This window comes from Zea mays, chromosome 10 (assembly GCF_902167145.1).
Source record: "Zea mays cultivar B73 chromosome 10, Zm-B73-REFERENCE-NAM-5.0, whole genome shotgun sequence".
In the NCBI taxonomy this organism is placed as follows: Eukaryota; Viridiplantae; Streptophyta; class Magnoliopsida; order Poales; family Poaceae; genus Zea; species Zea mays.
The window spans coordinates 82148217-82218225 of record NC_050105.1 but is presented as its reverse complement, the minus strand read 5'-3'; the positions used below and the strand labels follow the sequence as shown (position 1 = coordinate 82218225).

The 70009-nt window shown below is 48.7% G+C and overlaps 1 long non-coding RNA gene and 2 pseudogenes across 4 annotated transcripts; all 3 read right to left on the bottom strand.

Annotated features, from left to right (window-relative positions):
* Nucleotides 1-30783: 30783 nt before the first annotated feature.
* On the bottom strand, nucleotides 30784-37265 carry LOC100217095 (folylpolyglutamate synthase - ras protein - pseudogene; annotated as a pseudogene). Of its 2 annotated transcripts, NR_158695.1 has the most exons (14): nucleotides 36888-37265; nucleotides 36173-36257; nucleotides 36050-36095; nucleotides 35852-35921; nucleotides 35321-35406; nucleotides 35005-35217; nucleotides 33961-34195; nucleotides 33731-33840; nucleotides 33472-33515; nucleotides 33190-33242; nucleotides 32892-32948; nucleotides 31244-31369; nucleotides 31127-31165; nucleotides 30784-30986 (listed from the first exon to the last, which is right to left on the bottom strand). The product of NR_158695.1 is annotated as a folylpolyglutamate synthase - ras protein - pseudogene, transcript variant 2 (transcript). The 2 variants fall into 2 exon arrangements; NR_158694.1 differs by having other exon boundaries at nucleotides 33472-33587; nucleotides 33731-34195; nucleotides 35321-35411; nucleotides 35813-35921; nucleotides 36888-37204.
* Nucleotides 37266-37637: 372 nt separating this feature from the next.
* On the bottom strand, nucleotides 37638-41127 carry LOC100217245 (pre-mRNA processing splicing factor pseudogene; annotated as a pseudogene). The gene is made up of 4 exons (NR_158760.1): nucleotides 39948-41127; nucleotides 38453-38618; nucleotides 38116-38366; nucleotides 37638-38019 (listed from the first exon to the last, which is right to left on the bottom strand). The product of NR_158760.1 is annotated as a pre-mRNA processing splicing factor pseudogene (transcript).
* A 5590-nt stretch (nucleotides 41128-46717) lies between these two features.
* Nucleotides 46718-47214, bottom strand: LOC103641297 (uncharacterized). The gene is made up of 2 exons (XR_560222.3): nucleotides 47054-47214; nucleotides 46718-46939 (listed from the first exon to the last, which is right to left on the bottom strand). It is a non-coding gene; the product is annotated as an uncharacterized lncRNA (long non-coding RNA).
* Between the last annotated feature and the right edge of the window lie 22795 nt (nucleotides 47215-70009).

The window sequence follows — 70009 nt, the reverse complement described above, 5'->3', positions numbered from 1 at the left end:
ATGTAGTCTCACAACATGAGAATGTGTTTCCCAAATGGAGTGTGCCATTCAACATTCAAAGAAGATCGAACAAATACTATGTGATGTATTCATTCTTGTTTAAATTGGTTTTGAGTCTTCTACATTAATCACTCACCATGCTATGAATTAAACTTGCCATGTAAACTTAATTAAATAATCATGCTACTTTCATCTTTTTTACAATTGATGTTATGCATGATGCTTGTAAGGGTAATTTAGTTCATATCATGAGGTTTCCTTATTTTAGTAACCTTTTTGTCATTCATATACTAGAGGTTGCTAAATAGGAAACTATTGCTTGTGTTACTAATACAATCTCTTTTAAGATATTTCATGGAAATTCATAAGTAGAGATTGTGCTCTTTCAATTGGTAAAATCATAAGCTTTAAAGGTTAATCTTCACCTAAAAGAAAGATTAGGAATGCTCAAGGCAAAGGTATGGAACAAATTGCTTCAATTGGTAGTTGATCAATAGTAGTTCCTTCCAAGTAGCATTCTTTCAATTGGTAATAATATATTCTATGGAAAGGAATGTCAATATGAAGGTTAAATTCCTTTTGGCTTAAATTTGTAAATTAGTGCATATTGTGAATTCACTGCTCCATGTGCATTAACTTAAAAGGAATTTAATTTATGCCTTTACGCCTCATAAATGATGATTTGTTTGCCATTCATATATAGATATCATCATTCATTAAATACTTCCTTGTACTACTAATACCTCTTTTCAAAGTGTTCTATTGACTAGTTTTAAAAGGAAAGGAGATAACAAAGAAGGAAGTCTCCACAAATGATAAAAAGAAGAATACTAAGGTGACACCACCACAGATAGTAAGATCTGTCAAATTGGTATAACAAATAGTACATTCTATATGGTGGTAAGTATTCTTAGGCATAAGTTAATTCATTGCAAATTTGTCATGCCTTGACCATGATATGTTATATACTCCTCATGAGACTCTTAACTGAATTGAAAGTGCATGTGGCAAGTCATTCAAATACTTGATTCACATATCTAGTGGGAGAACATTATATATCTTGTGTCATAGAGAATAAGTTTCACTTGAGTAAGCTATACTAAGACAATCCAAAATAGTAAATTTGTATCTCATTCATATGGATTGTAATCTTTGTTTTCTAAATAGCTAGTCATGATGCAGTTTAAAATTCCCTTATCGTTAATTCTAAAAGTGCATAAGAATCTTTTTGTTGATATTCATCACATACATATGCACTAACATGGATATGATTTTTAAACTGTAAAAGGTACAATTAGTGATCCATACTCTCTAAATTTTGTTGATATTCATATGCTTCACATTGAATTGGATCATTAAGTTGTAAATTCCATGCACAACTTGTCTTAATGATATGAATGCTTGTGCGACTAACCTTGATAAGCTAGGTGCACCCAAAGTCAAGGTAGGTTCATCATCAAGAAGGCAACACAACGATGTATTAATAAAAGGAGAAAAGGCTCCTATTCTTAACTCTAGTTTTATCTATGTGATTAAATATTGACTTGAAACCATGTAAGATGGTTGTCAAGTATATGTGGGTGCCTACACAAAGAGAAAGGCCACAATAAGGATTGTGTGGGTACTCAAGGCTCTTACTACTAATCTCAAAGGACCCAATTCAAATTGGGTACCAAGATATGAAGCTTAAACTTGTTTTGCAGGATCACTCCTTCAATGGATCAAGTTGGGTGCTCGATAATGAATGTATAAATCATCTTTGGAGATAGTAGCTAGGGTCGTAACAACTGAATCTCAAGTGCATATTATTTTCAAATCTTATCTTTTTGTGACTTGTGTAGCCACTAAGGAAAAAGAAGCACTTGAGGATATACATCAGTTGTTGATTATGAAGTAAAGGTCTAATTGGAAGTTGAATGAATATTATCATATGGTGAACAATCCAAAATTATGTGACGTATTCTCTATCTAGTTAATTTGGATTTGATTCTTCTATATTAGACACTCACCATAATATGGATTAAGTCATCCCTTTAGACTTCATTGAATAACCATGCATATTATCCATGCCATTCAAAATATATTGTGCATTAGGGTTCAAGGAAATTTAGTCCATATTATGATGTTTCTCTATTTTAGCAACACACTTGTCTTCCACATATAAAGGGTTTCTAAATAAGAAACTAGTGCTTGTGCTACTAATGTCATCTCTTGTGTTGAGTTTATCCATAGAAAATCTATGTTAAGAGATGGTGCTTGTTTTAAATTGGATAAATCACAAGCTTAAGGATACTATTCAACAAAAGTAAGATGAAGTTGATAAGAGGCCAAGGTATGAAAACTTCCTCTCCTTCAGTTGTTTTAGTATTCTATCCTTAGTGGGATGTACTATAGTATAGGTTAATTTCCTTGCAATATAAAATGTTCAATAGTGCATATAACTTTGACATCAACTATATGTGTGCACTAATTTAAAGGAATTTAATCTATCCTTTTGGGTTTCAAGAATGATGATTCATTCTCCATCCACATATAAGGATTATCATTTGTGAAACCCTCCCTTGTGTTTCTAATGCTCTCTTTTCTAAGTGTTTAAATAAGGTCTTTCCAAGTGCTTTCAGGATGGATTCAAAATTACGGATATAAGAGTCTTGGTTGTTTCAATCATTGAGTTTCAATGGGTCTCATATCAAGTATGATTGAACCAAGCCAAGATGAATGAAGTTTAAGATCGCCTGGTTGGATGAAATCATAAATAGAAAAGAAATCACAGTGATTCAAGAAGGGAGTTACACTTTTTGTCAACCAAATAATGAAGATGTAGTGACATATTTATATGATATCCTTCATTATGAGGTTTGAGGTTCATATTAGCATGCTTTACCTTTCAGAATTTCAATTGATATACTTTCAGTTCTTAAACTTTCAATTGGTTTAATTTTCATCATCTATGTAAAGCATGTTATGTTAAACCAAGATATAGTGCAAACATCTCCTTTAACCTCGTATTGTTGATGTGCATAAGTGTACTTTGTGTAGTCTTGCATGCACAAATTGAGGGAGAGTTTAGCCTATATCTTGTGAGACTAATGATTTCTTTCAAGTTCATGTTGTGTAGTCTCACACCTTGGTGAAAGAAGAACATCAAATGAAGATGAGTGGTTCCAAGGAAATGATCAAATAATTACTACATGTCACCCCATGGATTAGTTCTTTTGGGGAACGATATGTGTTCTCTAGCATGATTTCAATTGTTGCAAATTTATTATGCCCTGGCCAAGATATATGATGAACCCCTCTAAGAATCTTAATTCAATCAAGTGAATGTTACAAGTAATTCGAGTACTTGATGCACACATTTAGGGGGAGCTCATTCTATATCCTGTGTCCTTAAATACTAACATTTTCTTTTAGTGAACTTGTGTAGTTCTTTGAAAAGAATGGGTTTCTCTTGATTTTTTTGAAGAGGATATGTTTCTCTTTGGCATGCTAAATTTACTCAATACATGTTGTAATGAAGACTGATGGGCATGAATGAAAATCATCTTGCTTTGTGCAAAAATATTGTCAATCATGTCAAAACACTAAGTTGAAAATTGATGATCATGATGGAGAACATGTGGCATAAAATAAAGGTGTGTCATTCTATGAACTATTGTATTACCTTTGTACATCTAGTCTCTTACATGCTAGTGTGTGAATGTATATGCAATATCTTAAGTCACACCATAAGGTTGCACTTGTGGTGACGATTAAAGAATCTCTAGATATTTGATTAAGACCTCTTGTGCTGATGTCATAAGTTAGTCTTAAGTCATCTTAGTGAGGTATGAGTCAAACATGCTAACTTCTCAAGAATCTTGGCTTAAAATATTGCATATCATGCCTATTAGTATACCTTTTGATTATGAGTAATTCCTTCAATTGGTGCAATTTCATATTTTCATACTTTATTTGTACCAAGGTTCAAATTGTAGAACTTAATCCCCTGTCCTCACAATTCCAAGTGCATAAGGTAAAACAAGTATTCATCACTTGTATGCACACGTTTAAGGGGAGAATGGTCTATAATTTGAATCTTTGAGACTAACTTCATTTCGAAGTCTATTATGTGTGTAGTCTCAAATTAGAAAGGAATTTTTGGGCAAAGACAATCGCTTCCACTGCAAATTTGATGGGTATCAAAGATTATTTGCTCCTAAATGTATCTTTTATACATTTCATAAGAGAATGAGTTTCTCATGTATATGCTACTCCAATGTCATCTAAAATTGGTAAACATGTATCACATCCTTTTGGATTGCAAATGTATAAAGTAGCATAGCTTATAAATTCTCCTGTCTAGAACTTAATTGATTAAATAGTGCACATGTTTCTTATGTTGCATGATTATGTTCAATTAATACTCCTTTTATGCCAATGGTACTTTAAGTTGCAAATAAGTACTCTCAACAGATATCAACTGAATTCATATATATATGTGTGCACTAAAACTTGAGGAGAACTTAGTGTAATATGCCATTAGTGATATGCTTATCTATCAAATTGTATCAATTGGTGTTTTTCAATTGATATTTTTCATACATGATCACTAGTTGCATAATCCATACTTGTGCAATTTTCATGTTGCCTCTTGTTATGATAAGAAAATGCTAGGTGACATCTAGAATCCAAGTATCAAGATTTATCTTTCAATTAGTATGACAATATTTATTTGATATCTTGGTCCTATGTCACAATTATGCCAACAAGAGCTTGCTAATGAATTCTAAATCCAACACAAGTCTGGAACCCCTTAAAAAGGTAAAACGCAAAGGTACATCACTTATGACACTTATCCATTACCTTTGTGCCATCTAAGGATCCTTTTCATGATAGTGTGTTCAAATCTCGCTTAATCATAATTTCTACCCTTTATATTCTTTGTATCATTTTTGGAGATTTATGACAAAGGGGGAGAAATTTTGCATTAAAGCTTACCTTCAGTCTTATGTAACTAAGTGTTAGAAGACTTTTAAAAAGGGGAGAAATAATTGACAAAAGGGGGAGAATCATAAGTAAAACATAAGATGTAGGAAATTGATGAGTGACGTTTATTTTATGGCTCAGTGCACCTCATGAATAGTATGATATAAGTTGTCTCCATACTTTGACCCAAATATGTGCTTTTGGCATTTGAGTACAAAATTGGTATTTTCTGAAATGCACATATTTAGGGGGAGGAAACTATATCATAGGATTCAAAATCTTATTTATCAAATCTTATGTAAGCTTTAAATGTGTTGTTATCAATCACCAAAAAGGGGGAGATTGAAAGTGCATTCATCCCTTTTGTGAGTTTTGGTGATTTGGATGACAACACATTTAAAGGACTAACAAGTTTGCTAAGTGTTGAAGAGGAAATTCAGTATGATGAACATACTTGAATAGTGTATAACGATAGTGAACAAAGGTTCAACACAAGGTTAAATAACCAGTGAGACAATGCAAATGGATATAATATGATCTCTATATTGGTTTGAATATATGGACAAGACCTGAGAAATCACTATGCATAAATATGATCTTAATAGAGGTTGAAGTGATTAAGAGGATTTGTCAAGCCAAAGTGAATAAGATATGAGGAACCGTGAATTGGCTTAACCATATTACTAGTAGTCCATATATGAATATATGAGGATCAAACTAGAGCTTGATTGATCTTAGCAGTTATATCTAGATGACATTCAAGCAAGGTTCACAATATTGAAGAAATGATTCTCTCAATGGATGCTCAATAGGATGTGACTCAAGAATGGCTTGATAGGGTGAAGATAGCAAGGAAAGGGCTTCGAGGAACTAAGCGAAGGTGAAGGCCAAGCGACGGCTTGTAGACCGAGGTACCATGGCTAAGGTGAAGAAGGGAGTACTTGCACTAAGTCGATGAACTAATCAGCTATGAAGAGTTACAACATGTTGATGCATCAGTAAGGTGACTTGAAGCCATGATTTGAACTCATATATGGTGAAATGGCACAAGTCACATGCTCGATTTGTGTTTGCTTCAAAAGGTGAGACAAATATGTTTGTGATCCTTATGAAGCAACACCATGGAGAAATCACACTTGAGACACCAATGACTCAAGGAGTTTACTTAATTATATTTTATCTAACTTGAGTATAGGAATCATCGTACTATCAAGGGGGATCCATAAAGAAGGTTGGTGTTGGTACTAAAGCTCAAAATCCTTGATCTAAAACTTCCATTTTACCCTTTTTTCACTTTAGTTTTCTCAAAATCTGTGCAACAGTTTCAAAAATCGGTTCAACCAGAATTAAAACCGGTTCAACCGGTTTCTGCACTGTTCCCCTCTATCACTGTCTGACCTGCCAGTCTGCCAGTCAGTCCTGTCAGAAAAAGTCGTGTGCAGATTTTTGGAAAAATGGTTCAACCGAATTTTGGCCCTGCTCAACCGGATTTGCAACCGGTTCAACCGAATTTTTGGCCCGGTTCAACCGAATTTTGGCCCGACTCAACCGGATTTGCAGCCGGTCCAGTCTCCAGCTGAGTCCGCCAGTGAACCGAAAGCCCCCTAGTGGAATCCGGTTCAACCGGTTTTGGAACCGGTTCAACCGATTTTGGAACCGGTTCAACCGTTTTTTAGTCAAATTTCCCTAACGGCCACCACCTTTTGGGGGCACCTTTATATACACCTCCCACACTCTTTCCCATAGTAGAGCACGCACAAAACTCCATTTCTAACCTAAGAAACACCTCCCACTCTCTCTCACACACCTCTTGCCTCTCCCATTTCAAATCTTTAGAGAGAAATCTTTGAGTGAGTTTGAGAGCTGCGGTTTTTTGTGCTTCATCTCTAAATCCTTCTTGCTCTTCTTGATTCGAGCTTTGGTACTACATCGAGTTCTTTGTGGATTCATTATTCTTGGAGCTTCTAGCTCCTAGACGACTAGGTCTCTCTTGTGAGTCTCCAAATCTTGTGGAAGACCACAAGAAAGTTTGTATTACCCGCTCGTTTGAGCAAAGATTAGTGTGTGGGCTTGACCTTTGTGGTCGGCAAAGGGAGGATTAGGGTTGGAAGAGACCCGACTATTGTGTTTGTTTGTGTTCTTTGTTCTCTCACCATTCCGTGAAAGATTTGTTTATATCTTCTTGGTGTGTGGATTTTGAGAAGTTCCCTTCTCAGATCTACTACTTTAAACCCTGTGGATCATTTAGAACATCTCATTTCCAAAGTTAACTGGGTGAATTTCGAGATCAATTCAGTTTTATCCAGTTTGCTTCTAGTTTTTGTTGAAAAAGTTTTAACTTGCCTACTCACCCCCCTCTAGGAAACTTTCACATTTGGATTCGTTTCCATGCGTATCCGATCTAAATCCATATACTATCCATGCATCTGTCTACGCATCCATCTAGTTCTATCTCTTTGTCCGTCCATGCATGCGTTCGTCTGTTTGTTATCTAGATATCTTGCTACATGGATAGCTACATTTCTACGTTTCTATATGTTCATAAATCAATCCATCTATTTGTTTCTCTATCTTACTATATTTCTACCTTTCTAACTTATTCTATTTCCACTTCTGGGTACCATGCATAATGATTGGACTAATTTTTGGTATCACTATAACTTCTCCAAAGCAATTTATTATATTATTATAAAGAATATCATGAAGAGTTATAGTAACATATATATCTTAAATATGTATTCACTATTATAATTTTGTATTATCGATGTGACTAGGATGCCACTGTAGAGGCAATTGTATTAGCCACCACTGGTCTTCTTCCTCTAGAAATCGGTTGTTGGGGACTTGTTCTCAAATGCTATGAGTTAAGAACAAGGCAACACATAATGTTAAAGGTTAATGCCCTTCGTCCTTGGAAGCATTATTTCCCTTAGGATATAATGATCTTCAAACGAAGGTCATGAAGGATATACCTTCATCATCGTAGTGTATATTAATGAAAGAAGAAGTATATGAAATATGTAAGACAACATGAATAATCATATGACATCATTAATATATCTTCTTTTTATTTTCATGGATAAACAGAAACAATATTGAATTACATTTGTACCTTCGGCTTGACAGAAGGTAAAAGTCCAAGCGTGACGCACAAGCGAATACAAGTCAGCATGAACAGTACGGGGGTACTGTTCATCTATTTATAGGCACAGGGCACAGCCTGTGTAAAATTACATTCATGTCCTTTATGTTTACTATTGACTTAAGGACAATCCAATGAGGACTGGATAGCCTTTTCCCCTTTAAGTCGGTTCCTTTTCCTGCCGCTGAGCCGAAGCTCCTTTGCACGTCAACCTTCGCCTCGACCAAGCTTTTGATGTTGTGTACAGTTTCATTCCATGTCCGAAGGTACCTGTACATACATTATTGTCGGGGACCATAATTAGGGGTACCCTCAAGGCTCCTAATTCTCAGCTGGTAACCCCCATCAGCATAAAGCTGCAAAGGCCTGATGGGTGCGATTAAGTCAGGGATCAGTCCATTCGAGGGACTCGATCACGCCTCGCCCGAGCCTAGCCTCGGACAAGGGCAGCCGACCCCGGAGGATCCCCGCCTCGCCCGAGGCCCCCCTCCAGCGGCGAACATATTTCCGGCTCGCCCGAGGCCCTGTCTTCGCCAAGAAGCAACCTTGACCAAATCACCGCACCGACCGACCAAATCGCAGGAGCATTTAATGCAAAGGTGGCCTGACACCTTTATCCTGACGCGTGCCCCTCAGCCGACAGAGCCGAAGTGACCGCCGTCACTTCGCCGCTCCACTGACCGGTCTGACAGAAAGAAAGTGCCGCCTGCGCCGCTCCGACTGCGGTGCCACTTGACAGAGTGAGGCTGACAGGCAGTCAGGCCCGGCCGCACGCACCATAGGAAGCTCCGCTCCGCCCGACCCAGGGCTCGGACTCGGGCTAAGCCCCGGAAGACGGCGAACTCCGCTCCGCCCGACCCAGGGCTCAGACTCGGGCTAAGCCCCAGAAGACAGCGAACTCCGCTCCGCCCGACCCAGGGCTCGGACTTGGGCTCAGCCCCAGAAGACGACGAACTCCGCTTCGCCCGACCCTAGGACTCAAATTCCGCCCTGGCCTCAGCCAACGGCCTCCGCCTCGCCCGACCTAGGGGCTCGGACTCGGCCTCGGCCACGGATGACGGACTCGACCTCGACCTCGGAGGAGCCTCCACATCGCCCAACCTAGGGCGTGGACCGGCCACGTCAACAGGAGGCGCCATCATTACCCTACTCCAAGCTGACTCAGGCTACGGGGAACAAGACCGGCGTCCCATCTGGCTCGCTCCGCCAGATAGGCAATGATGGCGCCCCGCACGCTCCCTGACGATGGCGGCTCTCGGCCCCTTACGGAAGCAAGAGGACGTCAGCAAGGACTCGACGGCCCCGACAGCTGTCCCTCCGCCAGGCTCCGGCGCTCCTCCGACGGCCACGACATCACATGAACCGGGCGCCAAAATCTCTCCGGCCGCCACGATGGCGTGTACTCAGGGCGCTAGCTCTCCTCCGCTAGACACGTAGCACTCTGCTACACCCCCAATTGTACACCTGGATCCTCTCCTTACGCCTATAAAAGGAAGGACCAGGGCCCTCTTAGAGAAGGTGGGCCGAGCGGGGACAAGGACGAGATAGGCGCTCGCGTGAGGCCGCTCGCTCCCTCCCCCGTGTGGACGCTTGTAACCCCCTACTGCAAGCGCACCCGACCTAGGCGCGGGACGAACACGAAGGCCGCGGGATTTCCACCTCTCTCACACCCATCTCCGGCCACCTCACTTCCCCCCTTCGCGCTCGGCCTCGCGTCGACCCATCTGGGCTGGGGCACGCGGCGACACTTCACTCGTTGGCTCAGGGACCTCCCGGTCTCGAAACGCCAACAGTTGGCGCGCCAGGTAGGGGCCTGCTGCGTGTTGACGAACAACTTCCCGTCAAGCTCCAGATGGGCAGTCTCCAGCAACCTCTCCAGCCCGGGACGGTGCTCTGTTTCGGGAGCCTCGAGTTCATGTCCCTCGACGGCAGCTACGACATGATACTCTTTCCACCGCCGGGCGACAGCGACAATGGCGGCCGACAGTCCGCCCGCCGGCGGCGGGATCGACGACGTCTTCCCTGTGTGGTGGAAGAACAACCTTCGAGCTTGCCCCGTCCTCTTCCCCGCCGACGGAGGAGGAGGCGGGGCAACCAAGGCCAAGCAGGAGGCGGGACCTTGTCGGCCGTCGAGCGAGTCGACAACGCCAGCACCCCAACGGGGGGCGCGCCGGGCATCGACCTCGCGCTTGAGACGAAGACGAGTGCTGTCTCCCCGCGACACGCCAATCCCGAGCAAACAGACGACGCCAGCACGCTCGCGGAAGGCTTGCTGGGTGTCACCCTCGTACCTGAGACGACGGTGCAGTCAGTCCCCGACGTGACTTCATCACCGCCCGTCGACCAAGAGGTACCGACCGATTCCCATCCCACGCCTTTCGGATTCAGCCTCGACCCGCCTAGCGGCTCCGCTTTGGCGGACACTCTCGCAGAGGTGAGTCCGAACCCTCTAGGGTTTCGTATGCGGTCACCTTGGGACCGGTTGACGGACGTCTCGACCTACGGGCCCTCTGGGTCCGAGGAAGATGACGAGCCCAGCTTCTGTTGGGATTTCTCCGGACTTGGCAACCCCAGTGCCATGCAGGACTTCATGACCGCATGCGACTACTGCCTTTCCGACTGTTCCGACGGTAGCCGTAGCCTCGGCGACGAGGACTGTGGCCCGAGCCGCGAATGTTTCCACGTCGATCTAGGGGGTCCCCCCGAAGGCAACCATCTCGGCATGCCGGAGGACGGTGATCTCCCTAGGCCGGTGCCTCGCGTTGACATCCCGCGGGAGCTAGCTGTGGTCCCCGTTCCAGTGGGGGGTCACGACCCACAACTCGAGCAAATCCGCGGGGTGCAGGCCAGGCTCGACGAGGGAGCAGGAGCGCTTGGGCCAATCCGCCGGGACGTCGGGCAGGCATGGGCGGGCCAACCTCCGGCCGGAGAAATGCGTCATCTACCCCAGGGCTTCCAGCACCGCATCGCCGACGATGTCAGGGTCAGGCCGCCACCCGCATCCAGTGGGGTCGGCCAGAACCTGGCTGCGGCAGCAATGATCCTCCGCGCGATGCCGGAGCCATCAACCACCGAGGGGCGGCGAATCTAGGGAGAGCTCAAGGATCTCCTGGAAGGCGCCGCGATCCGGTGGGCCGAGAGCTCCGCCTCCTGAAGGCAGGGGTACCCCTCGGAACATCATGCTGCAACTTCCCGATTCATGCGGGAAGCCTCGGTCTACACCGGGCGCACGCGCAACACAGCGCCTGCGGCCCCGGGTCGCCTCGGCGACGAGCACCATCACCGCGACCGTCGGGCCCACCTCGACGAAAGGGTGCGCCGAGGCTACCACCCCAGGCGTGGGGGACGCTACGACAGCGGGGAGGATCGGAGTCCCTCGCCCGAACCACCCGGTCCGCAGGCCTTCAGCCGGGCCATACGACGGGCGCCGTTCCCGACCCGGTTCCGACCCCCAACTACTATCACAAAGTACTCGGGGGAGACGAGACCGGAACTGTGGCTCACGGACTACCGTCTGGCCTGCCAACTGGGTGGAACGGACGACGACAACCTCATCATCCGCAACCTCCCCCTGTCCCTCTCCGACACCGCTCGCGCCTGGTTGGAGCACCTGCCTCCGGGGCAGATCTCCAACTGGGACGACCTAGTCCAAGCTTTCGCCGGCAATTTCCAGGGCACATACGTGCGCCCCGGGAATTCCTGGGACCTCTGAAGCTGCCGACAGCAGCCGGGAGAGTCTCTCCGGGACTACATCCGGTGATTCTCGAAGTAGCGCACCGAGCTGCCCAACATCACCGACTTGGATGTCATCGGCGCGTTCCTCGCCGGCACCACCTGCCGCGACCTGGTGAGCAAGCTGGGTCGCAAGACCCCCACTAGAGCGAGCGAGCTGATGGACATCGCCACCAAGTTCGCCTCCGGCCAGGAGGCGGTCGAGGCTATCTTCCAGAAGGACAAGCAGCCTCAGGGCCGCCCATCGGAAGATGCCCCCGAGGCATCAACTCAGCACGGCGCCAAGAAGAAGGGCAAGGAGAAGTCGCAAGCGAAACGCGATGCCGCCGACGCGGACCTTGTCGCCGCCGCCGAGTACAAGAACCCTCGGAAACCCCCCGGAGGTGCCAACCTCTTCGACAAGATGCTCAAGGAGCCGTGCCCCTACCACCAGGGGCCCATCAAGCACACCCTTGAGGAGTGTGTCATGCTTCGGCGCCACTTCCACAGGGCCGGGCCACCCGCGGAGGGTGGCAGGGCCCGCGACGACGACAAGAAGGAAGATCACCAGGCAGGAGAGTTCCCCGAGGTCCGCGACTGCTTCATGATCTACGGCGGGCAAGTGGCGAACACCTTGGCTCGGCACCGCAAGCAAGAGCGCCGGGAGGTCTGTTCGGTGAAGGTGGCGGTGCCAGTCTACCTAGACTGGTCCGACAAGCCCATCACCTTCGACCAAGCCGACCACCCCGACCATGTGCCGAGCCCGGGGAAATACCCACTCGTCGTCGACCCCGTCATCGGCGACGTCAGGCTCACCAAGATCCACTACCCACAAGTTCAGAAGCTGCTGTACGCGGTAATCCTGACACGGCGGAAGTTGCGACACTACTTCGAGTCTCATCCGGTAACTGTGGTGTCATCCTTCCCCCTGGGTGAGATCATCCATTGCCGAGAGGCCTCGGGTAGGATTGCAAAGTGGGCGGTGGAAATCATGGGCAAAACAATCTCGTTCGCCCCTCGGAAGGCCATCAAATCCCAGGTCTTGGCGGACTTCGTGGCTGAATGGGTCGACACCCAGCTACCAACAGCTCCGATCCAACCGGAGCTCTGGACCATGTTCTTCGATGGGTCGCTGATGAAGACAGGAGCCGGCGCAGGCTTACTCTTCATCTCGCCCCTCGGGAAGCACCTACGCTACGTGCTACGCCTCCATTTCCCGGCGTCCAACAATGTAGCTGAGTACGAGGCTCTGGTCAACGGGTTGCGGATTGCCGTCGAGCTAGGGGTCCGACGCCTCGATGCTCGCGGTGACTCGCAGCTCGTCATCGACCAAGTCATGAAGAACTCCCACTGCCGCGACCCGAAGATGGAGGCCTACTGCGATGAGGTTCGGCGCCTGGAAGACAAGTTCTACGGGCTCGAGCTCAACCACATCGCTCGGCGCTATAACGAGACTGCGGACGAGCTGGCTAAAACAGCCTCGGGGCGGACAACGGTTCCCCCGGACGTCTTCTCCCGAGATCTGCATCAACCCTCCGTCAAGATCGACGACACGCCCGAGCCTGAGGCACCCTCGGCCCAGCCCGAGGTACCCTCGGCACAGTCCGAGGCACCCTCGGCTCAGCCCGAGGCACCCTTGGTTCGGCCCGAGGTACCCTCGGCCCCCGAGGGCGAGACGCTGCATGTCGAGGGGGAGCAAAGCAGGGTCACGCCTGATCAAAACTGGCAGACCCCGTACCTGCAATATCTCCACCGAGGAGAGCTACCCCTCGACCGAGCCGAAGCCCGGCGGTTGGCGCGGCGCGCCAAGTCGTTCGTCTTGATGGGAGAAGGGAAGGAGCTCTACCACCGCAGCCCTTCAGGCATCCTCCAGCGATGCATCTCCACCACCGAAGGTCAGGAACTCCTCCGAGAAATACACTCGGGGGCTTGCGGCCACCACGCAGCACCTCGAGCCCTTGTCGGAAATGCTTTCCGACAAGGTTTCTACTGGCCGACGCCACTAGAATTGTCCGCGCCTGCGAAGGGTGTCAGTTCTACGCAAGGCAGACCCACCTGCCCGCTCAGGCTATGCAGACGATACCCATCACCTGGCCTTTTGCTGTGTGGGGTCTGGACCTCGTCGGCCCCTTGCAGAAGGCACCCGGGGGCTACACGCACCTGTTGGTCGCCATCGATAAATTCTCCAAGTGGATCGAGGTCCGACCCCTAAACAGCATCAGGTCCGAGCAGGCGGTGGCGTTCTTCACCAACATCATCCATCATTTTGGGGTCCCGAACTCCATCATCACTGACAACGACACCCAGTTCACCGGCAGAAAGTTCCTGGACTTCTGCGAGGATCACCACATCCGGGTGGACTGGGCCGCCGTGGCTCATCCCATGACGAATGGGCAAGTAGAGCGTGCCAACGGCATGATTCTACAAGGACTCAAGCCTCGGATTTACAACAACCTCAACAAGTTTGGCAAGCGATGGATGAAGGAACTCCCCTCGGTGGTCTAGAGCCTGAGGACGACACCGAGCCGAGCCACGGGCTTCACGCTGTTTTTTCTAGTCTATGGGGCCGAGGCCATCTTGCCCACAGACCTGGAATACGGTTCCCCGAGGACGAGGGCCTATGCCGACCAAAGCAACCAAGCTAGTCGAGAAGACTCGCTGGACCAGCTGGAAGAGGCTCGGGACAAGGCCTTACTACACTCGGCGCGGTACCAGCAGTCCATGTGACGCTACCACGCCCGAGGGGTCCGGTCCCGAGACCTCAAGGTGGGCGACCTGGTGCTTCGGCTGCGACAAGACACCCGAGGTCGACACAAGCTCACGCCCCCCTAGGAGGGGTCGTTCGTCATCGCCAAAGTTCTGAAGCCCGGAACGTACAAGCTGGCCAACAGTCAAGGCGAGGTCTATAGCAACGCTTGGAACATCCTACAGCTACGTCGCTTCTACCCTTAAGATGTTTTCAAGTTGTTCATATACCTCGCTCCCACGCAAAGTTTAGTCATCAAGGAAGGGTCAGCCTTACCTCGACAAAGCCCGACCCTCCCTCGGGGGCTAAAAGGGGGGAACCCCCTCTGCGTCGAAATTTTCCTCGAAAAAAGATCTTTTCTGCCAGAATGTCTTTCGTGCTTTTCGACTACTTCGAAAGTGGATCCTGAAAACGACGGAGTACACGTAAGCAGACAAGGCTGACCGAGCCGAGGGACTCCTACGCCTCCGGGATACGGATACCTCACTCATCACCTTCTGCGATAAGTAACTCACGTTCGGATAAGTGATTCCGCGGACCGAACGAGTCTTCACGTTCGGAAGCTCTTCTACCGGAGCAATTCTTCGAGCCTTCTCGACTGCGTCGGTGACAGAACCCCATGGGCGGGTAAGAGTGCGCGTAAGCGGCAAGGCCGACCGAGCCGAGGGACTCCTACGCCTCCAGGATACGGATACCTCACTCATCACCTTCCGTGAGAAGCGACTCTCGCTCGCACAAACAATTCTGTTACCGACAAAAAAGCCCAGATACTCGAAACAAGAGGAAAGGAGACGCGGCTTTACAACACGGCGAGGGTGTGTTTTGGCCTCGGCGGCCGCAGAAAACACACGCTACAAGATGATCCGATCCTGTAGGCTCGGATCTTGACGGCTAAAGGGAGCAGCAGCACCCTCGGCGTCGACAACACCTTCGGCGAGGTCCGACCTAGCCTCGGACGGCGACGCGGTCCAAGGGTCTCCGCTCTGAGGGACAACATCATCACCAAGCCCGGGCCATCGCCGCCAGGGTCTTCTCCAAGAATCCGGCCCGAGCAGGCGGCTCGGCCGGTCGCCCCGGGGGCTTGGCCAGCTATCCCCCAAGGACATCAGCCCGGCCCGAGGCCTCGGCAGATCAATTCTGGCGTCGGTCCCGCTAACGGATGACCCGGCCAGGCTCCAGCCGACCAGGTCTTCTTTTCGAGCCGACTCTGCCTCTGTTCGCGCTGACACCGCAATCCCTGGCCTCGGCTCATCGAAGAGCGGCCGAGGGGTTCCTCTAACTAAGCAAGGGAAGCCTCGGACAACAAGGCTGACCGAGCCGAGGGACTCCTACGCCTCCGGGATACGGATACCTCACTCGTCACCTTTACACGGGGCGACTCACGCTTGGTAAAGCGGTTCAGACAACCAACATGCGGGTCTTAGTGCTCGAAAATGAGGAAAAAACACGGCTCTGTGCCGAATTTACATACATGTTCAGGCCTCGACAGCCACAATGAACAAAAACACTGGCATTCAAAGTGCCATTGCAAACGGAACTCCGGTTCCACCTCCACAGGTACGAACAACCCCACTCGATGGGGGAGGGGCTTGCGGAGCAACAGAAGCCCAACGGGCGGCTCGCCGTCGTCCGCTCCGGCAGCAACGACAACGACCCCCGCTCCGGGTGGCCGAACTGCAGCAGCGAGGGCCTCAGGGCGGATGCTGCTGCAATCTTGCCCTCGCCCACGCTGACGCTCGAGGGGCGAGGACAAGTACAAAGAGCCGGAGGCCCGAAGCGCGGATGGTGGCGGTGATCCCGTCGGCAACAGGGACTTCTCGAGCCGCCTCCACCTCGGCACCGACGGCAGGGGCCGTCAGCCCTCCGGCAGATCCCCACTCAGATCCTCCCTGGCGAGTGGGGCACCGACCTCCGCGTGGAGTTCCCCTCGGCAGCCGCCTTCCGGCAGGAGGGGCACCGGGAGCTAAGCCGATGAGCCCGACGCGCTAAGGCTGATGACGCCCGCCGTCGACCAGCCCCGCGTTATCGAAGTCCGACCCGCCTGCAGGGCCAGTGAGCGCCCTCTCCCTCGAACGCCGAAGGAGAGGCCGACCCACGAACCCGCGCGGGAGGTAGAGCTCCAGCTCAGCCCGACCTCCACCCCAGCGAGGATGATGAACATCCTTGAAGCTGAGGGTGGGACCAAGACCGCAGCCCGACTTGCTTCCCCCCACCCAGGGGCTGGTGGTCACCGTCTCGGGTGACCGCCGGTGGAGGGGTACGGCCGGGCTGGCTGATGAAAATCCTTGAAGCCGAACGATGGCTGAAAGGTACCAACTCCCGCAGAGTTGTGTTCCTCCAACGACGAAGTGGAAAGACGACGGATATCCCCCATCCGGGGGCTTGGAAGGTGGAAAGACACGATGCATAAGGGAGCGCGAAGACATGGTCGCCTTCCAAGAGGGTCACCCTCCTTTTAAAGGTGACTCTCCCTACTTGCGTCCCCGGCCGTCGTAGGCTGAGTCTTCTCCAACACGCTCCAAGGTCCTCCCCTACGGCGCGGGGGCTGGGTCCCACACGTCATGCAAGCCGGCCCAGAGCAGAAGAAGCCAAACCGCCGTGCGCGGTGCGTGCAACCGCCCAGCGGTTACAAGCGGCTCTCCACTTTTGCCCAAACCAGCGGGCGAAAGGGCGGGCAGCCGTGCAGGCGGCATGAAACCGCGCCAAGTGGGCACACTTCTCCGACTCCCAACACGCCCAGCATGGAGGCCCAGGCCCACGCGTCATGCAACCGGCGCGCCGAATGCTTCGTGCATGCAATTGCACCGCCACTTGCGCCACCACCGCGCCTCCTCGACTGCGGAACCAATACCGCGACTCGAGGTGACCCAGTGCATGACCCAGCGGCGCCAGCCTGGTGTGACGGTCAATGCGGCCAAAAATAGGCCGGCAGTAGTGGTGGTGGCAGGCGGGCAGGAGCAGCGGTCACGTCGTCAGCCAAGCTTACGTCCCATCCAGGGGCAGCGAGAGAACCCTCTCTCACGGCGTGAAGACAACGCGCCCGTGTCCCATTCCTCGAATGGCTCGCGCACGCGCAACGGCTGCCCCGCGAACCACTCGCCCCGTCGCATTAACTCCGCGGCGGGACAGGCGGCGCCTCTGGCAGGAGAAGCGAGCGACGCTTCGCCTTCGCCATAATGACCGCGTCAAAAAAGGTACGCCACGTCGTTCGATTTCATATCCTTTTCCTTTTTTCCTCTTTCTCTCTCTTGCAACAGGGACCGGGAAAGGGGGATACCCCGAAAAGGATCCTTCCCCGTGAAGGAACCAGGCTCTGAGCCTCCCTACTGATCAGAGGTTCGAAGGCTGGCCCCTCGAAAGGGTTCAACAGCTGCCTCAGAGCACGTGGGCTCCACACCCACTACTGGTCAGAGGTTCGAAGGCCGGCCCCTCGGAAGGGTTCAACGGCCGCCTCAGGCTACTCGGGCTCCGCGCCCACTACTGATCAGGGGTTCGAAGGCTGGCCCCCGAAAGGTTCACAGCCGCCTCAGACACAGAGCGAGGGATGACCATGGGTACGTTCGATACATAACCAAGGCTCGGGCTGCGCTCCCGAGGTACCCTAGGACATTTCCGAGACCAGCGGGAACGATCTTGTAACGGAATCCCATCAGAGGGAGGCATCGAGCCCTCGGACCCCGTCGCTAGGGGACCGGGTCCGGCAGATCACCCGCAGGTACTTTTGGGCGCGCCTCTGGGCCTCTAGCCGACCCCTAACGAATGGGGCACAGACGTCCGCTCGGATCACCCGCCTGCAGCTCACCGGAGACACCATGTTCGGCGCCCACCGAGGGCAACATGGCGCTCTCCCCCCCTCCTCCTTGCGGAAAGGCGACGCAGGGGCGTATGTAAAAAAGTCGAGTCTGTCCCTGATCGCCCTCTCGCCCTGTGCAGAGGCTCGGGGGCTGCTCTCGCAAACCTGGCTCCAGCCAAACCGTTGACGGCTTCAACATACCATCCCGAGAACTTGGGACCCGACCGTACACCCGGGCTACGGCCAGCTCGCATGAGGGAACGACCAGACCAATCGAAGCATTGCGCGAGGCGTTAAGACCTCGGAGGAGTCAAACCACTCCTCTGAGGCCTCGGGGGCTACACCCGACGGGTGCGCTCGCGCGCACCCACCGGAACAAAAGGCAACCGAGAAAGGCTGGTCCCCTTGCAAAAAAGTGCGACGAAAGCCTCCAAGCGAGTGCTAACACTCCCTTCGAGGCTCGGGGGCTACTGTCGGGGACCATAATTAGGGGTACCCTCAAGGCTCCTAATTCTCAGCTGGTAACCCCCATCAGCATAAAGCTGCAAAGGCCTGATGGGTGCGATTAAGTCAGGGATCAGTCCATTCGAGGGACTCGATCACGCCTCGCCCGAGCCTAGCCTCAGACAAGGGCAGCCGACCCCGGAGGATTCCCGCCTCGCCCGAGGCCCCCCTCCAGCGGCGAACATATTTCCGGCTCGACCGAGGCCCTGTCTTCGCCAAGAAGCAACCTTGACCAAATCGCCGCACCGACTGACCAAATCGCAGGAGCATTTAATGCAAAGGTGGCCTGACACCTTTATCCTAACGCGCGCCCCTCAGCCGACAGAGCCGAAGTGACCGCCGTCACTTCGCCGCTCCACTGACCGGTCTGACAGAAAGATAGCGCCGCCTGCGCCGCTCCGACTGCGGTGCCACTTGACAGAGTGAGGCTGACAGGCAGTCAGGCCCGGCCGCACGCACCATAGGAAGCTCCGCTCCGCCCGACCCAGGGCTCGGACTCGGGCTAAGCCCCGGAAGACGGCGAACTCCGCTCCGCCCGACCCAAGGCTCGGACTCGGGCTAAGCCCCGGAAGACGGCGAACTCCGCTCCGCCCGACCCAAGGCTCGGACTCGGGCTAAGCCCCGGAAGACGGCGAACTCCACTCCGCCCGACCCAGGGCTCGGACTCGAGCTAAGCCCCAGAAGACGGCAAACTCCGCTCCGCCTGACCTAGGGCTCGGACTCGGGCTAAGCCCCGGAAGACGGCGAACTCCGCTCCGCCCGACCCAGGGCTCAGACTTGGGCTCAGCCCCAGAAGACGACGAACTCCGCTTCGCCCGACCCCAGGACTCAAATTCCGCCCTGGCCTCAGCCAACGGCCTCCGCCTCGCCCGACCTAGGGGCTCGGACTCGGCCTCGGCCACGGAAGACGGACTCGACCTCGACCTCGGAGGAGCCTCCACATCGCCCAACCTAGGGCGCGGACCGGCCACATCAACAGGAGGCGCCATCATTACCCTGCTCCAAGCTGACTCATGCTACGGGGAACAAGACCGGCGTCCCATCTGGCTCGCTCCGCCAGATAGGCAATGATGGCGCCCCGCACGCTCCCTGACGATGGCGGCTCTCGGCCCCCTTACGGAAGCAAGAGGACGACAGCAAGGACTCGACGGCCCCGACAGCTGTCCCTCCGCCAGGCTCCGGCGCTCCTCCGACGGCCACGACATCACACGAACCGGGCGCCAAAATTTCTCCGGCCGCCACGATGGCGTGTACTCAGGGCGCTAGCTCTCCTCCGCTAGACACATAGCACTCTGCTACACCCCCCCATTGTACACCTGGATCCTCTCCTTACGCCTATAAAAGGAAGGACCAGGGCCCTCTTAGAGAAGGTGGGCCGCGCGGGGACGAGGACGAGACAGGCGCTCGCGTGAGGCCTCTCGCTCCCTCCCCCGTGTGGACGCTTATAACCCCCTACTGCAAGCGCACCCGACCTAGGCGCGGGACGAACACGAAGGCCGTGAGATTTCCACCTCTCTCACGCCCATCTCCGGCCACCTCACTTCCCCGCTTCGTGCTCGGCCTCGCGTCGACCCATCTGGGCTGGGGCACGCGGCGACACTTCACTCGTCGGCTCAGGGACCCCCCGGTCTCGAAACAACGACAATTATACTTGGGAAACTTTGTTAAATCATGTTTTTGAGGACCTTCAGAAGACGAAGGCCCCCAATAGTAGCCCCTCACAGTATTAATTTGTTGTAACAACGAATTTAGACTGCGACGTGAACGAAGGCCTTAAGCCAAAGGTCCGAAAAAACACCTTCCCTTTGCTAGAATAGCAATAGTCAATGACAGGCGGGACCCGCCAAGCTACAAGGCTCTGGGCATATAAATATGAACCCATAGCAGTGACATTTGATGCACTATTTCGGCTATTTGCGTTATTTTCTCAAATTTCTGGCTCTTGCTCAATAGCTCTCACTTGATTTTCAAGTTTGTTAGAGCTTCGGTTGAAAGAAGTGTTTTTGCTTCATGTCTGGGGAGAAGATGTCTGAGGAAAAGAAGATAACTGAGGAAGAAAAGCTTTATGAAAAGAAGAAAGCTGCAGATCCTTTCATTTCTGGGTTTTTAGAATCCATGGCAAAGATAAACACGGAAAAGATTACAAGAGAAATACTGGCTAAATTGTCTGAGGATTTCGACGACAGTGACGAGTATGATGCAGAAAGTGGAGACGAAGATTTTGAAGATCGACCGTGGCGACCAAGCCATACCATCTTCGGGAAATCGACTATCAAACAGAGTCACGTTGATGCTATGAGAGGAAGATACTTCTGTGACATGACTATTGTGAGGGTTGGAGGGGACAGCACTGCTCCTGTTCCTGAAGCAAATGAGATTGTTATCTACCGAAGCTTTTTGAAAGCAGGGCTTCGGTTTCCATTGAGCAGGTTCTTGGTTGAAGTACTGAAGACATTTCAGATTTTTCTTCATCAACTTATGCCTGAAGCTATAATTAGGATGGGTTTGTTTGTTTGTGCTGTGAGAAGCCAAGGGTTAGAACCCAACGCAAAAAGCTTTTGCAGCATGCACGAGCTCCGATATGAGATGAAGGCCACCGGGAAGGAGCAATATCACAATAGCTTCGGTTGTTACGGATTTGTTAGTCGATCCAATGCAAACCATCCAGTTCCCTCATTCCGAAAGAGATGGCCTGGAGCCTAGATGGAAGAGTGGTTTTATGTTAAGAATGATTTAATTGAAAGGGAAGATATTAAGGAAATCATCCAATGTCCTATCTGGTCTCGCTTCGGCCTTTAGAGGCCGAAGGTGGTAATCGATCAGAATGATGAAGCTTGCCAGAAGGCTTTTAGCAACGTCTGTGCCTTCATTAGCACAAGGGATATTGTTCAAGAGCACATAGCGTATAGAGTATGGCCACTTGTGGAAAACTGGGATATGCCAAAGGATACTACTGCTGAATCAACTGAAGGTGGGTTGATTCGACTGAAATATACTTTCAGGTTCAGAGACCGATTTGATGAGCCAAATGATGATTAGCTAAAAAGTATTGAGGCTATCAGCGATGAACTACTTGGGGCATATAGTAAGGCCGAAGATAATGCTTTGTCCGCAGCCTTCGGGGGCCGAGGGAAGAAAAGATTAAACAGGGTATTTGATGCCATAGGCTTTATATACCCTGATTATCACTACCCGCCGCAGGGTCAAGGGAGAAAAAGAAAAACTACTGCTTTGGCCCCTGCAGCTTCAGCCACCACTGGTGTTCCGAAGAGCAAGAAGATGAAGGTCTTGACCCACCCGCTGCAGTACATCGAACCGATCGTGGTGCCTGATTTTGTCGAAGGGGCCTCTTCACCTGGTGAAGCAAGATGAGCTACTTCAATTATATTGAGCGTTGAAGATCCAACTATAATGCCAAAGACGCATACAGTCAAGCCAATCGAAGATAAGGTTGATAAGGCTAAAGAGTCAAGGGTTGAAGAAATAATAAAAATGCCAAAAATTCTAAGCCCTCCGACAGAGGCAAAACTGCCGAAGGTGCAAAAGGCTTCTGCTGCAACTCCCAAGAGGAGGAGAATGGCCAACGTGCTGGATGCTGTGCTGGAGACTACAAAGGCCTTGAGCCCTGCTCCTACAAAGAAAATTGTTGAAGCTGCCAAAATGCAAGCCGAAGCCGAAACTGGGCAAGCAGAAGCCGAAGCTACGCAAGCTCAGGCTGAAGTCGAAGCTGAGCCTTCAGTGCCTACCGAGACGGAGTCTACCGCGCCTGAGGAAAAAACGACAGAGCAGATTGTACCTGAAAACATCGAAGCTCCTGCTCCCGAAGCTTCGAACAAAAACGTTGACTACATCATTCGTCATGCTTCGGGAAAGAAACTCTCTCAAGAAGAAATACTGGAGGCCAGACACTACACCCAAAGATTGAAATATCCGAAGGAGGCTCTAGTGTTCAATGGTAGTAACGAAGAAGAAGATTTTCTGTACTGTCTCCCGAATAACAAAGAAATATTCGTTTGCCGGGAGATAGGTAAGAGCATAGGATTCCCGAAGCTGGAAGACGGCCTTTCGATTTTATCAAAGGATGAACTTGCTGACAGCTTAGCATACAATAGTATAAAGGTGTAGAAGTTAACCTTGAATTTTAGAATGGAGTATTGTAGTTGCCATGCTCAATTTTTTCCTCCTCTTTGCAGGGCTTAATTCTTAGTAATGCCCTGAGGGCGCAGAAGAATACTGAAGACAAAGGCATACAATGGCCCTTAATAACCTTCGTTCGGAAGTGATTGAACTGAGAAACGATGGTCTGGAAAAAGACAAAATCTTAATTTCACTAGTAAACAAAGTAAAGGAAGACGAAGCTAACTTCAAGGCTCAGGCCGAAGCCCAGAAAACCAAAATTAAGGACCTTCGGAGACAACTGGCCGAAGCTAAGGGAAACTGCACGCTTGCACAAGCTAATCAAGAAATTAGCGAATATTGGAAAAATCATCTAGAGAAAAATGTTGAAGAACTTCGCAAATCCAAGGAAAGGTGCTTCGAGAAATCCTTGGATTATGTGAAGAAATTGAAATCTAGCTTCGCCAAAGTGGGTGCCTACTCTGCTGAAGAAAACTTCATTCGAGGCGACCTTGAAGGCATTATTGAATGGATAAGTGGAGAGGCCAAAACCTTTGAAGAAATTTTAAGTGATAGCGGGAATGTCTACGCGTTTTCCGGTGCGCAGGGGATTTTAGCCATCTTGGAGAAGGCCAGATGTGATCACATTAAAGCCATAGCCCAAGCCGAAATTGCCTTCTCCATAGATGATACGAAGGATCCTTCAGCTAAAGCGACCTTGATGGGCGGGAAATTTTACAGTGATGTCTGGGTGAATGGTGGCTGAGAAATGGACCATGAAATTATAAAAAAGAGCGAAAAAGACACCCATGACACCCGAGTAGAAGCAAGACAAGCTGAAGAAGCTACAGAGCGTGAAAGGCATATAGGTATTATTTTTTGGTTTTTTAGCTTCAGTACTTGCTCTGCAGCTTCAGACTAATCGATTTTTCTTACTTCAGCTGAACTATCTCCACCACCGGAACCGTACGATCCCCAAGCTGATCCAGAGATGAAGGAATCATTGGATATCATAAGCATGGCTGAATCCATTGTCGACGAAGTCGTTGATGAATTACTGAACAAAATTGCAGAAAAAGTCCTTAGAGAGGAATAGGTTTTGTTGTAATAATCATTTTGCGAAGCTAGATGTATAAAACTAATAAAGGAAGATTAGACCTCTTTTTGTAATGAAACTGTGTAACATTTGATAAATCGAATATGTAAATTATTGCAATTTATTTCTTTGCGATGCATGAAATTTACTCACATACCATTTTTGAGCCTTCGGCGAAAAAACACCTTCCCTTCTTTTCATGCTTCGTAAAGAAAAAGGTCCTTTCTTATGATAAGCCTGATAAAACTGTATTTCCCGAAGCTTACTTCGTGCCTTAGCACATTCTCATTTTTACGAAGCATTTTGCAAAGATTGGCTTCGTATTCAATTCTTGTGCCAGTAATGCAGTATGATGTATAATGTAATGTTATGCAAAATGATGTGATGATATGATGCGAAATGATGAAGATGCCGAAGACACACAACCACACACCCACTCTATAACACACAAGCTCTGCATCCCCTTAGAAACGTCTTTTGAGCTTCTTCACCTTCTATTTCGGTGATATAAGTTCTGCATCCCCTTAGGAACGTCTTTTGAACTTCTTCGCCTTCTATTTCGGCAGTATAAGTTCGGCATCCCCTTAGGAACGACTTTTGAACTTCTTCGCCTTCTATTTCGGCGGTATTTGGCTCTGCATTCCCTTTAGAACGACTTTTGAGCAGAAAACTTACGCTGCGCTCCCTTAGGAACGACTTTTTGTAGCTTCGACAATTTTGGCTCTGCATTCCCTTAGGAACGACTTTTGAGCAAAAAACTTACGTTGCACTCCCTTAGGAATGACTTTTGTAGCTTCATCATTTTAGGCTCTGCATTCCCTTGGGAACGACTTTTGAGCTTTGGAATCTGCTTCGCTTTAAGGGTCGTCTTCGAGCTTCATAAATTTGTGAAGAAGATGTATTCCATTTTAGTATTTGCAACATTATTACAAGAAGTTGAAACTGAATTTTTCATTACTTGTTATTCATACAAAAAAGTAAAGTGATATAAAAGACAAAGGTAATTCAAAAAGTAGGATATTCCTCAATAAATGTGCTTCGATTCTGGTACAGTGCTATTGACTGTACAAGCTTCGGACTCTTCCCTAAAGTCACGTTGCTGTTGTGGATGTTGGCGCCCTTCTGGCTGCTGGCTTTGGGTATAAGTAGGTTGCAGTGGTGGTGGTGGTGGGAGCTGAGGCCAGGAAGCTTGTGAATGGCTTGCCAAAGCAACAGAAGCTGTAGGTTGATTGCCCACATACTCTGGTATGTAGGGAGAGTGGCATGAAGCAATATGTAGGACCTGCTTCGGCTGATTTTGCTGGGCTTCTGCTTCAGCAATCTCTTTTTGCTTCTGAATGGTGATCTGGCACGTTCTTGTAGTGTGGCCCTTGTTCTCACCATAGAATAAGCAATAGATTTTCCTGGGTTGATCCCCATATCTTCCTCCGAAGCCCCTGCCGCCTCGGCCCCTTGGAGCTGGTGGCCTGAAGAAGCTTTGCTGTTGTCCTGAAGACTGCGAGCTGTGCTGTGGCCTCTGAGACTGGCCTCCTTTGTCATCGTTCTGACTGGAGCTGTGGATTGATCTGACATGCCTAGGGTGGATTCTTCCTCCGAAGCCCCTAGTCATCTCAGAAAATCTGTAAGCTTCCTCCCTTCTTTGGCGGAAATCATTGTCGACCCGGATGTACTCATCCATTTTCTGAAGTAGCTTCTCCAGAGTCTGAGGGGGTTTCCTAGCGAAGTATTGAGCTGTAGGCCCTAGCCGAAGACCTTTGATCATGGCCTCAATGACGATTTAATTGGGCACCGTAGGCGCTTGTGCTCTCAGGCGCAAGAACCTTCGAACATATGCCTGAAGGTACTCCTCATGGTCTTGAGTGCACTAGAACAAGGCCTGAGCAGTGACTGGCTTCGTCTAAAACCGTTGAAAACTAGTGACCAGCATGTCCTTAAGCTTGTGCCATGACGTGATCGTCCCTAGCCGGAGAGAGGAGTACCATATCTATGCCACACTCCGAACTGCCATGACGAAGGACTTCGCCATGACTGCAGTATTGCCCCTATACGAAGATATAGTTGCTTCATAGCTCATCAGAAACTGCTTTGGATCTGAGTGCCCCTCATACATGGGGAGCTGAGGGGGCTTGTATGATGAGGGACATGGGGTAGCCTGTAGTTCTGATGATAGAGGAGAAGCATCATCAAAAGCAAAATTTCCATGATGGAAATCATCATACCAATCATCATCATTGTAGGAATTATCTTGACGAAGCTCTCTCTGTGGAGGTCTTCGGTCCTGATCATCTTGAGTAAGATTACGTATTTCTTCAGTAGCTTCATCGATCTTCTTCTGAAGATCGGAAAGACGAAGCATCTTCTCTCTCTCTCTTTCGACCTGCTGATGGATAGCTTTGAGATCCCTTATCTCCTGGTCCAGCTCCTCCTTTTGGAGGGTTTGACTTGTAGCCTTCCTCTTTTGAGTTCGGGCTTCGCACAACGTGTCCTGGTTGACGTCTAGTGGCTGCAGTGCAGCCCCTAGCCTTAAAGCTTTCTTCGGTGGCATGACGAAGGTCACAGCTTGCTGAAGGTGGTCGAATGAGTTTATCGGAGGTGGGCGTCAATGTTGGGGACTTGTTCTCAAATGCTATGAGTTAAGAACAAGGCAACACATAATGTTAAAGGTTAATGCCCTTCATCCTTCAAAGCATTATTTCCCTTAGGATATAATGATCTTCAGACGAAGGTCATGAAGGATATACCTTCATCATCGCAGTGTATATTAATGAAAGAAGAAGTATATGAAATATGTAAGACAACATGAATAATCATATGACATCATTAATATATCTTCTTTTTATTATCATGGATAAACAGAAACAATATTGAATTACATTTGTACCTTCGGCTTGACAGAAGGTAAAAGTCCAAGCGTGACGCACAAGCGAATACAAGTCAGCGTGAACAGTACGGGGGTACTGTTCATCTATTTATAGGCACAGGGCGCAACTTGTGTAAAATTACATTCATGTCTTTTATGTTTACTATTGACTTAAGGACAATCCAACAAGGACTGGATAGCCTTTTCCCCTTTAAGTCGGTTCCTTTTCCTGCCACTGAGCCGAAGCTCCTTTGCGCGTAGCTTCGGAGCAGCATCAACCTTCGCCTCGACCAAGCTTTTGATATTGTGTACAGTTTCATTCCGAGTCTGAAGGTACCTGTACATACATTATACTTGGGAAACTTTGTTAAATCATGTTTTTGAGGACCTTTGGAAGACGAAGGCCCCCAACATCGGTGATTTATAGAGGCAGGTGCCCATCTACAACTATTAATTAGATGTGTAGAGCAAGTTAAGAAAAACGACCGTCTATACAAATTTATTTGGAGAGGCGGCTAGGCTCCAGAGCTGCCTCTGTAAATAAGTTTTTACTAGGTATGTGCCTCTGCGTTGCCACGGAAGTTAAAAATTAGTATAAAACATGTATACCGAACACCGTGTTCTAGACAATGCTAGTGAAACTGAAATAAAAATAGCTACATAATTGCTTAAATAGTTATACAACTCGTATCACAAACAAAACAAAGTTGGACATAATGTTAAGTGACACTTTTCCTGTATCAGGCTTGGACTATGTCCCGGCTAATGCTTGTAGCCTTTGAACATTATCAGGACCCATTGATCACTACACTCTACTTGCACTATAGTAATCTCCAAATCCTTAGGTGGCGGGGGCATCTGCTTCATGATCTATGGAGCATCGTTTATCCTGCAAACATTTTGCATGAGATTAGGACTTGCATATCACAACTGTTGAATTTGGACAGAATAAAATATTTTGTATAGACCAAAGAAATCCCAGTGATGTTTTTGGCAAGGGTGTGTATTTGTGTTTCTGGGCCTTTTAATGGCAGTGAACTTCCTGTAAGATTTTAGAATTCCTGACAGCTAAAAAACTAAGGGAACTTCTTCATGGTAGTAAGTAGCAGCAAGAGGCACTATATGAAAGATAAAACTAATGATCCTAAAAAGAGCTAGCAGATTGAATTCTACATAGAATGTCTTACTGTTGTCAAGCGTCAAAGACCAGATTTGGATAGCAAGAATGTAAGCTTAAACGTGATCTTAGTGTGGTAGTCCCTTTAACACTGCCAAAAGGAGTATATTCCTGAATTGCAACAGGCATATATGATGCATGCCCATGATAAAGAAAAAAATCTCTTATATGCTATGAAAAATATAGGCATCTAATAACAAATGGGACTGAATGTTTTAGATGAATATATCACTTCAAAATGTAGCCACAACGATTCCGCTCACCCATGGCCACGTTGTCAGAGTTGATGTCCTCATTTTCATATGAGAAGCCTCACCGTGGGCTGAGCAAAGGCAAAACAGAGCAAATTGTTATCTTTGATTTGTGTACATCTCCTTTTCTCTCTCTTTGTAAACAATAGAGGCATTAACCATCCATTGCTAGCCTCCTCTTCTTTACCCTTTCACGGCAACATGCAACCCTCTCACATGGTGTAGCAGTCATTAGAAAACACTATGTACAATACTAAGGAAGAACGAAAAAAATTATGGATAAAGAAACCCATGTATTGGATGTATATGTAACCAAGGTAGACAGTTCAGACCAAGAATGCAAATATGAGCCATAGTACGCAAAAACAATATAGATCATATGACGAGAAGAACACGACCTCGTAAGTAGCACACGGTCAAGGAGGAGGACCAGGAACGCCGCTGCTCACCACTTCCAGTTCCAGCACACGGTCAAGGAGGAGCAGGACCAGGAACGCCGCGTTGGGCGCGGCACATCGGAGGAGGGACAAGGTAGCAATGGGGAGGAAGGCGAGAGCGCATCGTCGCACTAGGAACGCGGGGAGGAGGAAGGGGAGGTCTGGGAGGCGTCAGTTACGCGTCCCGACCGAGAAGCCGACGAAGCAGGGAACATTCTCTTCCAGCCTTTTTAAGCGGTTAAACTTGTTTCCTTGCAAGAAAATAAAAGGAGCATTCTTCATAAACGTAACATCCACTGTCTTTTTGTTCCGAGTTAGGCCTTGTTCGTTTCTATCGGATTGCACCCAGAATCGTTCCATCTAATCAAAGTTTATATAAATTAGAGAAGCAATCCGGTTAGGAATCGTTCCGACCCACCAATCCGGTACAAACGAACAAGACCTTAAGGGATTCTAGCAATTCCTTGTTCTCGGGGAGACCAGCCTACAAAATAATAGCAAACATGGAATTATTTAAGCAGGACTATAGAAGTAAAAAAGTAGTTCAGAGCTGATGATACATGGAGCGGCATGCCTCAATTTACTTAAGATATGTGTATGACTTTAAAAGGAAGAAAGAAAATGAATATAGCCTAAAAAAGCCTTGATGGAGAAAGAAACATAATTTTAGAAGATTGAAATACATACCAGCGTTGTCCTGTTTTTGTTTTCTTTAGAGTAAATAGATGACCGGAAGAGTAATAAAATGTTTATGTGATAAAGAGGTAAGGGAAAACATTAGGGTGGTGTTTGGTTCATCGAAATGTAACGTAAATGGTTTACATGGGGTAATGGATACCAATATTTTTGTTTGGTTGAGCTCTTTCTAGTATTACTAGGTACTACTATCCAATCCAATTATAACTAGTAACCATTACCGCCAGTAAGAGATCACATTACCGTTCCCTTGACAAAGTTTGAACCAAACAACACCTAGTATTCAACTCGTTGCAATAAAAACACTGATGTAGGTGGCAAACTTTTTTTTTAAAAAAAAAGTAATAAAGAAACCGTATAACCTCACATGTTTTATCTGAATCTTTGGTTATATTGAAGCATCATTGCAGTCCTAAAGATGTCCTTCAAATATAGCAGAAACATATACCTAAAAAGTTACCGATAGTTAGAGACTATATAAAACAAGGCATCACATATTCATTGAGAACAGCTTTGTTTAAGATTGCAGCATCGAAGGGTTATAATAAATAGCTACAAATATTTAATAGGTCAATTGTGGTTATTAGCTGATTGAATGAGCCGCTAGGAGCAGTAATATTGCTACAGGCAATATAATTAGTTTGGAATGATTTAGAAGCTAAAGATGCACGCATGCACGGAAGATCCTTTTTCATGTGGGTGTATGAATTTTCATCCAGACGCAAATTTGCTCTATAGCTGCATAGTGGGAAACTACTCCATGTAGAGGTTGCTCTGAACTCCATCAGGGCAATGAGATAAAAAGATTTAATAGCAACTATGGATGGTCAGATTGCGCAGGGATTGCCATTAGTCAATGGAGCAGAGAAACTGGATATGTTAAATTTGTTTTTTTAAACAGTAGAGCTTCCTTGCAGTTATATCATTGTTTTATTAGAAAGAAAATGCATATCAAGTTTTTTCCGATTTTGCTCGGTACCAGCCTGTAGATTTGTCCTACAATAAATGTTTTTTTACCACTTAACATATTGTACCACTATAGAATGTGATGTTTGTTATTATGCAAACCTGCAAAGGCATCATCAACTACTACTAGGTGTGTGCCCGTGCGTTGCGACGGTGTAAAAATTATTCGATAAATGTTAGTATACAATAATTACATGGAAACGAACAACATATATATCAACCCCAATATCGCACATATGAGGAGTGGACATGTCAGTCGGTAATAGCAAGTGATTGTTCACCACAAGCCGTGAAAGGTGAGATTAGGAATAAGGGATATTGGGGAAGTAATCTTCTATTTCTTAATTGCCAAATGTTCGAATACAAGAGATAAATAGGCATTATGCCTTCTAACAAACATAGATGGAAAAACTCCTCAAATTGAGACCGTGGTTTTCTGGCCGCGGTGACTCAGTCTCCACCGATGATTTGTTGCAACCCAATGATCAACACCTGATTAAATTGACTTTCGCTAACATCGTCCCTATAAATTAGACACAAATCAGCTTGGTGCTATAACAAAACAGAGAAAATAGAAGATAGGCAACCAATTTTCTCAACCAAACAGTTACTTCAACACAAAAAAGTTAACTAACAACGATTTGCATCCAAACAATAACAAACCTGGAGATGATGACTTGGTCAGCCTTTCTCTTCCTAGAACTGGTGTAGAATTCAATCAGACACTCCCAAAAGCGACATCAAAATCCAACAAGTGTAATGCAGATTAAGATCTCTTACCGGATCAGACCACCTTCAGCTTCCCCCCGAATTAAACAATGAGTCAAACATTTCCATTTTAGGCGATTAGGTGCGAACAGAAGCTTTGTATTTCGAGACAACAGGACATTCACGAGAACTAACAACCTAAGAAAAACAAAATGAAACAGTCACAGTAGCTACTATTTATTAAATATCATATAAAATTATCAAACGTATATTTACAGAGCATTGTTCATATACAAAGAGAGCGTTGTTCAATCCAGATCCGAAAGAATGTACAAAAAATCTAGTTCCTGGACCAAATAAGTATCACAAATATCAACTTTCAAATTGTCGTTGTAAGATTGGTAGAAAGCATAAAAATTTTCCAGCAAGTAGACGTGTGTATTCTGGCTTTTAAAGGTTGAAAATGTGCATGCCTTCCTAGTTATTGAAATCACGCCAAAGTGATAAGCATCAAATGATTTAAAGATAATAAAGTGAAATTTTGCTTTCAGGCAACTATGTAACTTAGTCAAGGTTTGATAGTAGGTTTTCCAGCTATATGAATTTAAAATAAATATAAAAGAGTAACATGCACCAGTTGTTCCTAAACTTGTTCAGGGTGTCACCTAAGTCCCAATACTATTGATTTGTAGTTCCAGGTCTCCAAACCTACTACGTGGTTTACCAGAGGTCCAAACAGACCTAAGTCGCAATTAGTATCGATGCACCGACTTGGCATTTTCATGTCACCTGTGTCATCCTAATTTTGCCAACAGAATTAACCCGTTTATCGACACCAAGTTTATCACCAAGAACAGGATTTGGTCACCTGCATTTTAGACAATTCAAAAATAGATAAATAAAGAAACATGAGACTGGGCGTGTTTGCTTGGAACCCTGGCAGCCACCATCCATACACCCCCTGAGAGCATGGACCTAATAATAGAGGTACTTCAACTGTCAGTTGCAGGACTAACCAAGAATTTCCATATGATCATATCCAAGGGAAGATATGCCACAAACTACAGGTGCTTTAACCTGTAGGCAGTCAGGCACCCAAATTTAGAGACCAGTCAAGATCTTTGATTTTTGATAGTTCAAGACAACTGTGGTAATATAAATGCTGTCAGAAAACCAAGAAGAGACACAAGGTAAATTTAAACACGGAATCATTTTGAAAGTCAAGTTGGCACTGAATCAAGCAAGCATACGCATTAATCTAGTCTGTCCTTCTGCATGTAATCCAATACAAGGATGCTCACACAAAAAACATGCAATATTTTTTTATCGAACACGCACGCGAATGGCATATCTTATATTAAGAATAATAAAGGGGGGAGAACCCCAAACAATATCACAAAGTCACACCTTGGATTCTAAGAAAAGAAGAAAAAAGGAGGCCTAGTGTCTGAAGCTAGCTCCCACATGAGTGGGGTCTGGAGAAGTGATAATCGGAGGCAAGTATTTCCCCCGCAAGTGTGGAGAAGCTGCTTCGAACCCGTGACCTGGTGACTCAATGAGACAGCTCGCACCACTACATCAGGCCTGCCCTTACCAATTCTAAGAAAATCTTTTCAGGACCAAAATGGTATAGTTCAAGTTTACTCTGGGTTTTGACTACTCAAGATGACCTCTATACACAAACTTTAGTTATGCATTACTGAAATATAACATCACATACCACATTAGTTGCATCGAACTTCCCTCCTAGGCCAACCTCGAGAATAGCAACATCTACCTGTTAGAGTTAGAAAAAAGACAGGGAAATGATTGGGCAGATGCCAGTGAAGCTCAGAAGGTATAAAGAATGAGTAAATTCCTAGTGTCAGAAAAGCATATATGTGATAGATGCATCAATGTGTCTACCTTGAAAGTTAAAATCACATATTAACACAACAACTTGCAACTAAAATGACTTTAGCATCTTGAATATCTTGCAAAGAAGGCAGAAAGAGTAGTAAATGCTGTATTTTTTATACCTGCTCAGCAGAAAATATCTTGAATGCGAGCAGCGCGAGGAACCTGAAATAGGCTGGCATGGGAATATCATCATCAGTCTTCTCATGGAAGTAAGCCCATTTATCTCATCATCCACCAGTTTATATAGAATAAAAGCAGCATGATGAGATCAGACAGATTATATGACAAATGCAAAAAAGTTCCTGATGGAATCAATTCAGTAGTTTGAGCTTTGTCACTTCTAGGTAGTAAACGTCGAGCGCAGAGTGACTTTATATGGAACAACAAATCAAGACACTTACCTTCAACTTGTTCTAGCACCACCAGGAGTACTTCAAAATTTTCTCTTCAGAAATATTAACCCCGATGCCCTCAGAAAGGAGGAGCTAGGTCAGTGCGATCATAAATTTCATAGCACCTAATTACAAGGACAGCACAAGAAAGATGACACATGATGTTTACATACAAAAAATCATTTGGAAGTTCATAGGATCCACTGTTGTCAACACCACAGCCAGATGCAGGTGTATAAGATGAAAGAACAGTAGGAAAAAGAATTACCCATCTAGCTGAAATCGCTCTCTAACATCCATCAAATGTGGTGAGGTGAACAGCCCAGTATGGAAGCCACACGATCCCAGGATTGACTCGCTGAATGTGCATGTGGAACCCTGTAGATAGATACAGTCAATGTCTTTTCAATTGATGCCAAATCAGGGCCCTAAAAGAATTCGACATTTCTCATTTCTTATTACTACTGTACAAAGCCTCAGTTCAATGCTAGCCAATACATATGTGGAAATGGTTGCACTGCATCCTGGTATCAAACACGAGTAGATGACAAAGTTGACATCCACTAAAACATCCAGTGACATCCACTTTGATGAATATTTTTTCCTTCCACGATTAGCTGGTTTCCTGATGAATATTTTTCCCTCCACCGATTAGCTGTGTGAAATGGAATGCCTGTCGATGTTGGATTGGAATGGAATGGAGAAGTTCCTGCTGTGAAATTGAATGTCGATGCTGAAACACCTCATTGCCAAAAACAAAACAAAGAAAATAGGATCAATAGAATAAAATTGCATAAAAAGAAAATATGATTGGCAGAATGAAATTGGATGTGATTTATTAGAATGAAGTACTCTAATAAAACTGAATATTGAAGGGGATATGAAATACCCTAATATAACTCAATACTGAAGGGAATATTTGTTTCAGCTTCTAAAGTTTTCTAATGGAGTTTTCACCCTTTTTTGCATGTCAAAGACTCAAAAGTATTTGGTAATTCATGTGGTCTAGGCAGTCTATCGTCCACCAGATAAGCCAATACTACATGTCCAGCAATCCGCCATATAATTTCCATGTCCACGACAGAAACAACGGTGGCGACTTGAGCACGTACACCTCTATAGAGAGATGCGGTGGCGGCTAATATTATTCTCTCAAGCACGCTAGCCCCTCTGTGTATATGAGTCCATTAGAATTTTTCATGGATCATGATTGTCTCTTAGCCATATAGTCAACAGTTTTCACTTTTTCCCTATGGACTCTAAGTATTTGATCATTCATGTAATAAGACTGTGACACTCTAGCTTGCTCTTCTTATATGATATGGCAGAGCTCCTGCTAATGTTTCATCAAAAAAAATGTGAGATGCCCTTACCTCCACAGATTTTGTCCCTTGTGTATCAAACAGTTATATCCTAGCATATGATAACTTGCTAAACAAATCTGTACACAGAAATTGGCTTCTCGCTATGGATGTCAGTATATCACTACTGGACGTTTGGGCGAAAACACTCTTCGTCACAATCTCTCTGAAAGTACTTAACTCGATGTTGCAGTACTGTTGTAGCTTCTCTGAACACAAAACTGTCGAAGTCTCAACAGGAGCAACCGCCTGATTTCTGCTCCAGCTGCGCGGCTGCACCTGAAGCCGACGAACCGCTGGCAGGTCTGAGGTTTATGTCGACCATGTCTTCCTGCTTTCCTGACGAAAGTGCGTCTAGTCCTAGAAGGGATCCAGCGATCTTGCGGAATAGGGGCTGTAGGATTCAAGTTTTCAGATGCTTGAGCAGCCATCGATATCAAGGGAGGGCTTTTTCTTGTGAAAGAGAAGGGGAGCAAATGTTAGTAAAGAGTCGGGACCTTGACGTTGAACCCAGCTTTTGCACTGGTCTCCATGAACATAGCACCATGCTCCTGTGCTTTGGCTTCTCCTTCGTCGGTGGACACTTTCCTGGTGACATCAGTGAACAAAAAATCAGGATAGCTGTCAAGTTCATTGAAAAACTATATCGCAAGAGTGACTCGTTATAATTTTACCGAGTAGATGGGGTATTGGAGATGGAATACGGAACTGATGTTATCATATTATTTATATAAAGAATGAATGGTTAAGGACCTGATCTAAAAGTTTACTCCTAAACCATCTAAACGGGTGGACTAAATGATGGAGTAATTTTTAAGTTAGTTCCTCTCAGTAGTTCATGTATTCAACAACACATGACTAAACTTTCGACAAAACGCAGTTGCAAGAGATTGGATGTAATCACCTTCCGACAAAATGGACAACAGAAGATCAGCAAGAATACACCAACAATGAAGAAAATAAATAAGTCAGCTTAGAAATTGTCACACCATTTTGACGAAAAGGAAAGAAACCAATGGCTCTCCTACCATCCATGAACCATCCTCCGTCTGAGGATATGTATGCCTTCGTGACTATGAGCTTGAGGTTAGTGAGGACCTGCACTACCTCCAACAGTATGCCATACTTGTTGGTGATGTTCAAACAAAAACTATGCTAGCTTCAACTTTAGGCACAAACAAGGAAAACACGCCAATGAGAAAGCATCTAATTTTTGAGGGACTCACATGAATAACTATAGCACTTGGACATGAGGTGTTGTCGATGGTGACCCTGAACATCGATAGAGGTTAAGGAAGGAATTGATTTTTTCTGAAACAAGGAAATTGTTGAAGAAGTGGTTAGTATACCTTGGAGGGTTCATATTTTGGATGAATTTCTGGTACTCATCGTCGCTATCCCAAGAAGAACATTCCGCCTCTTCATCTGCTAATGCTGTTTCATGAAAAAGAAACAAACACTTCACTCAATATTGAATCGAACCGCAGCTGCAAATCAGAAATGCAAGAAAAAAGAAGTGTGGTCGCGTGCACACGGTGGTTGCAGGCTTGCGGCTACTGGAGAAAGCAGGTAAATTGGGCTCCCGAAATCAAGCAACTGAATTTCACCAATCGAAACATCAGATTCAACATCGGTTGGAACCAAAGACACATGGCATGACGAAGCGGTGGCGGATCTGCAAATGCTGCCTATCACCCAATAAATCCTAGGCACTCTGCGGCCGTCAGTGGCAGGTCCTGTGGCGGTGGTCGGTGGGGGCGGCACTGCCACACTCGCTGGTGGTCCGACGCGATGCAATGGAGGTTGCGCCCATCGACGTTCACAGTGGCGCAGTGGAGCTAGTTGGGGCAGCCTCGCTCGCAGGTCGGTGGTGGAGATAGCAGTCCTAGTGCCGTGGTGCGGTTCCATGGAGGCGACGGGACGACCTCGCTTGTTGGCACGCGGGCACAACGAGGGGTGCTCAATCCACGTGCTGGACTCACCTTCCGTGGAGACTGCGGACGCCACAACATGGACGCGGACACGGATTGAGGGCAGTTGCAGCGATCCGGGGCAGAGGGGTACCTAATCCACACGCGGGATCGCCTTCCATGGAGACTGCGGACACCACAACGCGGACGCGGACGCTGATGCCGGGCGGGAGCGACGATTCGGGGCAGAGGGGTACCCAATCCACGTGCGGGATTAGGCTGTCGCGGACGCGAATCGAGGGCCGACGTGACGATCCAGGGCAGAGGACCCACGTTCCATGGATAGCGGGCTGTCGCAGACGCGGAGAGAGCCGAGCGCAGAGGACGCACTTTCCATGAGAGACGAGGCGGGGTTTAGGGATCTGGGGCGAGGCCGCGGGGATTCCTGTGATTGCGCCTATAGAAGGTTGCCGAAGGAAGGTGCGTGAGGCGATGACGGCGGGGTGGCTTGAGCACGACGCGATGATTCCTGGATGCGCGAGGGGGAGGATGGCAGAACCACGACACTGTGAACGCCTACAATAGGATCTTATAGAGTAGTAATAGATATATAATATTATGATACAAATATGTCAACTCAATTAGAATGAACTGATGTCGAGCAAACATTATAAAATTATTTCTAAAGAATCAATATAAAATTTTAAATGATAGACAAATACATTGACAATTGTACATTAATCTAATCTTTTCAACGATATTGATAAGTATCTTTTGTATGTTTGCTAGGATAACATATCGGTACGAATTGTCTTCATAATTTAACAGATCGATCACAAAGTTTCTCCAAAGAATCTTTGCATCCTATGCACAAGGCAAAGAGATTTATATAGTAGACATTGCTACTATGCAAAATCTTTACTCTTGTCATCCCGTGCACTTGTACAATTTCCCCCTCTCTAAGGCTGTCTTACAGCAAGTATAATACAGGATTAAGCCAAACAACAAATGACACCCATCGGGGCAGGTTACAACTTTCACACATTGCCATTCAAAATAGAGCTAAGTGCGTTTGAGATACAATTTTGAACAGGCACCTACGTGAATGTGTCCTCCCTATCAGCTTCAGCGACCTCTCCCTCAATGTTGCTGAACTCAAGGAAGTGTGTCGGCCTATGGTCCTCGTGATAAATGTCCTGCGGCATGCCCAGCTTCATGTTGTACTTCATCTGTGGGTCGTGCTTCACTCACATGAAGTTGAAATTCCAAGGGGTGTTATCTAGAATCTGGTTGGAACAGAAACATCAAAGTGAGTGCTAGATCTAATCAGCCAAATGACTAAAGATCCAAGAGGAAGGTTTGCAAAATGGTGAAATACATACCATGTAGAAACTAAGGAAGTTATCGCTCAGAAGCATCTGGACATTCTTGTAATGAATTGGAAGGTATCCATGTGGGTTGCTTCCATTGTCCTTGTTGTTGCGTCCCCACTTGGCCACTCAAAACCGCTTGGTGCCAGCTTGTAAGCAGTCAATGAACAAGATCCTGGGGTGAAACTACATTCCAGAATGATGCACTTCTCACCATCCCATTGTTTGTTGTTCTCCAGAATCTTGGCATGTGATGTTAGATCCTATAAGAACAATGCAATTAGCCCATGAATTAGGTCATAAGAAGCCCGAAAGAAACCAAAAAAAGCTAAATAGACTTCAAACCTACGGCGATAGCTGTGGATCTTCATTTGGCTATGTATGCATCCATCCCAAGGGTTGAAGATCATTAAAAACTCATGCTCAGGAAGATGTTCTGGCAAAGTCACCATCTGGTGTGTTCCATGCTGTCGAGGGATGGATATACACCTAATCTTTTTGACTTGAGGATTGTCCTGTGGACTCAGCCCATACAAGAATCCAGTGATTTGTGTACACAGATATGCTATGCGTATGAATTTCTTCAATATGTTCTTTCGAGAGGTTGTGCGTGATATGAGAGTTGTGCTGCTTTTTTGGTTGTCGTGCCTCACCTGATCTAGATTAGTAGACTGTTAGTTCTACTACTGCCTTGCTGTTACATATTTACAGTGTTCGCTTCTGTGGGGGTTACAATTGCTTACTCGCTTACTCCGGGTTTGGATGCTAAATGGGCTTCAACGTACAAAGCCATTATTTCAATTATTGCACTGGTACCATATAAACTAATCACCTGTCAGTTGCACTTCTCTTATTTTCATTGTCAAGATCACTCCTTGTGGAGTGATTGAGCTATAATATATAAAAAAAGCATACAGGATATTGGTGTACTCAAGATCAAGACCCCCAACTGCAGCAGTCCTGGGACTCATTACCATAGATGATAGCTTATTGTAATTTGAAAGGCTTTTAATTACCCCCCTTCTTCCATTTTAGGCTCATTGCCATCTTCTAGGGGATGTGCAAGATATTGGTGCAATTTTTGCAAAGCTATATACTGTCTAGTTTTCATTAGATTTTATAGATCTGAATGTTTTTACTGTTTTAGAATCAAAAGGAAATGTACATAGTGCCTAAATTTCCTTTCTTGAACCAGAAATACTCACTTTCCTACTTATGTAGGAGTACATAATTACTCGATGTAATTTTTTGGCAGTTCTGCAATCACAACTTTTTCATCTTATGTCAGGTTAGATAATTGCCCTGTTTTCACAACCAGTGCAACCCGGCACTGCAGTTGTCAGATTATGTCTTATGGAATACTCTAAACCGAGCTGAATTGCTATGTCTGGTTAGTAATGCGAGGAACCAAATAATATGTTTTACGACCTAGCAGTGGCAAATGCTGGTTCCTTTTTACAATCTGTGATAGAACTAATCGTATTTTCTAGATCTTCTACATGTTGAAAAACTATATTGACTTAGCAGTATGCATGCCTTAGCCTGCTCAAGAATGTGTCAAACGCATTTGCTCATAGGTGTTATTTCCTCCGCATTACTCATCCGCTATTCTCACGGAGAAAGAAAAAAAAGATACTCTCAACAGCCGTTCATGATAAACTGTATTCTGAATGCATGTGTGTATGAGAATTGTTGGTCATGCATGTGAGACAAGTCAGAGAGTAGTTGTATGCTCGTATGTTCTGGCATGCATCTGGGACAGCTCGAGTGAATCTGATCTTATTTTAGTGCTTAGATCCAAACTCCTCAAGTATCGATCTCAGAATTCAGAAATGTACACTGACCTCAATTCCTCGAAAGAGCACTTGTCTGGAATGCCAAAGCTTGGAATGTTCTTGATATTTGAGTTCGGTCTGGGGGAGGGGCGCGGTGGAGGTGTGCGGCGAGGGAGGGGCGCGGTGATGGGGAGAGGAGGAGGTACGGTGGAGGTGTGCCGCCTGCTCTAGGTCGGGCAGGTCCCAGGAGACCGGCGTCTTGAGATCCCAATCCATGAAAGGAAGCGGGGATTGAGGGAGAGAGGAGAGTGGATCGCGTTCTCGGGAGCCAGGGCGGAGTCCGCGGGGATTCCTTCGGTGGGGGAGGGGGCGGACGCGGCAGTGGGATGGGCGGGAAGTAGACGACGATGCGCGGTGTGAGGGATGGGGGCGTCGCGGCCTCGGGAGGCAGAACCGCACCAGATGTGGACGCCTACAGTATGTTCTTAAAGGAGTAGTAAAGATAGAAAGTGTTGTTTGTTTCATCAGTAATTGTTCTAAAAAATTAAAACGAAAAGTGTACTATTCTAATATACCTAAGTGTCTTACTCGATGTTGTGAGAGTAAGAAACTGAAATGTGCTGTTAGCACGCGCAAATAGCACATCTGATTAAACGACGAGAAGGAGATGACACGGGACAGCCGTGGCGTCTCCCCACCAACGCAATGATGACATCGAGATGGTAGTGGAGGAGGAGGCCGTCAACGGGAGCGTAGACAGAGAAGGCCGTGAGGACGAGGCGGAGGAAAAGGCAGCAACATCCGCACGCCGCAGGCAGGGGGGAGACGTCGTCGGCTCTGGTGAAAGCCATCGCCACGGCATGCGCGAACATGGACCCCTCCGCGCTGGTGGACTCGCTGCGCGTCAGCGGCAGGAGCTCCCCCCGCTCGTTCCTCCCGGCGCTGCTCGGCGCCCTGGACCCCCACGCTTTCCTTGTCTGCGTCGTCGGCAGCTTTTTGTATATGGCCTCGGCGGAGCGCGACGCGAGCAAGTGATGGTGGGAGCGTGGGGTTGGAGTAGGGAGGGGGGACAATGACAGCGATCTCGGGGGTTGGGTGGGGAGCGGACCTCCCGACATGCCAAATCGACGTCGATCTCAGGTAGGGGGCTGCACGCGGGCATCTCGAATCGACGGAGATCTCGGCGTGGCTAGGGAGGGGCGCGGACCACTGGCGTCGGGCGCGGCAGGGAAGGAAGGGAGGGGCGCGGACCACCGACGTTGTGGGTGCGGGAGGTGGGGGAGGTGCTGGGGCTGCCGCCGGTGGTCACGGGGAGATCTGCCGGGGTGGGGGAGGACGAGTGCGGAGCCGTGGTGAAGCAGTTGGTAGACGGCTACACGTACCCTTATAGAGTAGTAAAGATAGAGATGGCTGTAAATTGTTGGATCAATGTGGATTTGACCTAAATTAATATTCAATAATAGTTAATGCTAAATGTCCACTTTAATGCTATACTATACTAATAATTTAGTACCATACAGGAAGTTGAAGGGACACATCAATCAACTTAAATAGGTAGACCATTGGTGCATCTATTAAGAAGTTGAGAAAAATATGAAGGTCTGCCACACGCGTGTGCGTGCGCACCGCCGACCGGACCGGGCTGTGGCTCGTGGCCTGTGGTAGATCAGACCTTGGTCCAAATATTCCTTCCTAATGGTTGCACATTTTGCCTGGACTGATGACCGTCCGTTACTGTCCGTAACGGACAGACAGGTTGTAATGGCTGTCAGTTTCTGGCTCTTATGGTAACTGTTACTATATGTTCCCCTCCCTCTGCAAGTTCGTACACTTGCCTGCATTGACTGTGTACGACTACATCAAACATACACACGAGATGTCTCGTGTGAATAGAGCCAGTGATGCATTGAGCATCGGTCCCCGTAGGGTACACTCTATTCTTCGTATTTGTGCATGTTTTACTGTTGTTTACTGCTTATGTGAGTAGTGATACACACATGTACATACATGTCTTCACATACATCACACTAGTTTTCTGGATTAAATTAAATCTAATAATGCCTAATTCTCTAACAATCCAAAAACATGATATTAGGCATTTTTCTGTTAGTGGTTTGATGTTGCGTTAAAACCAAGTGAACCTTTTGATGGGACATTTTACAAGAGATGGCGTAGTAAGAAGATATTGTGGTTAACTGCAATGAACTGCTATCATGCCACACAGGGGAAACTCGAACAGTTCACTCCTGAAGAGGAGAGAATGTTCGACGTTACCGATAACCTGTTTCAAGGCGCCGTGATTGGCGCTCTTGCCAACAAGTATGTTGATTCTTATCTAACGTGCACATCTGCAAAAGAGTTATGGAATGCATTAGATGAGAAGTTCGGGGTTTCTGATGCTCGTAGCGAGCTGTACGTCATGGAGCAGCTGTTTGACTACAAGATGGTGGAAAACCGTCCTGTAGTTGAACAGGCTCATGAAATACAGGCACTGGCTAAGGAATTCGAACAATTCCTATGTGTCTTGCCTGACAAGTTCGTGGCCGGCGGTATTATCGCTAAACTGCCACCTTCTTGGATGGATTTTTCTACCACTCTAAAACATAAGAGACAAGAGTTTAGCGTGGCTAAGCTTATTGGTTCTCTTGATGTTGAGGAGAGGGCGAGAGCAAAATACACTCATGGAAAAGGAGTTGAGACTTCTAGTGTCAATATGATGCAAAAGAAGAACTCTAATGCATCACATAATAACAAAAAGAAGAACAAGCAATAGATTGCAATGAAGCCCAAGCAGACAGCCTCGTTCAAAAAAGAAGAACGACGGAGCTGGTTGCTTTGTTTGCAGGAGCACTGATCATTGGGCAAGCACTTGTCCAGACCGCAAATTTAAGCAAGAGAAAAAACTAGCTCAAGAGAAGAAATCAGTAAACATGGTTGTTAGCGAGACTGCAGAAGGAACATCGGGGTATGGTAATCTTTTACCTACTGTTCTTTCAGTGTGTCAATCCCTTGAGTGGTAGGCTGATACTAGTGCTAATATTCATGTGTGTGCTAATATTTCTTTGTTTTCTTCTTATCAGTGTAAAGGGACTAGAGCCTTGCTGATGGGGAACAGATCACATGCGCGTGTTCTTGGTTTTGGTATAGTCATTTTGAAGTTTACTTCAGGAAAGACGGTGCTATTGAAGAACGTGCAGAATGTCCCCTCTATCAAAAAGAATCTTGTTAGTGGCTCACTTTTATGTCCAGATGGCTATAAACTTGTGTTCTAGTCTAATAAATGTATACTGTCAAGTATATGATATTTGTTGGAAAAGGCTATGACAGTGGAGGTTTGTTCCGCTTATCTTTGCATGATGTGTGTAATAAGTCTGTGAACAATGTTGTTTCGATTGAGTCGTATATTTGGCATTCACGACTTTGTCAGATCAATTTTGGTTGTGTCACACGGTTAGCAAATTTAAATGTAATCCCAAAATTTGATTTAGTCAAAGGTTCTAAGTGCCAGGTGTGTGTGCAATCTAAGAAACCTCGCAAACCTCATAAGGCTACAGAGGCGAGGAATTTGGCACCACTAGACTTAATACATTCCAATTTATGTGAGATGAACGGAATATTGACTAAAGGAGGCAAGTGATATTTTATTACTTTTATCGATGATTCTACTAGATTCTTTTATGTGTATCTCTTAAAATAAAAAGATAAAGCTTTGTATTATTTTAAGACCAACAAAGCTGAAGTTGAAAATCAACTCAAGAGGAAGATTAAACGGTTAAGGTCTGATCGTGGTGGAGAATATTTTTCGGGTGATTTTTCTGATTTTTGTGGAACATGGTATTATTCATGAGAGGACACCGCCATACTCACCACAATCCAATGGGGTTGCTGAAAGAAAGAACCATACTCTAACTGATTTGGTTAATGCCATGTTAGAGACTTCGGGACTATCTAAGGAATGATGGGGTGAGGCGATTTTGATGGCATGTCATGTCCTGAATAAAGTTCATACAAAGAACAAAGAAATCACACCATTCGAGAAATGGGAAAAGAAGAAATTAAATATATCCTATTTGCGCACCTGGGGTTGTTTGGCTAAAGTGAATGTGCTAATTAACAAGAAGCGTACATTAGGACCGAAAACTGTTAATTGTGTTTTTCTTGGGTATGCTTTCCATAGCATTTGATATAGGTTCTTAATTATAAACTCTGGAGTACCGGACATGTTGGTTGGTACTATTATGGAGTCCAGCGATGCTATGTTTTTTAGGACGAATTTCCCATAAAAGCTACACATGATACGTCTAATGATGAACCAATGATACCCTATGAGCATTTTATTGCGGTAAAATACACTGAGGAATTCCATATACATAATCCTGTGGAAGATGACATTGTATCAACTCGAACGAGTAAGAGACCAAGGATTACAAAGTCCTTTGGTGATGATTATCTTGCAGTAAAAGTATATCTTGTGAATGACATACCAAGTACCATTGAAGAGGCATATTCCTCTCTTGATGCTGACTTTTGGAAGGAAACAATAAGGAGCGATATGGATTCTATTATGTCTAATGCAACTTGAGAGGTCGTTGAGCGTCCTTATGGGTGTAAGCCCATTGGGAGTAAATAGGTGTTCAAGAAAAAGCTTAGGCCTGATGGTACTATTGAAAGGTATAAGGCGAGGCTTGTAATTAAAGGCTATTCACAGAAGGAAGGTGAGGATTTCTTTGATACTTATTCACCTGTGGCTCGGTTTTTCACAATTCGTGTGCTACTTTCTCTAGCTGCCTTTCATGGTCTTCTCATCCATCAAATGGATGTTAAGACAACATTCATAAATGGAGAGTTAGATGAGGAAATCTACATAGAGCAGCCAGCTTGGTTTGTAGAAAACGGTCAAGAAGGCATAGTGTGTAAATTATTGAAATCTTTATATGGCCTAAAACAAGCACCTAAGCAATGGCATGAAAAATTCGATAGAACTTTGATGTCTGTCGGCTTTGTTGTGAATGAAGCAGACAAATGTGTATAATCGGTATGGTGGGGGCGAGGGAGTAATTTTATGCATGTATGTTGATGACATTCTAATCTTGGGGATGAGTCTTGATGTGATTAAAGAGACAAAAGAGTTTCTGTCTAATAATTTTGAAATAAAAGATTTGGGAGAAGCTAATGTTATTCTTAACATTAAGCTACTGAGAGAAGGCAATGGTGGGATCACACTTGTGCAATCCCATTATGTGGAAAAGGTTTTGAGTCGCTTTGGTTATAGCGAATGTGAACCTGCTCCAACACCTTATGATCCTAGTAAGCTATTGAAGAAAAATCGAAGGATATCTAGGGATCAATTAAGATATTCCTAAATAATTGGTTCACTCATGTATTAGCTAGCGCTACGAGGCCTGACATCTCGTTTGCTGTGAGTAAACTTAGCCGGTTTATTTCAAATCCGGGAGATGATCACTGGCATGCTCTTGAGTGAGTTCTACGCTATTATGATGCAAATTGGATATCTGATGCTGATGAGATATATGCCACAGGTGGATATATGTTTTCACTTGGAGGTTGCGCTGTTTGATGGAAGTCTTGCAAGTAGACCATCTTAACGAGGTCGACTATGGAAGCAGAACACACATCATTAGATACCACTTCAGTTGAGGCTGAGTGGCTTCGTGAACTACTTATGGATTTACTGGTGGTTGAAAACCTGTGCTGGCCATTTCCATGAACTGTGATAATCAGACTGTGATAATTAATATAAAAAGTTCTAAGGATAATATGAAGTCAACAAGGCACATAAAGAGGCGTTTGAAATCTGTCAGGAAATTGCGAAACTCTAGAGTAATAGAGTTGGACTATGTGCATACGTCTAAAAATTTGGTAGATCAATTTACTAAGGGGCTATCACGTAGTGTGATAGATACTGCATCAAGTGAGATGAGCCTGAGACCCAACTAAAGTTTATCATAGTGGTAACATGTTCTATGTGATCAGAGATCCCGTGAATTAGAATAGTGAAACAAGCTAGTTGTTGACTGAGAGAAAAGACCCTTAATAAGGCTCATTTCAGATACATATCTTTCCTTACTGTAAGGTAGGTTGGTGTTTACATTTTAATATGTTTCAAGTGGCTTTATGAAGCAAAGATGTTGTCCTACATAACATCTTTAGAGAAACATACCTATATGGGTTAACTGCTAGTCACAGTTTATGAGATTTGGGTGGTCTCTAGATACCTATGAAAGGCTATGGAGTTTGACTTATATGCTCCAACCACAGGGGATGCGCTCGGCAATCTAGTACTGGTAAAAAGTTTAGATGGAACTTATCCCACGCAAAATTTTATAGAGTAAAATTTAGAGTCAAAAATATAAAACTTTGAATACTCCCTGCATGTCCAAATTTAGAGCCCAACCCTAATCCGATTCAACCCGTAAATTTTACAGAGTAAATTTAGAGTTCATTACCACCCTTAAATACTCCCTGCAGGTCCAAACGTTTTGGACAAGGTTTGAGTAAAATATATAAAACTTTGGCTACAAATAACACATTTTGTTATTTATTAGTTTTGAAACCTAATAATCATATGCACCTATTTATCTTAAAAAATACTTGTACAAAAGTATATCTGCATTAAGAGTTTATTTGTATTTTAATAAAAAAAATATTGGTCAAAGATATATTTTAGAGATCATGTCATTGTGCTAAATGACTTATAATTTAGGCCCATAGAGTATTTTGAAATAATAAATACGTAATTAAAGGTATGTTAGCTTATATTTTGATCTTGTGGTTGATGCATGATTTGCTAGAACATCTTTATGATTTCCATCTTGGAATTGGATAAAAGCACGGCCTCTTGTTAGTCATAACCACTGCACCCTATCAAGCACTCCACTAAGGTCACAAAACACTCCATAGTCTTTACGCACACGAACTATGCATGATCCTTAATGCACTTCCCTCTAGAAAGTTGCCCACCCCAGTGCCAATAATGTTGCTTGCCGGCCCCATCATAGTCATTGTCAAGCTCCTAGTGTTGCTATTCTCTTTGGTTTGCCCTGATAAGAATCAATTAATTGAAATACATGCAATTTAATCAGAATGAACATTGCATATATCTATCTATCTTTATTTACACAAATAAAGGAAAATTGGTCTAGTTCATTGATTACTGCTTATTATGCGCGCATGAAGTACGACAGAGGATGCAAGAAGAACTATGGCAACCAGCCACAGTGCGTGGATAGTAGTGTGCTTCAGACATTTCGCCATGGGTGCTAGATGAGAGCTAATACCAACCGTGTGTTGGTCAGGATGTCTCTGATATATAGACTCCTGCACCACATGGTTAATCTATAAATACACTCGGCAGCCAACAGATATTTGTTTGTTTTGTCCATCCATCCATCGTATCTATCTACGTGCCTGCTTACCAGCTTGCTTAAATGTTCATCTATCTATCTATCTATCTATCTATCTATCTATCTATCTATCTATCTATATCCATCTTTCTGTTTATCTGCTTGTCCATCCTCATGTATCCGTGTACGTATGTATCCATCTATATCTATCTATCTATATCTATCTATAGTGTTAAATTAGTTATGAAAATTATCTTGACCAATATTAGTGTAAGACCAAGTGCTAGGGTTCAGAGAAATATCTGTGTTAAATGAATTTTTTTGGTAGCATTCACATATTTTTCCCTAGTTCAAAATCGGTTTTTACATATATATGGTAGCAACTTTTTAATGGGGGTTCAATGGCTTCCTAACATATATGCGCAAGTAGAAATAAACTACAAGCAGTTTTCTTAAGAAAATCGCTATAAGAAATCATGTATTTCCACTGAGTTTGTTTTTTATAAAAACGTCAGTAAAATCAGATTTACACCAAAAGTTGTAGTGTTTGAGAAGATCTGCTACTTTGTAGTTGACTAAATTTTCATTGATCGTCTTCAAAAATTATGTTTGAATATGTCATATTTGAAATTTGAATTTTCAAATGACATCAGATGAAGAAACCATAAAAACCAAAGTTATAGATCTAGAAATCTAGAAAACTTTATAGTTGATAACTTTTTCATTTGAATTTACTTAGGGTCTCAAACACACATTTTAAAATAACATAAAGATAAAATGAGGACGAGTAGTCAAGTATCGTAAATGGACACAATAGTGTTACAGGTGAAGTGATTAGGGAGGGAATGTGTGAGGCCCTAATTGGTTCACGGGTTCGAGTCCTCGTGGCCATGGAGTGCATGTTTTCACGTGAAAAATCACTTGACTTGTGACTAACCAACACCTTCATATGGTTATTAGCTATGCTACTTCACAAAACTAAGACTATGTGGAACAAACCTGGCAAGAATGTTTCTAAGTCAAGCTAATTAAGAAGCTCATCCATGGTCAAGCCATCCAAATGACACTGAAACATTGCAAAAGGGAAAATAGATAATTCAACGAACACTCGACTTTCCTCAATTCACCCAATAGTCACCTTTCCTCAACTCAAACAATAGAGCCACCTCATTGCCAACATATTTAGGACTACCAAAAAGTTTCTAAACCACCAAAGCTAGAGCCAAGCACACTAGAATTTTTTAAAAAAACATCCCCAAACCCAAGCATTAAGTAACAATCAAATGCCTCTTGAGGATATTGTAGCATTTCGCCTGAATAGGCCTAATAGCCAAAGAATCTACATGAATAGAGCATCTGAATCAAAATTCTAGGAGTCATGAAAACAACTAACAAACCCACCCCATCATGATCAAAAGAGTGTAGTCTACTACCTACACTCAAAGAGGTGTCTAGCACAGTTGATCCTAGGCCACCCACCAAAATGGTCAAGTCAACAAATATCGCTTGCACTTCCATTGAAACCTCATATTCAAAAATCTAGGTATACTCCTCGTTAATAATATGTACCTACAAAGCAAAACCCTAAATATCTAGGATATCGTCATTAATCATATCCAACTGAACACTGCCATCATTGAATTAGCATTCCCCTTACTCAACAAAAAGATCGCTTGGCTATAACAACCTGATATGATGAAATATTATGACTTCCAAGACTAGACTCAGCACCTCCTCTTCCACTTCCTTGATGATAGGAGACAACATTAAAGATGAAACCCTTGCACCTTTCTCAACATCCTTTGAGGCCTCCACCATCTTCTTCGATCTAAGTATCTTTTTGGAAGTTCCCTTTTACTTTACCTGAGCCCCCTTATCCAACTGCTCCCAAAGCTACAACTTCTCAGGAACAATGTTTTGAGTACAATGACATGAGCAACATGTTCCCTATCCAAGTAATCATTGATCATTTTACAAGAAACCTCATTCACCCGATGCACGACATCTTCATTACTTTATGCCTAATCCTTGATCAACCCAAACCTTAGGAAGGGCACACCATCACCAATGTCACAATATGTAAGATGCACCTTCTTGAAGGAGAATACCTTCCAAATATTGTGCCCCAATGATCTAGAAACTTGACAATTAGGTCTCAACCTAAAAATGGGACCCTAGCTCGAAGGCCTCTTTACATGCGTTTGAAGATGAAGTTTTGTTTGACATAACATGATGATTTAGCCTAGAAACCCCCATGACCTAAGAAAAAGGGTAGTGGACCCTTTCCATCTTCACCTCTGAGTTTCTAGCTTGGGGTATTTACATATATTACAAGGCTAATCATCATCCCACCGATTACAATAGGCATATGATAGATCCACCTTCACGTGACCTATGATGGAATGTCTCGAATGAAACATGCACCAACCACAATAATCATGCTTAACCTCCTTATTGTACCCTAACAATGACTTCCTTTGGTGCGTGATTGTGTGGACCATCATGTAGGAAAACCTTTGCAAGTAAAGCTCAACAACAAAGCCTCAACGTGCTTAAACAAACTTTGATAAATTCACTGTGCTATTTGGATACAACTAAACTTCAAATACATCTAGAACCTTGGCAAAAGGCATTGACGAGATGCGAAGACTAGCAAAAAAAGAAATCTTGAAACATGATGCCTTCGAAGTCGTCAGCTTTGGCACCATTTACCCACCCAAACATCTCACTATATCACACAAAGACTAGCTAAGCTGGTAATCATGTCAAGGGCCCCTTAGTAGTTAGTAAAGAATAAAAAATAAAAGATATTTGTAAGCTTTTACCACCCTTGATTCCTAACCAGATCTTTGGTGACCAATTCAACATTTGCCAAGCTAGATGTGTCATTAGTAATCTAATGCCGAAGGGTTTTCTTTCATAGAAACTTTAGTAGTATCCATCAAATTAGCAATCCTCAAGCAAAGGGACAAAGGGCCAACCCCATAAAAGCAGCCATAAAGCAATTCACTAGGTGCATCAAAGTAGCAAAAGTGCAAGGTGTGGTGAACCAGCACAAAACGTTCAGAAAGATTAAATGCAAGAATGCAAAGGACGTCCACCTGTATCGGCCCTTATATAGGGTTCCAACCAAAGTTATGTCTTCCCTCAACATTATAAGTCCATAGAAGCATGCAAAATCATGATTCTATTTGTGGCTTGTTGTCATTAATTTTTATAGTTTTAGAATTCATATGCTATATCATTAGAAATATCTATGTCAATTTTCCTATGAAATAAATGGTGTCTCATTTGCACTTTTGATCTAGAGGGAGGAAGAAAGAGCCTGGTAGCTAGGGGAGAGAGAGGGAGAAAGGAGAGTGGCTCTGCTACTGGTTATAAATCCTAACCCTAATTAGGGTGGACTAATGTGTGTGTATGGAGAAGACAGTACATGGGTTGTCCCAAATCCCATTACAACAGTGGATACACACAAGTAATCTAACAGTTATGTACAGCTTGGTTGAGGTTGCACATGTTGGTGTTGGTTGCACAAGAATGAATGAAGACTCCTCAAATCCTCCACTAAGTTGACATTTTGCTTGTTTTATGTGAGTGTGTGTTTTTAGGCCAGCCAAAGAATGCCAGGAAATCCAAGACAATGAAGATACAAAAAATCCAAGGAACAAAGACCTTCGTGGTATGACTAAAGGTCCTATAAGCTTTGAGGTGTAAGATGGCTGAAGATCCCTAAAAGAATTCCTAGATGAGGTGTTCTATAGAGCCAATCAAGAATGCCTAGAATCTTAAGAGGATGAGCCTCGAATGTTCCTACTTGTGGGCCTTAGGCGTCTAGAAAATTTTGATCCACTTCTCTCATATGTTCGAGGAGTCATATAAGCTTCCACCTCGAAGGACCTATGATGACCATAACATACTATTGGTATATGATTCTCACCCAATGTTAGTATGATGATTTCGTTATCCCCCTACTTTAAAGAACAAAATCAAGAAACAAGTCCTAGAAATGTGTAAGGTTCCTAAGATTCAACCTAGTGCTACTACCTTTTCGCCTTTTGTCCCGCTTGTCAAGGAAAACAAAAAAAATATGGATGTTTTGCATTGATATGTTATACTCAATGACCTCACCAACAAAAACATGTTTGTAGTATCGGTTATCGATGAGTTGCTAGAGGAATTGGCTAAGGCATGTTGGTTCAATTGCCTGCATTTAAAGGTTGGCTTTGATTTAATCCACCTTAGTGCAAGTGAGACGTTCAAGACATCATTCCAAACTCTATAGACTCATATTGTGTTTCTTATGAATCTCTTATTCATAATGTTAATATTCTGATCGTGACAAAATATACCAAGTTTGTTGTAATCGATAAAGTTCATTTTAGTGCTTTTTAATTCATCTAAATAAATGGTATATATTATTAGGTTAGAAAGGGTCATATATATAAGATAACACTAATGTGGAGATAATTCTAGATAAATATGATTTTTAGTATAATGTTTCCTTTCTAGTTATACCAAAAAACTAACATTTGAATCATGGTGAAATATATTTTCATAGTTGTATACTTGTTGTGATAACTCTGAACAATTTTGTGTATAAAGTTGGTCAAATTAAGTTAGTTTGACTTTGGACAAATATAGAATGATTTGTTTCTTGGAGGGAGAGAGTAGATATTTCTATAGAACATATATCCAACTACTTAGATGCATGTGCATTGTTACGGTTTCTATATATCACATAGGTAGACCTTAATCAAACGAGATAGTTGTTCAAACATGTTCCAAACCTTTACAATAAGCATTCGACAGCCTTGAGCGGCTTGCGAGGATGGTGGCAGTGGGGTCCTGTTCACGTCCTCAAGACTTAAAGGCCTTGCAGGCGTAGCGTGCGGTGGTGCCACGATGGGTTCCTGCGCCGATGCCCCTCCCCTCATCAATCAAACAACTACAATCTCGAATTGAACCTAGCTAATCCCAAATTTAACAAATCGAAAACTCATATCTCAATCTATGACTTGATAGCTCTATTGCGTTGACACTTGGTAGCCCTATATGCATGTGCCATCATCTTGATTGTGTCGTTGCCTGCATGGGCGAGCACATCACTGGTGTACAAGTATATATGTTCAAATGGGTCAGGTCTTGTAACACCCAGGCTTTAAGGAACAAAGCCAGGTGCATCTCATATATGCGCCAGAGAAGACAACACATATAATAACAGAGTGCATAGAGATGAATGCCATAAATATATAAATGTACTTATTATATAGCGGAAGTCTTACAAAAGTAAATGATAAAATAAAGCGAACTATATGTTATTCCCTGGCGCCACAAAGCTGACTGGGAGACGCCACCTAGATCAAGTCGAAAGCCTCAGTGTTAGGTGGCTCCTCTTCGACCACCTGCTCTTCTCCTGTGGGGGGGGGGGGGTGTGAGACAGCAAGAGTGAGCTCACATACGTTCATAGCTCAACAAGTCGTGCGGAATAATGTGCATGAACTCACCAAAGGTGAGAGTTCATGTGAAGTGTAAGGCTGATCAATAAAATAAAGGTTGAAGCTGAGCATTGCTTTTATAAGTTGGTCAAAATTTTATTAGCAGTTACTAAGTACAAGTAAATACCAAACCATAGTAATAATAAGTAAAAGTAGTAATAAAATAATCCTAGATGCAATGAAATGACAAATTAAATTTAATTCCATAAATTAATCATGTGAGTGTTCGAGCTACTAGCTTTCCTAGTTAATTAGCCAAGGGCGTCCCATTAAACCCTTGTGGTAGCACTGTTTTTCCGGTTGGTTCTTCATGTTCCCATTAACATAATGATCTTATCATGAATAGTAAATAATAAACAGATAATAAAAAGTATAACAATGAGTGATGAATATCTCTATACCCAAAGTCACATGAAGCAATAGCATGTACTACCCAAAAAATTAATAGTAAAACCAGTGGTGAAACAAGGTATAAAGATAGTCAAAATCTAGGGTAACCTATTGGGTCCCATCAAAATTAACCTATGCAGATCATTATGATTAATAAGAACATTGTCGGGGACCATAATTAGGGGTACCCTCAAGACGCCTAATTCTCAGCTGGTAACCCCCATCAGCATAAAGCTGCAAAGGCCTGATGGGTACGATTAAGTCAGGGATCAGTCCACATGAGTGACTCGATCACGCTTCACCCGAGCCTAGCCTCGGCCAAGGGCAGCCGACCTCGAGAGACTTCCGTCTCGCCCGAGGCCCCCTTTTTATGGCGGACACATCACCGGCTCGCCCGAGGCCTTGGCTTCGCTCAGAAGCAACCTTGACTAAATCGCCACACCGACTGACCAAATTGCAGGGGCATTTAACGCAAAGGTGGCCTGACACCTTCATCCTGACACGCGCCCCCGGCAGAGCCGAAGTGACCGCCGTCACTCCACCGCTCCACTGGCCAGTCTGACAGAAGGACAGCGCCGCCTGCGCCACTCCGACTGCAGTGCCACTCGACAGAGTGAGTCTGATAGACAGTCAGGCCTTGCCAAAGGCACCACGGCGAACTCCGCTCCGCCCGACCCCAGGGCTCGGACTCGGGCTAAGACCCGGAAGACGGCGAACTCCGCTCCGCCCGACCCCAGGGCTCGGACTCGGGCTAAGACCCGGAAGACGGCGAACTCCGCTCCGCCCGACCCCAGGGCTCGGACTCGGGCTAAGACCCGGAAGACGGCGAACTCCGCTCCGCCCGACCCCAGGGCTCGGACTCGGGCTAAGACCCGGAAGACGGCGAACTCCGCTCTGCCCGACCCCAGGGCTCGGACTCGGGCTAAGACCCGGAAGACGGCGAACTCCGCTCCGCCCGACCCTAGGGCTCGGACTCGGGCTAAGACCCGGAAGACGGCGAACTCCGCTTCGCCCGACCCCAGGGCTCGGACTCGGGCCAAGACCCAGAAGACGACGAAACTCCGCCTCGCCCGACCCCAGGGCTCGGACTCCGCCCTGGCCTCGGCCGAACGACTTCCGCCTCGCCCGACCCCATGGCTCGGGCTCGGCCACGGCAACGGAAGGCAGACTCGACCTCGGCTTCGGAGGAACCCCCACGTCGCCCTGCCTAGGGCACAGACCGCCACGTCAACAGGAAGCGCCATCATCATCCTACCCCGAATCGACTCGGGTCACGGAGAACAAGACCGGCGTCCCATCCGGCCAGCTCCGCCGGAGGGGCAATGATGGCGCTCCACAAGCTCTATGACGACGGCGGCCCCCAGCTCTCTTACGGAAGCAGGACGACGTCAGCAGGGACTCGACCGCTCCAACAGCTGTCCCTCCGCCAAGCTCCACCGCACCTCCGACAGCCACGACATCACGCCAGCAGGGTGCCCAGATCTCTCCGGCTGCCACATTGGCATGTACCTAGGGCGCTAGCTCTCCCTCCGCTAGACACGTAGCACTCTGCTACACCCCCCATTGTACACCTGGATCCTCTCCTTACGACTATAAAAGGGAGGACCAGGGCCTTCTTAGAGAGGGTTGGCCGCGCGGGACCGAGGACGGGACAGACGCTCTTTTGGGGCCGCTCGCTTCCCTCACCCGCGTGGACGCTTGTAACCCCCCTACTGCAAGCGCACCTGACCTGGGCGCGGGACGAACACGAAGGCCGCGGGACTTCCACCTCTCTCACGCTCGACTCCGGCCACCTCGCCTCTCCCCCCTTCGCGCTCGCCCACGCGCTCGACCCATCTGGGCTGGGGCACGCAGCACACTCACTCGTCGGCTTAGGGACCCCCCTGTCTCGAAACGCCGACAGTTGGCGCGCCAGGTAGGGGCCTGCTGCGTGCTGACGAACAGCTCCCCGTCAAGCTCCAGATGGGCAGTCTCCAGCAACCTCTCCGGCCCGGGACGGTGCTTCGTTTTGGGACTCTTGAGTTCATGTCCTTCGACGGCAGCTACGACATGATACTTCTTCCACCGCCGCGCGACTACGACAATGGCGGCCGACAACCCGCCCGCCGGCGGCGGAATCGACGACGTCTTCCCCGCGTGGTGGAAGGGCAACCTTTGGGCTCGCTCCGTTCTCTCCCCCGCCAACGGAGGAGGAGGCGGGGCCGTCAAGGCCAGGCGGGAGGCCGCGCTTCGTCGGCCGTCGAGCGAATCGACGCCCCCAACGCCCCGACGGAAGGCACGCCGGACGTCGACCTCGCGTTCAAGACGGAGGCAAGCGCCGTTCGCCCGCGGCACGCTGACCCCGAGCAAGAAGACGACGCCGGCGCGCTCGCGGAAAGCCTACAGGACGTCGCCCTCGAACCAGAGTTGACGGTGCAACCAGTCCCCGATGTGACTACATCGCTCCTCGTCGACAAAAAGGTACCGACTAACTCCCATCTTGCGTCATTTCGACTCGGCCTCAACCCGCCAAACGACCTCGTTTTGGCGGGCGCTCTCATTGAGGCGAGTGCAACCCCACTGAGGTTCCGTATGCGGTCGCCTTGGGACCGACTGACGGACGTCTGGACCTACGGGCCCTCTGGGTCCGAGGAAGATGACGATCCCAGCATCGCTTGGGATTTCTCCGGACTTGGCAACCCCAGTGCCGTGCGGGACTTCATGACCGCATGTGACTACTGTCTATCCGACTGTTCCGGTGGAAGCCGCAGCCTTGGCGACGAGAGCTGCGGCCCAAGCCGCGAATGTTTCCACATCGAGCTAGGGAATCCCTCCGAAGGCAACCATCTTGGCATGCCGGAGGACGGTGATCTCCCTAGGCCGGTGCCTCGCGCCGACATCCCACGGGAGCTAGCTGTGGTCCCCGCTCCGGCGGGGGGTTACGACCCACAACTCGAGCAAGTCCGCGAGGCGCAGGCCAGGCTCAACGAGGGAACAGGAGCGCTTGAGCCGATCCGTCGGGACGTCGGACAGGCGTGGGCGGGCCAACCCCTGGCCGGAGAAATACGTCACTTGCCCCAAGGTCTCCAGCACCGCGTCGCCAACGATGTCAGGATCAGGCCGCCGCCCGCATCCAGCGGGGTTGGTCAGAACCTGGCAACCGCAGCGATGCTCATTCGCGCGATGCCGGAGCCGTCAACCACCGAGGGTCGGCGAGTCCAGGGAGAACTCAAGAATCTCCTGGAAGGCGCTGCGGCCCGACGGGCCGAGAGCACTGCCTCCCGAAGGCAAGGTTATCCCTCGGAACCTCATGCCGCGACTTCCCGATTCATGCGGGAAGCCTCGGTCTACACCGGGCGCACGTGCAACACCGCGCCTGCGGCCCCGGGCCACCTCGGCATCGAGCACCATCGACGCGACCGTCGGGCTCACCTCGACGAAAGGGTGCGCCGAGGCTACCACCCCAGGCGTGGGGGGCGCTACGACAGCAGGGAGGATCGGAGTCCCTCGCCCGAACCACCCGGTCCGCAGGCCTTCAGTCGGGCCATCCGACGGGCGCCATTCCTGACCCGGTTCCGACCCCCGACTACTATCACGAAGTACTCGGGGGAAACGAGACCGGAACTGTGGCTCGCGGACTACCGCCTTGCCTGCCAACTGGGTGGAACGGACGATGACAACCTCATCATCCGTAACCTCCCCCTGTTCCTCTCCGACACTGCTCGCGCCTGGTTGGAGCACCTGCCTCCGGGGCAGATCTCCAACTGGGACGACTTGGTCCAAGCCTTCGCTGGCAATTTCCAGGGCACATACGTGCGCCCCGGGAATTCTTGGGACCTTCGAAGCTGCCGGCAACAGCCGGGGGAGCCGCTTCGGGACTACATCCGGCGATTCTCGAAGCAGCGCACCGAGCTGCCCAACATCACCGACTCGGATGTCATCGGCGCGTTCCTCGCCGGCACCACTTGCCGCGACCTGGTGAGCAAGCTGGGTCACAAAACCCCCACCAGGGCGAGCGAGCTGATGGACATCGCCACCAAGTTCGCCTCTGGCCAGGAGGCGGTCGAGGCTATCTTCCGAAAGGACAAGCAGCCCCAGGGCCGCCCATCGGAAGAAGCTCCCGAGGCGTCTGCTCCGCGCGGCGCCAAGAAGAAAGGCAAGAAGAAGTCGCAATCGAAACGCGACGCCGCTGACGCGGACCTTGTCGCCACCGCCGAGTATAAGAACCCTCGGAAGCCCCCCGGAGGTGCAAACCTCTTCGACAAGATGCTCAAGGAGCCGTGCCCCTATCATCAGGGGCCCGTCAAACACACCCTCGAGGAGTGCGTTATGCTTCGGCGTCACTTCCACAGGGCCGGGCCACCCGCCGAGGGTGGCAGGGCCCGCGACGACGACAAGAACGAAGATCACCTAGCAGGAGAATTCCCCGAGGTCCGCGACTGCTTCATGATCTATGGAGGGCATGCGGCGAATACCTCGGCTCGGCACCGCAAGCAAGAGCGCCGGGAGGTCTGCTCGGTGAAGGTGGCGGCGCCAGTCTACCTAGACTGGTCCGACAAGCCCATCACTTTCGACCAGGCCGACCACCCCGATCATGTGCCGAGCCCGGGGAAATACCCGCTCGTCGTCGACCCCGTTGTCGGCGATGTCAGGCTCACCAAGGTCCTGATGGATGGGGGCAGCTGCCTCAACATCATCTACGCCGAGACCCTCAAGCTCCTGCGCGTCGATCTGTCCTCCGTCCGAGCAGGCGCTGCGCCCTTCCACGGGATCATCCCTGGGAAGCGCGTCCAGCCCCTCGGGCGACTCGACCTCCCCGTCTGCTTCGGGACACCCTCCAACTTCCGAAGGGAGACCCTGACGTTCGAGGTGGTCGGGTTCCGAGGAACCTACCACGCCGTGCTAGGGAGGCCATGCTACGCGAAGTTCATGGCCGTCCCCAACTACACCTACCTGAAGCTCAAGATGCCGGGCCCCAACGGGGTCATCACCGTCGGCCCCACGTACAAACACGCGTTCGAATGCGACGTGGAGTGCGTGGAGTACGCCGAGGCCCTCGCCGAGTCCGAGGCCCTCATCGCCGACCTGGAGAACCTCTCCAAGGAGGTGCCAGACGTGAAGCGCCACGCCGGCAACTTCGAACCAGCGGAGACGGTCAAGGTCGTCCCTCTCGACCCCAGTGGCGACACCACCAAGCAGGTCCGGATCGGTTCCGGGCTCGACCCCAAATAGGAAGCAGTGCTCGTCGACTTTCTCCGCGCGAACGCCGACGTCTTTGCGTGGAGTCCCTCGGACATGCCCGGCATACCGAGGGATGTCGCCGAGCACTCGCTGGATATTCGGGCCGGAGCCCGACCCGTCAGGCAGCCTCTGCGCCGATTCGACGAGGAGAAGCGCAGAGTGATTGGCGAAGAGATCCACAAGCTAATGGCAGCAGGGTTCATCAAAGAGGTATTCCATCCCGAATGGCTTGCCAACCCTGTGCTTGTGAGGAAGAAAGGGGGGAAATGGCGGATGTGTGTAGACTACACTGGTCTCAACAAAGCATGTCCGAAGGTTCCCTACCCTCTGCCTCGCATCGACCAAATCGTGGATTCCACCGCTGGGTGCGAAACCCTGTCCTTCCTCGATGCCTACTCAGGGTATCACCAGATCCGGATGAAAGAGTCCGACCAGCTCGCGACTTCTTTCATCACGCCGTTCGGCATGTACTGCTATGTCACCATGCCGTTCAGTTTGAGGAATGCGGGCGCGACGTACCAGCGGTGCATGAACCATGTGTTCGGCGAACACATCGGTCGCACAGTCGAGGCCTACGTCGATGACATCGTAGTCAAGACAAGGAAGGCTTCCAACCTCCTCTCCGACCTTGAAGTGACATTCCGGTGTCTCAAGGCGAAAGGAGTCAAGCTTAATCCTGAGAAGTGTGTCTTCGGGGTGCCCCGAGGCATGCTCCTAGGGTTCATCGTCTCCGAGCGAGGCATCGAAGCCAACCCGGAGAAGATCGCGGCCATCACCAGCATGGGACCCATCAAGGACTTAAAAGGGGTACAGAGGGTCATGGGATGCCTCGCGGCCCTGAGCCGCTTCATCTCACGCCTCGGCGAAAGAGGTCTGCCTCTGTACCGCCTCTTAAGGAAGGCCGAGTGTTTCGCTTGGACCCCCGAGGCCGAGGAAGCCCTCGGCAACCTGAAGGCGCTCCTTACAAAGGCGCCTGTCTTGGTGCCCCCGGCGGACGGAGAAGCCCTCTTGGTCTACGTCGCCGCGACCACTCAGGTGGTTAGCGCCGCGATTGTGGTCGAAAGGCAAGAAGGGCATGCATTGCCCGTTCAGAGGCCGGTCTACTTCATCAGCGAAGTGCTGTCCGAGACTAAGATCCGCTACCCGCAAGTTCAAAAGCTGCTGTATGCTGTGATCCTGACAAGGCGGAAGCTGCGACACTACTTCGAGTCTCATCCGGTAACTGTGGTGTCATCCTTCCCCCTGGGGGAGATCATCCAGTGCCGAGAGGCCTCGGGCAGGATCACAAAGTGGGCGGTGGAAATCATGGGCGAAACGATCTCGTTCGCCCCTCGGAAGGCCATCAAGTCCTAGGTGTTGGCGGATTTCGTGGCCGAATGGGTCGACACCCAGCTGCCAACGACTCCGATCCAACCGGAGCTCTGGACCATGTTTTTCGACGGGTCGCTGATGAAGACGGGGGCCGGCGCAGGCCTGCTCTTCATCTCGCCCCTCGGAAAGCACTTGCGCTACGTGCTGCGCCTCCATTTCCCGGCGTCCAACAATGTGGCCGAGTACGAAGCTCTGGTCAACGGATTGCGGATCGCCATCGAGCTAGGGGTCAGACGCCTCGACGCCCGCGGTGATTCGCAGCTCGTCATCGACCAAGTCATGAAGAACTCCCACTGCCGCGACCCAAAGATGGAGGCCTACTGCGACGAGGTTCGGCGCCTGGAAGACAAGTTCTTCGGGCTCGAGCTCAACCACATCGCTCGGCGCTACAACGAAACCGCAGATGAGCTGGCTAAGATAGCCTCGGGGCGAACGACAGTCCCCCCGGATGTCTTCTCCCGGGATCTGCATCAACCCTCCGTCAAGCTCGACGACGCGCCCGAGCCCGAGGTACCCTCGGCTCAGCCCGAGGTACCCTCGGCACAGCCCGAGGTACCCTCGGCACAGCCCAAGGTACCCTCGGCCTCCGAGGGTGAGGCACTGAACGTCGAGGAAGGGCAGAGCGGGGCCACGCCAGATCAAGATTGGCAGGCCCCGTACCTGCAATATCTCCGTCGAGGAGAGCTACCCCTCGACCAAGTCGAGGCTCGGCGGGTAGCGCGACGCTCCAAGTCATTCGTCTTGCTGGCCGACGAAGAGGAGCTCTATCATCGCAGCCCCTCGGGCATCCTCCAGCGATGCATCTCCATCGCCGAAGGTCGGGAACTGCTGCAAGAAATACACTCGGGGGCTTGCGGCCACCACGCAGCGCCCCGAGCCCTTGTCGGAAATGCTTTCCGGCAAGGCTTCTACTGGCCAACGGCGGTGGCTGACGCCACTAGAATTGTCCGCACCTGCGAAGGGTGCCAATTCTATGCGAAGCGGACGCACCTGCCCGCTCAGGCTCTGCAGACAATACCCGTCACTTGGCCCTTCGCTGTATGGGGTCTGGACCTCGTCGGTCCCTTGCAGAAGTCGCCCGGGGGCTACACGCACCTGCTGGTCGCCATCGACAAATTCTCCAAGTGGATCGAGGTCCGACCTCTGAACAGCATCAGGTCCGAGCAGGCGGTGGCGTTCTTCACCAACATCATCCATCGCTTCGGGGTCCCGAACTCCATCATCACCGACAACGGCACCCAGTTCACCGACAAAAAATTCTTGGATTTTTGCGAGGATCACCATATCCGGGTGGACTAGGCCGCCGTGGCTCATCCCATGTCGAATGGGCAAGTAGAGCGTGCCAACGGCATGATTCTACAAGGGCTCAAGCCTCGGATCTACGACGACCTCAACAAATTCGGCAAGCGATGGATGAAGGAACTCCCCTCGGTGGTCTGGAGCCTAAGGACGACGCCGAGTCGTGCCACGGGCTTCACGCCGTTTTTCCTGGTCTACGGGGCTGAAGCTATCTTGCCCACTGACCTGGAATACGGCTCCCCGAGGGCGAGGGCCTACACCGAACAAAGCAACCAAGCTAGCCGAGAGGAATCGCTGGACCAGCTGGAGGAAGCTCGGGACAGGGCCTTACTACACTCGGCGCGGTACCAACAGTCCCTGCGACGCTACCACGCCCGAGGGGTCCGGTCCCGAGAACTCCAGGTGGGCGATCTGGTGCTTCGGCTGCGGCAAGACGCCCGAGGGAGGCACAAGCTCACGCCCCCCTGGGAAGGGCCATTCGTCATCGCCAAAGTTCTGAAGCCCGGAACATACAAGCTGGCCAACCATCAAGGCGAGATCTACGGCAACGCTTGGAACATCAAACAGCTACGTCGCTTCTACCCTTAAGATGTTTTCAAGTTGTTCATATACCTCGCGCCTACGCAAAGTTTAGTCGTCAAGGAAGGGTCGGCCTAGCCTCGGCAAAGCCCGACCCTCCCTCGGGGGCTAAAAGGGGGGAGACCCCCTCTGCGTCGAATTTTTCCTCGAAAAAGGATCTCTTTTTAGCAGGATTTCTTTCGTGCTTCTCGACTACTTCGGAAAGCGGATCCTGGAAACGACGGAGTACACGTAAGCAGCCAAGGCTGACCGAGCCGAGGGACTCCTACGCCTCCGGGATACGGATACCTCACTCATCACCTTCTGCGATAAGTAACTTGCGCTCGGATAAAGCAACTCCGTGGACCGAACAAGTCTTCACGTTCGGAAGCTCTCCTGCCGAAGCAGTCCTTCAAGCTTTCTCGACTAAGTCGGGGACAGGGCCTCATGGACGGGTGAAAGTACGCGTAAGCGGCAAGGCCGACCGAGCCGAGGGATTCCCACGCCTCTGGGATACGGATACCTCACTCGTCCCTTCCGCGAAAAGCAACTCTCGCTCACACAAACATCCCTGTTACCGACAGAGTCCAGATGCTCGAAACAAGAGGAAAAAAGGCGCAGCTTCGCAAGCGTGGCGAGGGTGTGTTTTTTCTGGCCTCGGCGGCCGCAGAAAGCACACGCTACAAGATGATCTGATCCTGTAGGCTCGGGTCTTCACGCTGAAGGGAGCCGTAGCACCCTCGGCATCGACGACGTCTCCAGCAAAGTCCGACCCAGCCTCGGGCGGCGACGCGGCCCAGGGGCTCCTCCGGGAATCCGGCCCGAGCAGGCGGCTCGACCGGTTACCCCTGGGGCCTCGGTCAACCGGCTTCCAAGGGCGCCAGCCCGACCCGAGGACTCGACTGATCGACTTCGGCGTCGGCTCCGCTGACGGACAACACGGCTAGGCTCCGGCCAACCAGGTTCCCATTCTCGAGCCAACTCCGCCGCTGTTCATACTGATATCGCTACCCCTGGCCTCGGTCCACCGAAGGGCAGCCGAGGGGTCTCTTTAACTAAGCTAGCGGAACCCCAGACAACAAGGCCGAACGGGTCGAGGGATTCCTACGCCTCCGGGATATGGATACCTCACCCGTCACCTTGACACGGGGCGACTCATGCTTGGTAAAGCGGTTCAGATAATCAACAGGCGAGACTTAGTGCTCGAAAATGAGGAAAAAACACGGCTCCGTGCCGAAATTACATACATGTTCAGGCCCCGACAGCCGCAATGAACAAAAAACACTGGCATTCGAAGTGCCATTACGAACGGAACTCCGGTTCCCCCTCCGCAGGCACGAACGACCCCACTCCGAGGGGGAAGGCCTGCGGAGCAACTGAAGGCCGACGAATGGCGCGCCGTCACCTGCTCCAGCAGCGGCGACGACGACGCCTTCTGCTCCGAGGGACCAAGCAGCGGCAACGCCGACCTCAGGCTAGATGCCGCTGCCAGGAGGCCCCCGCCCATGCCAAAACTCGTAAGGCAAGGACGGGCAGAAGGCCGTAGAGTTGGAGGTCAGCCCGAGGCCGGCCCCGGCTATCTCGCCGGCAGCAGAACCTCTTCAAGCTGCCGTGGCGGATGCCGGCACCGCGAGCGGCTCCGAAGCCACCCGCGCCTGAAAGCCAGGCACGCTGCAGCTGCCAGCGCCACGGACGACGACCGCCTTTCCCTCCGATCACTGAGTGAAGGAGCGGGCCGCCGCCCACGCGGGGGCCGACCTCAACTCGGCGCACTCCCCTCCCCAGCCCTGGTGATGAAAATCCTTGAGGCTGAGGGAGGGGAAGAGGCCGCAGCCCGGCTCGCTTTCCCCCACCATCAAGCCGGAGGTCGCCATCTCAGGTGACCGCCGGCGGAGGGGAGCAGCCGGGCAGCATGATGAAAATCCTTGAAGCCGAACGATGGCTGAGAGGTACCAACTCCCATGGAGTTGCGTTCCTCCAACGAGGAGGGGGAGAGGCGGCGGATACCCCCATCCGGGGGCTTGAAAGATGGGAAGACACGACGCTTAAGGGAGGAAGAAGACATGGATGCCTTCCGAAAGGAGTCTCCCTCCTTTTAAAGGCAACTCTCCCTACGTGCGCCCCCAGGCGCCACGGGCTGAGTCTTCTCCAACACGCTCCAAGGCCCTCCCCTGCGACTCGGGGGCTGGGTCCCGCATGTCATGCAAGCCGGCTCAGGGCAGAAGAAGCTGAACCGCCGCGCGTGGTGCGCACGACCGTCCAGCGGTTACAAGCGACCCCCCATTTCCGCCCAGACCAACGGGCAGAAGGGGCGGGCAGCCATGCAGGCGGCATGCAACCGCGCCAGATGGGCGCGCTTCTCCGACTTCTGACACGCCAGCTTGGGAACCCAGGCCCACGCGTCGAGCAACCGGCGCGCCAGTTGCTGCATGCAAGCAACCGCACCGCCACTTGTGCCACCATCGCGCCTCTTCGGTTGCGGAGCCAATGCCGCGACTCGAGGCGACCCAACAGCGCCAGCCTGACGCGTCGGTCAAAGCGACCGAAAGAGGGCCGGCAGTAATAGCGGTGGCAGGCGGGCGGGCGCAGCGGTCACGTCGTCAGCCAGGCTCACGTCCCATCCTGGGACAGCAAGAGAAGCCTCCTCTCACGGCGTGGAGACGGTGCACCCGTGACCCGTTCCTCGAACGGATCGCACGCGCGCAACGGCCGCCCCGCCAACCACTCGCCCCGTCGCATTAACTCCGCGGCGGGACACGCGGCGCCTCTGGCAGGAGGAGCGCGCGACGCTTCACCTTCGCCGTAATAATCGCGTCGGAAAAGGTACGCCACGTCATCCGATTTCGTATCCTTTTCCGTTTTCCTCTTTCTCTATCTCTTGCAACAGGGACCGGGAAAGGGGGATACCCCGAAAGGGATCCTTCTCCGCGAAGGAACCGGGCTCCGAGCCCCCCACTACTGATCAGGGGTTCGAAGGCTGGCCCTCCGAAGGGTTCAACAGCCGCCTCAGATCGCGTGGGCCCGACACCCACTACTGGTCAGGGGTTCGAAGGCCAGCCCCCCGAAGGGTTCCATGGCCGCCTCAGGCTACTCGGGCTCCGCGCCCATTACTGATCAGGGGTTCGAAGGCTGGCCCCCGAAGGGTTCACAGTCGCCTCAGACACCGAGCGAGGGATGACCAGGGGTACGTTCGATACATAACCAAGGCTCGGGCTGCGCTCCCGAGGTACCCTAGGACATTTCCGAGACCAGCGGGAACGATCTTGTAACGGAATCCCATCGGAGGGAGGCATCGAGCCCTCGGACCCCGTCGCCAGGGGACCGGGTCCGGCAAATCACCCGCAGGTACTTTTGGGCGTGCCTCTGGGCCCCTAGCCGACCCCCAACGAACGGGGCACGGACGTCCACTCGGATTACCCGCTTGCAGCTCACCGGAGACACCATGTTCGGTGCCCATCGAGGGTAGCATGGCGCACTCCCCCCCTCCTCCTTGCGGAAACGCGATGTAGGGGCGTATGTAAAAAGTCGAGTCTGTCCCTGATCTCCCTCTCGCCCTGTGCAGAGGCTCGGGGGCTGCTCTCGCAAAAACCGGCTCCGGCCAAATCGTTGACAGCGTCAACATACCAGCCCGAGAGCTTGGACCCCGACCGTGCACCCGGGCTACGGCCAGTTCGCATGAGGGAACGACCAGACCAGCCGAAGCATTGCGCGAGGTATTAAGACCTCGAAGGAGTGTAACCACTCCTCCGAGGCCTCGGGGGCTACACCCGGCGGGTGCGCTCGCGCGCACCCACCGGAACGAAATGCAACCGAGAAAGGCTGGTCCCCTTGCAAAAAAGTGCGACAAAAGCCTCCAAGCGAGTGCTAACACTCCCTTCGAGGCTCGGGGGCTACTGTCGGGGACCATAATTAGGGGTACCCTTAAGACGCCTAATTCTCAGCTGGTAACCCCCATCAGCATAAAGCTGCAAAGGCCTGATGGGTACGATTAAGTTAGGGATCAGTCCACACGAGTGACTCGATCACGCTTCACCCGAGCCTAGCCTCGGCCAAGGGCAGCCGACCTCGAGAGACTTCCGTCTCGCCCGAGGCCCCCTTTTTATGGCGGACACATCACTGGCTCGCCCGAGGCCTTGGCTTCGCTCAGAAGCAACCTTGACTAAATCGCCACACCGACTGACCAAATTGCAGGGGCATTTAACGCAAAGGTGGCCTGACACCTTCATCCTGACACGCGCCCCCGGCAGAGCCGAAGTGACCGCCGTCACTCCACCGCTCCACTGGCCAGTCTGACAGAAGGACAGCGCCGCCTGCGCCACTCCGACTGCAGTGCCACTCGAAAGAGTGAGTCTGATAGACAGTCAGGCCTTGCCAAAGGCACCACGGCGAACTCCGCTCTGCCCGACCCCAGGGCTCGGACTCGGGCTAAGACCCGGAAGACGGCGAACTCCGCTCCGCCTGACCCCAGGGCTCGGACTCGGGCTAAGACCCGGAAGACGGCGAACTCCGCTCCGCCCGACCCCAGGGCTCGGACTCGGGCTAAGACCCGGAAGACGGCGAACTCCGCTCCGCCCGACCCCAGGGCTCGGACTCGGGCTAAGACCTGGAAGACGGCGAACTCCGCTCCGCCCGACCCCAGGGCTCGGACTCGGGCTAAGACCCGGAAGACGGCGAACTACGCTCCGCCCGACCCCAGGGCTCGGACTCGGGCCAAGACCCAGAAGACGACGAAACTCCGCCTCGCCCGACCCCAGGGCTCGGACTCCGCCCTAGCCTCGGCCGAACGACTTCCGCCTCGCCCGACCCCATGGCTCGGGCTCGGCCACGGCAACGGAAGGCAGACTCGACCTCGGCTTCGGAGGAACCCCCACGTCGCCCTGCCTAGGGCACAAACCGCCACGTCAACAGGAAGCGCCATCATCATCCTACCCCGAATCGACTCGGGTCACGGAGAACAAGACCGGCGTCCCATCCGGCCAGCTCCACCGGAGGGGCAATGATGGCGCTCCACAAGCTCTATGACGACGGCGGCCCCCAGCTCTCTTACGGAAGCAGGACGACGTCAGCAGGGACTCGACCGCTCCAACAGCTGTCCCTCCGCCAAGCTCCGCCGCACCTCCGACAGCCACGACATCACGCCAGCAGGGTGCCCAGATCTCTCCGGCTGCCACATTGGCATGTACCTAGGGCGCTAGCTCTCCCTCCGCTAGACACGTAGCACTCTGCTACACCCCCCATTGTACACCTGGATCCTCTCCTTACGACTATAAAAGGGAGGACCAGGGCCTTCTTAGAGAGGGTTGGCCGCGCGGGACCGAGGACGGGACAGGCGCTCTCTTGGGGCCGCTCGCTTCCCTCACCCGCGTGGACGCTTGTAACCCCCCTACTGCAAGCGCACCTGACCTGGGCGCGGGACGAACACGAAGGCCGCGGGACTTCCACCTCTCTCACGCTCGACTCCGGCCACCTCGCCTCTCCCCCCTTCGCGCTCGCCCACGCGCTCGACCCATCTGGGCTGGGGCACGCAGCACACTCACTCGTCGGCTTAGGGACCCCCCTGTCTCGAAACGCCGACAAACATGACTGGGTAAAAGAAGTGATCAAGGGCACAACTTGCCTTCAATGAGCTCCTGCTCAGCTACTTCTATCTGCTGGTCACCAGGATCCTCAATGACTTGCTCGTCTATTCGCATCAATATAAACATACATGGTGTAAAGGGAAAAAAAACATCACACCAATCATGTAAACAAAATACATGATAATAATCTACACATTAAAATAAAATCCTAAGAACAGGAACCATTAATTTTGGAGTTATAGATTTTAAGATATGAATTCCAAAGGTTTTATATGCTTGAAATAGGCTTAAGTGAGAAATTATTTTTCTTACCGTTTTCATTTCAAAACAGAGACTCTAAGTGATAGAGAATAATATTACAAAATTTTAGAAACTAGATTGGATAAATTTGGAGTTCATATGAATTTTCTATGAATTTAGCAAGTTTCTGCAATTAATTTAATACTAAAATTCGTTTTCTAATTGATTTTATGAATATTACCTCACATCAATTTCCAGAGAGTCCAGGGTCCTCGGGGTAAGTTTGCCTAAGACATAGAAAGCTACTGGCGTGGACGGCGGGTTGATTCGCTAAAAGGTGTGGGTTTTATTTGCAAGATCGGCCAGCCGAAAGGGTATCCTGGGTCCTAGGCCGCATGATCGCAAGCGGACGATGCAGATTAGATCCAGATCAACCCGAACCGGTACGCAACACTAGCCTTACGATCTGCGATCAACGGACCGTGTTCAACATAACCGAGATCAACGCGCCACCCTCGGATCATGGATCTACGGTCGCGCGCGCTCGACCGAAACCGTACGCTCGGCTTCTAACCTTAACCGTAGGGAACCGATCCAACAGCCCACGCTGCCTCTCCTACCTCCAGCACCGAACCACGACGGAGACGCCATAACCAGGACACCAATCGCGCCCCACGGTGAACCGCTATTAGTCCTGATGCGTGCAAAATGAAATTGACACGATAGCGAGTTCGGTTAAGGGATCTATACCGAGAATCGTGCGCGCAGACAGGTTGTCCACGAGTTTAGGCGGCCCGGTGGCGTTCCCTCCACACCAGCAAGCGATTACGGCTTAAGCGGTCGCCAAATCCGCCCGAAGACTCCACGGGCAGCTTCCCTCAAGCTCGGTGCAGATTCTTGACCTGATCCCAGGCTTTGGACGACTACAGGGAGAAGAATTCGCGACGGCGGCTATATCCTTCTGCACGGCACGCGGTGGTGCAGTGGATGTCGTGGTGAGTGGGTTACGGGGAAGGAAGGAACGAGCCCCGATTTGCGGCCAGCTTTATGGACGCGTGCGGGTGACAGAGACACCACAATGGTCCCGCCATAATGGCGTGGCCGGTGAGCACGCAGCGGTGGAAGAAGCGGACTCGACTCAACAAACCGAGGAGACGACCAGCCTGACCCATGGGGCCCATCGGACAGAGAACGCGACAGTGTACCAGCGACGGCAGACGACGCTCGAGTCAAGCGACGGAGAACGGGGAGGCTGACAGCGAGCCCGCCCCATCAGCACGGAGAAACGGGCACCAGGCCTTCCGTGTTGGGCCTGCGTAGAGTGCTGGGAGGGCTGCGCGGTAGGGGAGGTTAGATGGGCTGAGTCTGGAAATTGGGCCCACGCGGTGGATTCCTGATTTTCTTTATTCTTTTTTATTCCCTTCCATTTACAACTTCAATTTCACTTTAAATTCAAAATTTGTGGCAATTTCATCTTCAAATTTATATGTTCTATTTCTGTGAACATAGTATGGATAAATTTTATTTATTTACAATTTATTCTGTTTTGCATAGTATTTTCTCTCTTGCTTTATATACATTATTTCTAATTTCCTAAAGTGCACCTTTTTAGTTAACTTCAAATTCTCAACTCAAGTATTATATATATATTATTATTATTATTATTTTAAATGCACAAACAAATAAGACCCAACATGATGCATAAGTTGTTTATGTGTCACTTGTTAATTATTCACTTTTAAATGTGGTTATTCACATGTACCAATGAGTAAAGGCAACACACATAGGGAAAATGATCTCATTTCTTATGCTTTTACAAATTTGGGTATTACAAATTCTACCCCCTTAAAAATAATCTCGTCCTCGAGATTTAGGAAGGACTAGGGAAAAGATGTGGAAAATCTATGCGAAGCTCTTCTTCTCTCTCCCAAGTAGCTTCATCTTCTCCATGGTGACTCCATTGCACTTTGCACATCTTTATAACCTTATTTCTTGTAACTCACGTCAAAGTGTCAAGAATCTTGATAGGATATTCCGTATACGTCAGATCATCTTGAACACTAAGATCCTCCATCGATAGCTGCTCCTCAGGTATCCTGAGGCACTTCTTTAGTTGGGATACATGGAATACATCATGTACATATGCCAGGTGATCGGGTAGTTCTAGTTGATATGCAACTTCTCCCACTCACTTTACGGTCAAGAACGGTCCAATGAAGCGAGGGGACAACTTTCCTTTACCTTTAAATCTCCTCATACCCCTGATCGGTGACACCTTCAAATACACGTGATCACACTCCTTAAACTCCAGTAGCCTTCTCCGGGTATCAGCGTAGCTCTTCTGCCTTGATTGTGCAATTCTCACATTATCTCTTATCATTCGAACTTGTTCTTCTGCCTCTTGTATAAGTTTAGGCCCAAAGAACTGTCTTTCTCCAGTCTGGTCCCAATATAGAGGAGTCCTGCACTTTCTGCCATATAGAGCCTCAAACGGTGATATCTTCAACTGGCCTGGTAGCTATTATTATACGAGAACTCTGCATATGGTAAGCTCTTATCCCAACTACCACCGTGTTTAAGAGCACAAGCTCTTAACATATCCTCCAGCACTTGGT